This window comes from Schistocerca nitens, chromosome 5, assembly GCF_023898315.1.
Source record: "Schistocerca nitens isolate TAMUIC-IGC-003100 chromosome 5, iqSchNite1.1, whole genome shotgun sequence".
Classification (NCBI taxonomy): domain Eukaryota; kingdom Metazoa; phylum Arthropoda; class Insecta; order Orthoptera; family Acrididae; genus Schistocerca; species Schistocerca nitens.
The window spans coordinates 703,430,059-703,502,147 of NC_064618.1; positions in this window are offsets into that span (position 1 = coordinate 703,430,059).

Genomic DNA, 72,089 nt, shown 5'->3' on the forward strand with positions numbered 1-72,089 from the left:
CACAGTGGTATAATGTTCGCTATGTCAAATATCTGGGAGATGGTGACTCTAAAGCATTCAAAGAAGTTTTGGAAAGCAAACCATATGGGAACAGTGTAAATATAAGCAAACTTGAATGTATAGGACATGTGCAGAAGAGAATGGGTGCCAGGCTGAGAAGGTTAAAATCAGTTATGAAAGGGAAAAAACTAGATGATGGGAAAACCTTGGATGGCAGAGGAAGATTGACTGATTCCATAATAGACCACATTCAGAACTGCTATGGCCTTGCAATCAGGCAAAATACAGGCAATCTTGAAGAAATGAGGAGAGCTATATGGGCTTTATATTTCCACACCGCATCCACGGATGAGCATCCACAACATGGTTTGTGCCCCAAAGGTGAAAACAGCTGGTGTAAATACAATAGGGGACTAACAACAGGAGAGAAATACATTCACCACCACAGTCTACCATCAGCCATCATGGCAGAAATAAAGCCCATTTTCAGAGATCTGGCTGACAGAAGTCTTCTGATGAAATGTCTTCACGGAAAAACGCAGAACCCCAACGAGTGCTTGAATAGTGTGATATGGCATCGTCTCCCAAAAACAGTGTTTGTCGGAATTAATACACTACATTTTGGTGTGTATGATGCTGTGGCAACCTTCAATCTTGGAAATGTAACTAAATGCCAGGTCCTTCAAAAGTTGGGTATGTGTGTTGGTTCCCGTACGGTACGTGCTATGTTCTTTTTAGATCAGCACAGACTAAGGCATGCTGATAATATAATCAAGACATTAGTGAAAAAAGCAAGACAGGTGCAGAGGGGTGCCAAAAGAAGACTTGAAGATGATTATGAAGACTGTGAAGGGGGTATTAGCTACGGATCAGGAATGTTTTAATCTTCTTTCTCCGTTTCCCGTAAGTTTACTTTTTACTTCATCTAGGAACATTATCTCAGGTACTGGTCAACCTAGAAGTCTGAAATTTTTATGACGTAGTGACATAGGTCCCTATTACATACTGAAACAACGATTTTTTAATTACTTGATTTACAAAAGACTTAGGGGTGATAGTCTATTAAAAAGCGATGGAAAAAATTTACTTAAAAATAAATGTACAATATCTCTGTAAGAAAATACTTTGACAATAAACTGTTGTTTCAGTATTGTTGTAACATATGAATGCACATACAGTAAAATTTTTACCTCTCTGTCTCCAGTAGTTTGTGAGAAAATGTTCCCTATAGTAGGCATATATTAACATTGCGGGGATAGGTGATTCCGTATCCCCTTAAATCACTTAATAAAGATAAGGGCCGGGGCCAGATTGTTTGTCGCCAGGTTCCTGTCAGAGCATGCTGATTCAATAGCTCCGTATTTAGCAATTATATATACCGCTCCCTCATAGAAAGATCCTTACCTATGGACCGGAAAATTGCTCACTCCAAGGTAAATGGGAGTAATCCGCTGAATTAAAGGCCCATATCATTAACGTCGATTTGCAGTATTGTTTTGGAACGTTATGAATTACCCCGAAGAAAACGATTATTCGACACAGTCAACACGGATTCAGAAAATATCGTTCTCGTGAAACACAACTATCTCTTTAGACTCATGAAGTAATGAGTGCTATCGACAGAGGATGTCAAATTGAGTCCATATATTTACATTTCCAGAAGGCTTTCGACGCCGTTCCTCACAACCGTCTTGTAACCAAACTGCGTGCCCATGGAATATCGCCTGAGTTGTGCGACTGGATTCGTGATTTCCCGTCAGAAAGTTCACAGTTAGTAGTAATAGACGGAAAGTCTTGAAGTAAAACAGAAGTAATATCCTCCGTTCCACAAGGAAGTGTTGTAGGCCTTCTGTTGTTTCTAATCTGTATTAAGGAATTATGAGACAATCTGAGTAGCCCCCTTAGATTGTTTGCAGATGATGCTGTCATCTACCATCTTGAAAAGTCATCAGGTGACCAAAACGAATTGCAAAGGTATTTAGATAACTGTAAGATGCGAAAAGTGGCAATTGGCCCTGAATAAAGAAAAGTGTGAAGTTAGTCACATATTTACTAAAAGAAATCCGATACACGTAAGCCACACACATCTAAAGGCTGTGAATTCAACTAAATACGTAGGGATTACAATTACAAATAACCTAAGTTGGAACGATCACACAGATAATGTTGTGGGTAGAGCAAACCAGAGACTGCGATTCATTGGCAGAACACTTAGAAGGTGGAACAGGTCTACTAAAGAGATTGCTTACACCACGCTTGTCCGCCCTATCCAGGAGTATTGCTGTGCGGTGTGAGATCCGCATCAGTTGGGACTGACGGATGACATCAAAAAAGTGCAAAGAAGGGCAGCTCGTTTTGCATTGTCGCGAAATAGGGGAGATAGTACCACAGACATGATACATGAATTGGAATGGCAATCATTAAAACAAAAGCGTTTTTCGTTGCGGTCTTATCATGAAATTTGAATCCCCGGTTTTCTCCTCCAATTACGAAAACATTCTGTTAGCACCCACCAACATAGGGAGAAATTATCATGACCATAAAATAAGAGAAATCAGGGCTCGCGGAGAAAAATTTAAGTGCTAGTTTTTCCCGCGCGCCGTTCGGGAGTGGAACGGTAGAGAGACAGCTTGAAGGTGATTCATTGAACCCTCTCCCAGGCACTTTATTGTTAATAGCAGAGTAATCACGTAGATGTAGATGCAGAGTAACAGTAAGCTACGACGTTTCCCTTATTCTGAAGCGAATTTTGGATATAACTGACGGCGGTTCCTAAGCGCAATGTTCGAAACGAATCTGAGACGTTTAATTGAGCCCTATCAACGGAGAATGCGAGATCCGTACGACCATAGGAGAAACTATGTGACTCATTGACTTAATGGATTTTCTTATTAGCACGAAAAGCATCTTTCAAATCTGTTCTTGTATGGGAGTAGGTGTCAGTAAAAGAAGAAATACAAATCAACGTAACGTTTTATTGCAAAGAAAATTTGCTGTCATACAAACACAGGTTTGTTCTATTGTAATTTGATATGATGACCGGGGGAGGGGGAGGTGCAGTTTTTCTCAGCAGCCTAGTCTGTCCACAATGGCGAAGGAAACGTAATATTAAAGGGATCATGGAACCCGATCGCTGTGACTAAGCATTACGTTATTAATCAACACGTGGTCCATTCAATCGTCACTAATAAAGAATAAACAGAAGGAAAGAGCTGTACAAGAATAGTAAAGTGCCAAAACGACCTCCTATCCGCAGATTAAGGAAATCTCGATAAAATCCATAACATGATTCTTCGTTTGACTAATATAGAATACACCACCGCGGGTGCAGGCAGTTCCTACGAGATTAATGTCATATAAGACCAAAAACAACCACTTGTTCACTTGCTCTAACACAAACAAACATGTGCCTATATCACAAAAATTATCTATTATAAAATATTAATTTCACATACGTATTACGAAAATGCATAGAATATGACGCGGGAGACAATACAGTAACTAACTGAGCGGATGTTTCTTTTCTGACATGAACGACGACTAGCTACGCTCATTTGAAACACTGACCGGAAAAAGATTTGACGCTAAGTGCAGAATAACTTAAAAATCACTGTATTAGCGGGAGAGAATTGCAAACAGAACAGAAAATAGTAATGCTTGCTAATTAACGAATTCCTTATCGCTCTAAATGCATCGCTAGACAACGAATTTGGTGTTCACCGATAACATGCATGCTTACACGACCAATGCCTGCAACAGCTTGCTTTCACCCACTACCAGCAATTGAGCAAGTTTCCTTGTCTCCCAGAGGAGTGCAGGGTCCGTTGGGGGCGAGAACTGGCACACCTTCTAAACCGGCCAACCAGAGGGCAAAGTATCTGCCGCGTAACTAGTTGCCGTTGTAGCTGACAGCCCGAACTTAGTAGGATCGCTCGTGAATCGCCAGAATTAGATCAGAAAGTCTGTAACAAGTAGGGCTTCAGAGTTTGTACTACTCCTTATGAGAATAAGGAAAGAGACTGCTTTGGTCTTTGCCGGCCGGGGTGGTCGAGCGGTTCTAGGCACTACAGTCTGGAACCGCGCGATCGCTACGGTCGCAGGTTCGAATCCTGCCTCGAGCACGGATGTGTGTGATGTCCTTAGGTTAGTTAGGTTTAAGTAGTTCTAAGTTCTAGGGGACTGATGACCTCAGACGTTAAGTCCCTTAGTGCTCAGAGCCATTTTGCTTTGGTTTTTATTCAATCTGCTGGCATATGCTTTCGAAAACAACGATTGTAGAGGACTGCTGAACTGAATGAAAACATAAAAAGCAAAATCTTGCTCCCATCCTCTCTGACTAACCAGTGTGTAGTTAGCTCTGAAATTTATCAAGCCACACAGACATTTTACTGCAAATTATTGAGTGATGAAAGAATATATATTCGTTAGTAAAGAAATGAAAGACATGAAAGGTGTGCGTAATGAATGAATGAATGAATGAGAACGAATGCACTTCTTTCACTATTATGGTAACTGAGTGGTCAGCGCGACGGAATGTCATGCCTAACGGCTCGTTTTCAGTTCCCGGCTGTGTCGGAGATTTTCTCCGCTCAGGGACTGGTTGTTGTGTTTTCCTTGTCATCATCATTTAATCCACATCGACACGCCCGAAGTGGCGTCAACGAGGACTTGCACCAGGCGAACAGTCTACCCGACGGGAGGCCCTAGGCACACGGCATTTACATTTTATTACTATTAAACTATTTGAGGAAGATATTTCCGACAAGGTGCGTTTTCAGGCAAGGCACGGAATAGTACTGTGGGAAAAGTGGAACTGAAGAGAATCATTTTAGATGTGTTGCTGTAGAAGAATGTTGAAAATTATGTGGATTTATAAGGAATATATGGAAAACATGGCACGACGAAGGGACAAGATGATAAGACATATAGTAAGGCGTCAGAGAATAAGGTTCAAATGGCTCTGAGCACTATGGGACTTAACAGCTATGGTCATCAGTCCCCTAGAACTTAGAACTACTTAAAAATCTCTGACCCCGCCGGGAATCGAACCCGGGAACCCGGGCGCGGGAAGCGAGAACGCTACCACATCAGAGAATAAGTTTCATGGTACTCGAGGGAACTGTAGAGCAAGACAGTGACTGGAATATATCCAGCAAATAATTGTTGGCATAAGAGAGGAATTTGAGGTGGACCACGTTAAGCTAGTTAGGAGACTTATGACAAAAACAGAAAAACCTCTCGTGTGGGAAATAAAATGTGTTTCCTGAATGGTGTGGTCCTTAATTATCTTTCACATGCCCTTACAAATTTTTACACAGTGATTCGCTGTACTACGCTCCTCTTTTTTCATTGGGGTACTCTCAGGATGCGGAAGCTTGATTATGACCACCGTGCATGTGTCGAGAAATGAAATTACTTCACGAAAAAGTGGTAGATCAAATTGTTTGCCAAGCTGGATGGAGAACTAATGCCGTCCATTGGAGGAGCACAGTGTCGCATTTCCGTGGAACTGAGGAGGAGGAGGAGGAGGCGCGCTCGCAACACGGGCGACGGCTTCGAGCACCGGCCAGCCGTGTTTGCCCGGAACAGGCAAGGCGCGGCCTAAACGCCGGCCGCGCTCCCGGAACAATTAAAGCCGACCAGATTGTGCGCGCCACACTCCTGATGGTGAATTAAGCTCGCAAATGGGATTACGGGCCGGCCACGACCCAACTTGGCGCTGATTGGCGCACGCTCCCCCCCCCTCCCTCCTCCTCGTCCAACAATCTCCCCCCCCCCAACCTCAGCCACCCCCACACCCCCAGCGACCGCCGTGCTTCCGCGAATAAATACCGCCCTAATTGGAGCCTCGCCTAGCCTTCTCCGGCCACCTCTCTCCCGCCCGTGGATCCGCCGGGCCGGCCGCTGCCGCAGCTCGCGGCCCGCTTCCCCGCCGATCACGGCGCATCGGCGCCGATCCGATCTCGCCGGATCACCTGCCCTGCACCGGGCTGCCCTGCGCCGCTGCCCGCCTGGCCGCAATCAAGCAACCGACCGGAGCGGGCCGCCACCACTGCGACCCGCTGACCCTAATTGACTTCATCGCGCCTGTTACGCCGCCTGTGCTCTCAATTTGGGAATTGATCGCCATTGTTTGGCGTACCCTGCATCCGTTTTAAAACCGCGTGTATCGCCCTGCACTGTGCAAGCAGATTCCTCGATTACTGGAACAGCATGGTCCTAGCCAAGGGAGTGTGCCAATGAACTTAGCCTTAAGGGGCTCCGGAACGCCCTATACTTGCAATGTTAAAATAACGCTTATAAATTACATCTTTCCTCACAAAGTATTTCAGGTAGGAAGTTGAACTTTTTACAGATTATTTATTGGAATATGGGCTACAACTTAACACAGGGATTTTACAAAATTTTAGTTCAGTTATTAAAGATGATTTTTTTTCAATTGTAATGAAAATTCACAACATTTTTTTGCAATTTTTTATTTATATATTCAAAAATATACAGTTTTTTGGAAAAAGGCTGTGTTAAATTAAGCAGAAGGTACTGTGTAACATTTACTGAAAGTTTGAAACAAATATGTTTGGAAGATCCTTAGAAAACATGTAATTAGTATGAGAAAATAAAAGTTTTGGGAATCGAGCGACAAAGATTGGATTAACTTTTTAGTGCATTCCAGGTCCTTAGGATGGATTATCTTCATCCTCTGCAAACTCCTCCTCCAGCTTCCTCTTGTTCCTCCTCCTGTTTACTCTTGCTTGTATTTCTAGACTCTTTACAGCCCTGTCTGCAGCCCGAAGGCGTTCCTTGTCTAAAGCAAGCATCGCTCGTACCATGTTAGAACCTATCTTCATTCCCATATTTCTAAATACCTTGCACCTTACAATGTTGCCATCATTGAAAGTCGCAACACCATCATACATACCAAAGTGTTTCTATTCCAACAAATACAGTCTTGGGGATTCTCGACCATATAACACTATTTACACTTTCATTGGGGTTTTGAGTTTTTCCGTGAATACACTTTTTCAACAGTTCAGGTGCTGCTAATGGAGGTTTTATCACCTCCATTATTGCATGAGGCAGACTATGCTTATGAGTGTACACTTCACCAGTTAGCAATCCTTTGTTATATTTACACCAACTGTCTTCTTCTTTGGGACACAAGCTATGTTGGGGATTTTCATCGTCTTTATTGTTTACAGTAATAACACATACCTTTGGCTTTCCAACATTTCTCCTTTTCTTAAAAGCCTTCAGAGGATTTCTAATAACTTTACTTTTACTCGTTATTATACTTCAACAAAACAGAGACTCAAGAAACAGAATTAATTACGAATATTTTCGAGATAACGACAGAGTAAATAAACATGAAACAATCGACAATCACACCAGCGATATATATTGAACCATCACAGGTTAGCCACAACACATACTTTATCTCACATCACTAAAATGTACCTGATGAACACGGACGTTAATAATAACACCATTTGACAGCAGTTTAACAGCGCCACAGTGGGTCACGCCCATGTAGAACACATTTAAAAAAAAAATTAAAAGTAGTTGTGGTCTTCGGAATTGAATAAATTATATATCTATTAAAAGGTAATAGTCTGCAGATTCAGAAAAAGCAAAAAAGTAAAAATTGAACTTTTCATGATTTTGAGCCTTTCCGGAGCCCCTTAATGATCTTCTATTAAAAATCTAGAAACCCGCCTCGATTGCGAAAAAAGCACCTAGTGTTAACCTCGGTTACGACGTAGATAACTACACCTTCTTCAGAACAATAAAACCCCCAAGTGCCTAAGAAGACCTTTGTCACTGATTAAAAGAACACCATAGCTATACATTTATAAACGAAGACAAGTAAAACACAAATAGTACACAAGTACAAAGTCAAAACAACTACTTAACTTAATGGTGTACGCTCCACCTCACACCGGCCTATGTTCGATGGGCCATGACCCGCCATAAACTGCAGCTACAAATGGTCGCTGACTTACAAGGCCGACCCGCTACCTATGCACATGCGCAAGACAAGGAAAGTTACTTGAATGCGCATGCGCATACGAATAAGAGAAAGTTTGTACATGGGTCGGGGCCACATAGCCCATATATTCCCAACCGTGGATCAACGTATATCAAAAAATGGAATGGGTACAATAAATGACGAGCTAAATAGGAGATGAAACCTAAAAATAACCGCACACGGTTGCGTATGCTGGGAAAGAAACATATATGAAGCTACCTATGACAACAGGAGGAACTCTTAAAAACTATTCCTAAAGCCAATAGTTAGCGTGGAGGGGGGGGGGGCTGAGGGGACGTTATCTAAAGACGTCGTGGTAATGAAGATATAGGGATAAAACGTGAGGTGTTCAACGATGAAGAGATTTTAGCCCGTTGAACACCTCACGTTTTATCCCTATATCTTTATTACCACGACGTCTTTAGATTACGTCCCCTCAGCCCCCCCCCCCCCTCCCAAGCTAAGTATTGGCTTTAGGAATAGTTTTTAAGAGTTCCTCCTGTTGTCATAGGTAGCTTCATATATGTTTCTTTCCTAGCATAAGCAACCGTGTGCGGTTACTTTTAGGTTTCATCTCCTATTTAGCTCGTCATTTATTCTACCCATTCCATTTTTTTATGTACGTTGATCCACGGTTGGGAATATATGGGCTATGTAGCCCCGACCCATGTATAAACTTTCTCTTATTCGTATGCGCATTCAAGTAACTTCCCTTGTCTTGCGCATGTGCATAGGTAGCGGGTCGGGCTTGTAAGTGAGCGACCATTTGTAGCTGCAGTTTATGGCGGGTCATGGCCCATCGAACATAGGCCGGTGTGAGGTGGAGCGTACACCATTAATTAAGTAGTTGTTTTGACTTTCCTGTTGTCATAGGTAGCTTCATATATGTTTCTTTCCTAGCATAAGCAACCGTGTCCGGTTACTTTTAGGTTTCATCTCCTATTTAGCTCGTCATTTATTCTACCCATTCCATTTTTTTATGTACGTTGATCCACGGTTGGGAATATATGGGCTATGTAGCCCCGACCCATGTATAAACTTTCTCTTATTCGTATGCGCATTCAAGTAACTTCCCTTGTCTTGCGCATGTGCATAGGTAGCGGGTCGGGCTTGTAAGTGAGCGACCATTTGTAGCTGCAGTTTATGGCGGGTCATGGCCCATCGAACATAGGCCGGTGTGAGGTGGAGCGTACACCATTAAGTTAAGTAGTTGTTTTGACTTTGTACTTATGTACTGTTTGTTTTTTACTTGTCTTCGTTTATAAATGTATAGCTATGGTATTCTTTTAATCGTTGACAAAGGTCTTCTTAGGCACTTTGGGGTTTTATTGTTCTGAAGAAGGTGTAGTTATCTACGCCGAAACCTAGGTTAACACTAGGTGCTTTTTTCGCAATCGAGGCGGGTTTCTAGTTTTTTAATATATTTACCAACGATTGCTGACACGCTGCGATGTTGAAGGTTCTTGATGATCTTCCCCCATAGGTAATGACTGAACAATGAATCTCAGTAGCGTCTGCAAGGTAGGACAGTAATCAGTAAGTTTTTCATCTAATGAAGACATAGTACAAGCACTCTCTGTTGATCCATTGTGGTTGCGGGTCAAATATTTACCACGGAAAATAGCCACACTGCCGTATGTTTCGAGGAGTTGGGTTGCTGTCAAGTCTTCAAAGCAAATACTTCACTAACGAATTTACGGAATCCAGATATTGATGACTCCAGTATGCAACTATCGATATATGTCATTGTCTATGCGTCGAGTGCATAGGGGCCGGGAGATGGTGTTATTGAGATGCAGAAAATGGTTATCTAAATAAAATGACTTCAGGAAACATACTGCTGTTTCGCGATTTTCCTTGGTAAAAATTAGTACAAGTGTAAGGTGCCAGGACGTTATCTTACGAACATTAGTATAAATAATAAAGGGACTGGGAAGGGCATTAGATCATGAGTCTATTGAATAATGATGAATATGAGGCACTCTTGACCAGTACTCCCTGCATGTCTGCATATTTGAGCCACTAACTTAAAGCGCTGGTGAAAAGCGTCGGAAGTTGAGAATTGTTAATAATGAAAAGTCTGCAGATAGCCGTAGCTCGCCGGGCCGCCGTGGGCGGCAGGTAGCGGTCAGCGGAAACGCGGGACAATACGGCGCTTTTGGGGGTTGCCCGGCATCCGGAGCCACCTGTGCTGGGCAACACGTGGCGAAGACGGGAATTTCGTTTGCCTACGCGCGTTATGACCTACTCGATCATTGGGTAGATCTCAGAAATGCCGTTGGAGGGTATTTCGGCGATGATAGAGCGTTCGACATTGGCCGAAACGGGGTATTCCTCTGCCGCGTTTTCGTACGCGTGTGAGACGGGAGAATTGTGGAGAGGTGGACTTCGCCTTCAGCCATCGAGCGGTACGGACTTGGAGACGGCGTCTTGGCCATCGTCTTCGAAGGGAGATATACGGTCTGTATCGCACCAACGCGTGTTCCGTGCAGAGTTCTGAGGTTAGAGCACTTTGTGTGCTCAGAAGCGAGATTTTCACCAACGCTTAACCACTTCCAGCAACTTACCTAATATTCTTGATCTGGTAGTTCTCCTTGCGAGGTGCCGAGTATTTATCAACGTAGCTGCCGGTAAAAGGGGCGCGTAAATGCAAATTGTTAATGTGCCATTCTCAGGAGTGTGTGGATGGACAAAGAAATTCACAATTTTTTTGTAAATTTTGTCAGTTGTGTGGGATATCAAATTAAAATGCCAATATTACAATCGAATTATTGACTTCATTCTAGCAAGCAATTACCCTGTCCCAGTAAGCTTTACATGTACTTTAGTCACTGCACAGCTTGCCCAGACGGGAAGGAAAGAAGGTTTGCGGTTTTCTATGTCAGCGACGGACAGATAAGCTTACACAAGCACAGTCCCGACACGCTGTGGTGTAAAAGTTGTTACGGTCTGACAGCTGGAGCGACACTAGCGCTACAACCGGCGATAAAGCAGACAGCGATAGGTGTACTGAGGATATGTATGTTTTGTATATTTTCATACTTATTTAACTGAATAATTGTTTTATTTTTGGGTTCCATGCGCTAGTAAATTACCTAGGGACTTGAGTTAACGAGAAATAAAAATAGAAACAGTCGAATTCTACTGATACAGGGGCATAAACTACAACATAGTCATGAAGAAATACTTTCTGATTTGCGTGTAATTGCAGCTTACTTCGCTGAAAGCAATAGAAGATAAACACAGTATTTGCATTTGCTTTTCCATGAGAAGCATATTTTTCTGATGCTGCCTGTTAGTATTACAGTAGCCACTTTTCTTGACACGGACAAATATTGTATGGAGTCTAGTGATTCGCATTTTCTTACACATAATTAGATGTTCTGATACAAAAACGTTTATGTGAATATAATTACTTTTGATAAAAACGAGACGGAGTGTCGCGACTGTAATGTTAGAACGTGGTACAGGCTTATTGGTGTGCCTTTCTTCCGCAGCAAGTAGATAAATATTCGTTTTAAATATTTAAGCTCCATACTCTTACTGCATAGTAGTATTTTCACTCCAGAGGGCGAACTGCCTTTTACGTTAAGGACATTTACGAAGAAATTTTTTCGTTTGCATTCTTGGTTGTCCTGCCTAATTCGACATTTCCCACGTGTGGTCGTGTGTTAAAGGATGCACATTTTTGCACTACAGGCAATCAGTGAATTAATTATTCACTGATCATGCTTTTTGTATAGAACGATGGCTGTAGAGTAAATATATCGTTCAAATGGTTCTGAACACTATGAGACTTAACATCTGAGGTCATCAGTGCCCTAGAACTTAGAACTACTTAAACCTAACTAACCTAAGGACATCACACACATCCATGCCCGAGACAGGATTCGAACCTGCGATCGTAGCGGTCGCGCGGTTCCAGACTGAAACGCCTAGAACCGCTCGGCCACCCCAGCCGGCGAGTAAATACACTGACGTAAAAAAATCACAACACCAAGAAGGGGTGCAACATAAACGAAGTTGGTAGGTATGTTTTTACATTGAAATATGAGGTCTAGTCAAATTTCGCGTCAGTCCCATAAGAGTAGCGCTACTAACGCCACTATGAGGATCCAAATCAGGTTTGCTTTAAATACAAGCTGCAACGGTCGTCAGCGTTAGTTACGTTTGAGATCGGACGTGGTGATCTGATGTGAAACAGAATGCCTTTAAGGCGATAAAGATACCAATTTCAGTACCTCACTGAGTTTGAGTGGGTGTTGTGTACATAGTTCCACATAGTCAGCGCGTACACAACTTACCCACTACAGCGCGGCCCACTAAGCACAACAGCGCAGGCGCAGCACTTGTCCGTCTCTGCACTACGAGATGGCGCTGCCTTAGAGACGGACCAAATTCTGCTTCCACCGAACCGCGTATTAATATGTAATGCAGCCAGTGAGATTGCTGCTAACGTAGAACCTTTTCTCCTTACGGATCACACTCACGCAGTGATACCTGAACGCACGAGGTAATATAACGAGTGTACAGACTTCCGATTACTCAGTCTGCATTAGTCTGCATTTGTCTGTACAGTCTGCATTAGTCTGTACCAGTCTATAGTTAAGTTTCAGTCTGCACCCAACAAGATTACCATATTCCTGTACATAGCCATGAGGATAAATGAATAGACACTTTGTCAAGTATCAGAGATATGTGAGAATAACATTAACGTACCAAGACCAAAGGAACTTCAGATTGTCAATTGTAAACAGCATCCAGAAACAAGTTACGTAATGTCTATGCTTTTTATTATTTTAATAAATGTGTGTGAAAATTAATCAAGTTCTGTTTAAAGTTGGTCACCGTCAATCTGCTACTCTAAGCGTGCAAGTGGCATTTCTATCGTCTGACCTAATGGCAGAAGATAAACACGCCACGATAAGACCACGAGACATATTGCTAACACTCGCCTACTTCGTTAGAGCTACAAGTCAAATAATCTGATGGTGTGTGTACTGAAGGTCTTACGGTACGCACACCACAGTGGGGCAGTGTAATAGGGCTACGAGAAGGTGGTTGTTCCTTCCACAATAGCACATAAAGGCTTGGCAGGAATGCAGCCATTGTATATGACTTTTGGGAGTGGTGGGTACGAGAATGAACGGTCGTAACAACACCGGCTACGGACGACCACGGGGTACTATCGAGAGGGAAGTCCAGTGCCTTTCGCGTGTGCTTCTGGAGCATCGTACTGCATCTGCAGCAGCAATATAAGTAGCAGTCGGGACCACACTTGACACAACGAACTCTTACAAATCGGTTTCTTCAAGGACAGCTCCGAGCCAGACGCCCTGTTGCGTGCATTCCACCGACCCCAAACCACCCCCATTTGCGACTCCAGTGATGTCAAGGGAGATCTCTGTGGAAGGGAGGGTTTGTTGTATTTTCTGATGAAAGCTGGTTCTTCCTCTGTGCCAGTGCCGCAGTGATTGCCGTGTATTGGTTAGAAGGAGGCCAGTTCAGGTCCAGCAACCTAACTGGTTGCATGCTAGACACACTGAACCCACACCTGGAGTTGTGGTCTGACCTGCGATTTCGTATGTGAGCAGGAGCACGTTTGTGGTTATCCCACGCACACTGAGTGTGGAACTGTACGTCAGCCTGGTGATTCAACCGGTCGTGTTTCCATCCTCAAATAGCATTCCATAGGATGTTTTCCAACAGAATAACGCTCGTCCACATACCGCTCTTATAACCTAACATACTCTACAGACTATCGCCACATTGCCTTGACCTGGTTGATCTCCAGATATGTCTGCCATCGAGCACATATGGAACATCAACGGACGACAAATCCAGCGTCATCCACAAACAACACTTAGCGGCCCCTGTATTGATCGACCAAGTGCAAGGGCATCGAACTCCATCCCACAAACTAACATTCAGCACCTGTACAGCGCAATGTATGCGGTTGTTAATATATCATCATTTCACATTTGTAATAGCTTACCTCCAGTTTACATTACCTATGACCTTGCAATGTTAATTAATTATTTTTATTGAAACTTCTTTATTTAAATGAGTGTGTCTGTACTTAAATTGATGAATGACTGAGAAGATGAAGCTTCTACGAAATTTTATTCTGAAACAGCTGAGTAAAATTGAACGTACTGAGCCTACGTTCTCTTTACTTTTTCTTATCATGTCAACACTGACCCACAATATTCTAGCGTAACGCCGTCTAACAACTCAAAAAGAATTACAACCTGACTTCAAATAATTAATTAAAAAGAATGGCCCTGACTAAAAAGAAATCCTAACAATAACCTATGCATTTCATTAAGCACTTACCTCACAAAAATCTTCACTACGCGAACTACTGCAAATACAGCGAGCGTCATTACTAGCAGCTAAATGAAGATTCTAACTGTTAAAGCCACTAAATACTAATAGGCATGTGGTTAGCAAAGGAAAGATTTTGTTGCAAACCAAATAATGTATTTTTACCTTAATAATGTTGCATCCAGTTCAAACACGAATATAAATCGTCATTGACATCCAGTACAAAGCTATATATTAATGTATTATTTTCTATCTCGAAGTCGGATGCTTCCAGATCGCTAGCCTACGCTAACACTTCAGACCTCTACCCTCCACCAATGCTAACTTCTCACATTTAACATCCATCAGTACTGGCTGTCCACCTCCAACTGCCCAACAGTACTTCCATCACTGCTGGCGACTAGCTTCCAACTGCCCAACACTACTGGCGATTAAATTCGAACAACGAGTCCAACCTGCCACAGAGTCTCTTACAAAGAAAGCGCAGTGCTACACAGAAGTAGCCCACTTACAATATTACCTAGGCAAATGCATTACAGAGCTTTCATTGCTTTACATTAACTATTTTTTTGGTGTTGCCATTTTGTTTCCGTCTGTGTATTCAGAGGGCGTACTGAAAATTAATGCCTCCGAATTAGTTGTGTGAAAACTTTACACCTTTTTAAATAAGACAAAAGATAGTAACATTCTTCATGCTTCATTTCTACATCACAACTTAACCACAGTTCGAAATATCAGAGAGTTTACTATCATAACTTCTTACAGTATATCCACTAATGTTTGTACAGTGGCTTATTAACAAAATAAACGTTATTCTTGAGTTTCTCCCGGCCTATTTGATAATCAAAATATCCACGAGTGTGCTGCCGGTCTACAGCGTCCAACGGGCACAATATTTCGGCGATCATACATGTCGCCATCATCAGGTGAACTGACGGACTGAGCTCCTGTGTACGTGCCGGCACGGAGATCCGTACGCTATGGCTCCTCAGATGAAACTGGGTTCGGTCGCACGCTCCCTCCGCTGTCCGCGACCCGCGCCACAGTCGCGCGGTGGAACAGATTGCGACAGTGTCTGAGATGACGTCGGTGTGATGGATCTGTCCGCCGTGGTCGTCACAACTATACGTTTGCTCGATTTACTCTTGATTAACCCAATCGCTGGTTCCCAAGCCTTGCTAAGATTATAGCCACAGTCACGGTTTGTGAGGTTGTCATTGGTGAGAATTTCGATGGCCTCTCTAACAACGCTGTCCCAGTATCTCGACGTCTGTACCAGAATCCTCGTGCGTTCATACTCCATAGCGTGATTTTCCGACAAACAATGTTCAGCAAACGGCCGACTTGCTCGGATACATCAGTCGAGTGTGCCTCTGGTGTTCACGGCATCGATCCTCGACGGTACGCATCGTCTGACCTATATAAGACTTGCCACATTGACACGGAATCAGGTACACGCCGGCCTTCCTCAAACCGACGTCATCTTTGGCGCTCCCCACCAGTGCACGAGTTTTATTCGGAGGACAAAACACAGTTCCGACCCGGTGTTTCTTCAAAATGCGGGCGATTTTCCCAGAGAGTGCGCCTGTATATGGAATAAACGCAGTACCTACCTCCTCCCTCGTGATTTCATCCATCTCCACAGGTTGTGCTGTAGTGGTTGGGCGGAGAGCACGTTGAATCTGCCACTCTGATTACCCATTTTTTCGAAATACAGTTCTCAGATGTTCCAATTCCTGGGGTGGACTCTCTGCATCAGAGATAATGCGCGCCCTATGTACTAGAGTTTTATGTATCCCATTCCTCTGTGAACGACGTTAAGGAAAGGTAATTTACCCTCCATGTCCGTCTCCATTGTGAATTTGATGTTGAGGTGTATCGAGTATAGATGTGTAAGGAAGTCAAGGAGTTTATCCATACCATGTGGCCAGATGAACGTGTCGTCCACGTAATGGAGAAAGCAAGTAGGTTTCCATTCGGATGACGACAGGGCTTCTCCATGTACAAATTCGCTACCACCGGTGAGAGTGGGCTACCCATGGCGACTCCGTTTGTTCGTAGTATTTTCCATTAAAAAGAAAATACGTGGAAGTCAAGACATGCCTAAAAAGTTCAGTGGTCTTCTCGTCAAACTTCTGACTAATCAATTCTAGTGATTCTCGCAGGGGTACCCTCGTAAACAAGGAAATGACGTCAAAACTCACCGTGATATCTGACTCATCCAACCTGAAGCCATCAAGGCGTTTAACAAAATCCACGGGATTACGGATGTGATGAGGGCATTTGCCCACAGGTCAGGTATTTGGCCAACAAATAAGTAGGTGCCCTCATGTTGCTGACAATGGGGCGTACACAGGAGCTCAGTCTGTCAGTTCACCTGATGATGGCGACATGTATGATCGCCGAAATATTGTGCCCGTTGTACACTGTAGACCGTCAGTACACCCGTGGATATTTTAATTAAAATAAACGTAATTCCTCCTAAAAACAAGAATAATTTTCGTTAGTTACAGAAAACCATTACAAAACGAAGAAATCAATTTCCTATATCTTGAAACCAGAAACAATGAAAAACCGTATCTCACAATGCTGATTATCAGTCTTCAGTAAAGAGTATATCCTGCCCGCACATGGACGAGTTCCTTCACTCTGCAAGGCGTTCTCTAGATGAGACCATCAAGTTTATGTTGGTGTATGAGGTTCCACTCCTCAATGGCAACGTTAGTGAGGTCCTGAAGAATGTCAGGTGGATACGGATGCAATGCAATGGTCAGGTACGATGCATCCTCAATTGCATTAATGTCTGGGGAATGTGCTGGCCAATGCATTCTATTAATATGGCATCTTCGGAGACACCGAGACTCTTCTAGAGTACTTTACGGTCTTTCATTGTCATCGACTAGGCTGGATTTGTCACAAAATTCACTCTGTAGAGCCTTAAAATCGTTTATAGGATCTCTTGAAGATATCTGAAACCAGATAAAATGCCGTAAATGGGAATTATAGGGATCATCGTCATTGGCGTCCAGAACATTACATTTCCACTTGCAAACGGATGGACTTCACGACCCTTATACGTCTAGTTTACGGTCGCAAACCAATCCTGGTCTCGTGAGCAAACATGACATTACTCCATTCTGCAAATGTTCAATGTAAACGTTCAAGAACCCAGGTACTTTAGTTGCGTTGCTTCACTGCAAAACTTCTTATCTGTCTTCTGGAATGAAGACCAGCGTGGTGCAGTGTTCTACACAATGTTTGGTCTGCGATTAACCCTATTTCCCGGGAGAAGTCATTTCCAATATTTTTGGCAGCTGACGCTGGGAGCAAGAGAACTCAAGGTCGGAGGAAACGATCCTGCATTGGTGTTGTCATACGAGGATGACCTTGGCGAGGTCTGTCATTCACGTTTCTGGTCTCTGTATTTTCTTCACAACTTAGAGACACCACTTTGAGTGACATATAACTAATCGGCAACATCTTGCTGCGTATGACCTGGTACTATCTTGACCATTTCAAAGTTTTGTATGTCTGTACGTGGCATGTTACTGCAGCGTTGAACACAGACTGAATGAAGCTGTTGTTGATACTGGACTGCTTGCGGTGCGCCACTGTGGCAGCGGTATGTTAACATGACTGGGAAATGTCCACAAAGCATGCCAGTAGTACACACCGTCCAGTATATGGGCTCTAATTGGATAATGCGTGACGTGCCTACGTCAATGAGACCTTTCTATCGTAGGCATTTTCGACTGTATTCCAAGCTTTTGTTGAGCAGCGGACTTTCATTTAATTATGTTCACGAAGTAGCTGATTATTCAGTCGGCGTAATAAACCAATCAATAGAGGTAAAAGGAGGTCGAATAACGAGTATAGTTCGTGTTGTCGGAAACTTTTGTACAGTGGTAGGACGGAGTGCCACGGGCAACGTTCTAGGAATCCTGACTGGTGAGGGATGAGTGTGGCGGCGGAGATGCGTTTGAAGGTCACTTTTATGTGCTTTTTGTGAACAACTCGGAAACCGTTGCCTCCAGCGAAAACTTAACCCTGTAAAAAATTGAACTACATTAAATTTCCTACAAAAAGGTCCTATTAATTTTCTCTCTAGGAATAGTAGTTTGCGCTTAGCGAGCGACAGAACATGAAAATTTCGCTCGTGGTTTTTGAGGGTTGCATAAAACAGCATCGGTAGTGGTAGCTCAATCAAATGGTTCAAATGGCTCTGAGCACTATGGGACTTAACGTCTGAGGTCATCAGTCCCCTAGAACTTAGAACTACTTAAACCTAACTAACCTAAGGACATCACACACATCCATGCCCGAGGCAGGATTCCAACCTGCAATCGCAACGGTCGCGTGATTCCAGACTGTAGCACCTAGAACCGCTCGGCCACCGCGGTAGCTCAATCACCCTGCATATATATACGTAATACTTAAGTTATAATAGATAAGTATAAGAATGTGAGTTATATGAAATGTTTATTGGTGTTACACCGCTACCAGTCATTTTATACTCATGACATGGTCTAACTCAGTATGTCGCAAATATGTGGTGTTTCATTACAGTAAGGTGTTTCTAATGTTATTATGTTGTAAGCTAGAGCGCTACAAAGGCATCGCGTAAATATTTCACTATTAATCAACTCCTACGGAGGTCAGTCACAAAGTAACCCTTGCTATTTTACTTTCAGATTTTACTTGAGAAGAAACGTAAACTTGTAACACCTATGACAGTCGAGATTAATTTATCACCCTCCACTACAGTCATCATCTTTGAATTCAATAGTTTTCACCTTGAAACGAAAGTATGTGTACCTGTGGTGTGAAAATAAAGGACAGGTTTACTCAGCCACTGTTCTCCGTTTCTTGAAAGTAATACCTCGGGCGGGCTACTCTGACTGCGCCGAGCAGATGGAAGTCTGATGTTGCAACGCAATGGATTTAATTTTCTTCTCCTCTGTTTTCTAGTAGATGAATATTTTCGCTAACCCATCGTGCACAGATCTTGGAGCAACCAAGTTATTCAGCAACGGCCATCACACTACCTTTACCGATGGACAAATGTTGACAATGTTCATCCGTTGTTGGCCGGTGGTTGTCACAGATGATTTGGTCCACAAGGTGAATGTAACTTTATATCAGTGCAGTAGCTGGCTGGTCGCTCCGCATTTCAGCATCCGACTGTGTCTACCCTTCAGATTCTCTACAGCAACGAGCCCATAGTCTAACGGTGCTGACGTCCAACGTCACACATTCTTCAGTCTTTCTTGTATGCGACTGGGTGTTTCACCATCGTCAATAAGGTATTCGATCACAGAACGCTGTCTTATATGTACGACAACGTTGGTTATTTTGGAAACGTATCCAGTGCTACTACCTGTTGATACAGGAGGCTGTTACTGGATTAGGCTGTAGACGATGGTTTGCGCAAGTGTGCCAAATTCACGACTACTAACTTATAAACTTCATAAAGGAGAGAAATTACCAGGTTTCACATTCTGATTGGTACAACGGTGATGCATACAGAGTGGACGAACAAATACACATTGACTTTGTAAGTAGGTGTTTAGGTTTTATTATTGGCAACGCCACGTAGCGCTCTGTATGAAAATCACTGGCTGTGCTGTGTGCAGTCTGTGGCTAGTTTGCATTGTTGTCTGCCATTGTAGTGTTGGGCAGCTGGATGCTAACAGCGCGTAGCGTTGCGCAGTTGGAGGTGAGCCGCCAGCAGTGGTGGATGTGGGGAAGTGAGATGGCGGATTTTTGAGAGCGGCTGATCTGGACGTGTGTCCATCAGAAACAGTACATTTGTAAGAATGGATGTCATGAACTGCGATATATGTTATGATTATTAAGGTAAATACATTGTTTGTTCTCTATTAAAAATCTTTCATTTGCTAACTATGCCTATCAGTAGTTAATGCCTTCAGTAGTTTGAATCTTTTATTTAGCTGGCAGTAGTGGCGCTCGCTGTATTGCAGTAGTTCGAGTAACGAAGATTTTTGTGAGGTAAGTGATTTGTGAAAGGTATAGGTTAATGTTAGTCAGGGCCATTCTTTTGTAGGGATTATTGAAAGTCAGATTGCGTTGCGCTAAAAAATATTGTGTGTCAGTTTAAGCACAGTCATGTATAATTTTTCCAAGGGGACGTTTCAACTTATAATATCACAACCCTTTGTAAAGTACATGCCATCCTCTTGCATTCGTGTGAAAATTAAGGAGGGGCTGGAAAGGAGGGTAGATGCAAGTAGTTTTATTCAGATGTTTATAAAGTTGTGTACGGCACAACAAATTCACCGTTTCGTTTTTTATTACACTTTGAAAATAATGCAAACTCATCAGCTGCGCTTTTCAGCTTAGTTTCGCACTCCAGTATTTTGACTCAGGGCGCCGCGGAAAACGTCTCACATACTAAGGGCACGCAGAACCAAGTCATAGTGGTAGTCTAAAAGCAAGGCAATTCCTTGCAGTAAATAACTAGGGAAAGCAAAGAGAAGAAGCATACAAGACACGTCACCATACGATAGGGTATTACGGCGAGTAAAGCCGACCATGCGTTAAACAGGGGTTCGCAGACTCCGAGGGCAGGGTGAAGGGTAATGCCCCCGAATACTTTATGTGAAGATTCTTAAGACAAACATTCTACATATTTCTTCTTTATGTTTACACATTTCTCCACAAACGCACCCTGGCGACGAACGCAGTTTTCTCAACGAGAGACCAGTTTGTTGATACTGCTACTGTAAATTGTTTGTCTTTGTTGACGGTCACAGCCTAACGTCTGCTTTAACCGCTCCATCATCAAAGTGAACTCCTCAATGGTATTCTTTAAGTTCTGGAAACAGATGAAAATCAGTTTGTGGCAAGTTGGGTCAGTACCATATACAATCGATGACAATGACCCAAGGAGTCTGATTGCTGCCGACGTCGCAGTGCTGCTGTATGGTCTGGCATGGTTATGGTCAAGGGGGTGCTGCACCATGTGTGGACGAACTCTTCGAATTCAAACTCGATTACAGAACGCTGTCTTTGAGGCACCGACATAACAGCAGGACGTATATCTTATGCCTTGGATTAGAAGAATGAGGTCGCCACTTCTAAAATTAAGAATTTACTGTAATACGACTGCCAAATTTGGTGACTGTTTCATCAGATGCAAACGCGAAAACAAACTAAAGGCCTGTTTCGGATATTAAACCATTGTCAAGTTATACCATAAATCTGAGAAATATATATGGAATGCATTCACATGTAAAGCAACAAACAGATTTCAACGTCAAGATCATACTAATTTATCCGGTAGTAAAATAAAATTCAGTCAGTAAAAGAGACACTTGCTTGTACATCTGCAACAGCATCATTTCCGCAGTGGCCATTTTTCTTTCTATTTCGCACACGTGATTGTCAACAGTGTAGAGAAAATGAAATTTCAGGCCATTTTTCAAATTAGGTAAAGGATTTTGTGCCCAGATTTCCTGCTGTTATGACGTGCGAATACCACTTCACTCCAGAAAACCAACATCAATCATAGTAGTAGGTTTAGGTAGAGGAACATCCAACCACGTGAATAAATTAAATTTTATCTAAAGAACGGTTTACTTTGCAAAGAGTAAGACTATACTTGCCGAACATTACGCAAGTTACCTATACCAATGCATGAAACAATATGGAGAAGAGGCACGGATACCGACAGAAAAATACCATCGATCATATGAAACTACCAGGCTACAAAAATGCTTTGACAGTGCGAAACTGAGGGCATAAAGGACCTGATATAGAAGCTTGACCTCCCTCGGATCGCAAATATAAATGAATTTGCGGATTTACCGAGTCACAGTTTAGAAATGAAAGGTAACGCGAATGACAGCAGACGAGGTTCTTCGACCAAAAACTGTTTATGACGAAAATCTATGATTTCTTTTACTTAAAATGGCACTCATCATTTTATAGTTAGTGCTATGTTGTTATGGACGTGAAACACGAAAACCAATAACTGATATTAGTAACCACCATCAGAACAGTCGGAGATTATTCCTTAAGTCTTACAGACACATTATATACTCATTGTGATCAGTTTTAGACTGGAGCAGAAAATAGAAAGTGTAGTTTATAATCCTTATTGGAACCTAAGGTTTCTTATGCAAGACAATAGTTTGTGCTTGGTTAGAGACTATTTACAGAGCGTAATCTTATGTATAGATGGCGATTCAACTATAGTGTTTGTAACTGTTAACATAAACATACATATAACGTATTCAAAACAGTACGAACATGCATAGAAGAAAATTGTTTGTCTTCACGTTAAAGGAGCTGCGAAAAATATAACGCTTTTTTAAACTAAATAACACTTCCTGGCGGGTTGCCATTCATGTGATGAATGAGAGCAGTTATCAGTTAACTGGTTCAATAACGATATGCGTAAAATTTCCGATCAGAGGGGTGCATTCCATTAAAAGCCGTAGTGCCAAATGTTTCACTCACCATAGCAAAGGCCATTTTGTAAGGCTCTTTTGTAGTTATCAGTACTGGCATAGGTCATAATTCACTTCAATATGGTCCATAACCAGAAACGTAACGATAACAAACCAGCCAGTGCAAAATATATTGTCTATTCACAGTAATAGATGCTCAGCGTGTCTTAATCTCTGTCTGTATAGATGCCATGAAAGTCACGAAGCGTAATTTGTTTTACAGCTACTCATCCTCTATCCTGTTCCAGTCATAAATGGCCCGAGGGAAAATGATTCGGTGCATGCCTCTGTCCAAGACATTTTGCCTTTACCTTTCTTATGCGAGAAATACGTTGGAGATCGTACAAACGCCTCTGATTCACTAGCATTTCGCAGACAGATCTTCTTCCATCCACATGTACCCATGAAAAACAATTCCGTATCACTCTCGTACTGATTGAACCGATCAGTACCAAATCCCGTTGCACGCCTCCGAAATGTTTCCATGTTTCCGTCTGATCCGATCTGGTGTGGCTCCCAAGCATTCGAGCAGTTAAAAAAATGGTTCAAATGGCTCTGAGCACTATGGGACTCAACAGCTATGGTCATCAGTCCCCTAGAACTTAGAGCTACTTAAAGCTAACCAACCTAAGGACAGCACACAACACCCAGTCGAGGCAGAGAAAATCCCTGATCACGAGCTGCGGACTCGAGCAGTACTAATGAATAAGTGTCACAAGCGTTATTTAAATTGTCTCCTACGTACATGGGCTACACTTTTCCAGAACACTTACCAATAAACCGCATTCAACATTCGCACTCAATACAATTGAAATTATTTATGTATTTTTTTCATTCCCAGTCGTATCTAAGCGTTATGCTTAGGTATTTAATCAGCATGGAGGAGTCAAATAGACATATTATCCATACTAAATTGGAACATTACAGTAAAACTGTTTCTACTCCTCTGCATCAACCCGACATATAAAGCAAGCCTCCAGCTATCGCACTAAATGCGATTTCTGTGCACTTCATTTAAAGTTACCTTACTCTCAATGACGATATTTCACCATACACAATAAACTCATTAATGACCAATTACAGATGCTATGAAACGTCCCCTTAGAAAAAATTATAAATGACAGTGCTGAAAAACTTCTTATGTTATTTAATTTTCAAACAACTGAGCAAAACTGAACGTACTCAAACATTTCTCTCTTTACTTATTCTGATCATCACTAAACTGACACATAATATTTTTAGCGCAACGCAATCTGACTTTCAATAATCCCTACAAAATAATGGCCCTGACTAACAATAACTTACACCTTTCACGAATCGCTTACCACATAAAAATCTTCGTTACTCGAACTACTGCAATACAGCGAGCGCCAATACTATCAGCTATAACTACTGAAGGCACTAACTACTGATAGGCATAGTCAACAAATGGAAGATTTTAACAGGGAAAAAACAATGTATTTACCTTAATAATGTTCAAAAGTCATCATATATCTATATGTATCAATTTATGACATGCATCTTTACAAATTTCCTTTTTTGGAGGACGCTTGTCCAGATCGTCCGCTTCTAGTAACCTCTCAAAACTCTGGCATCTCTCTCTCCACATCCACCACTGCTCACCTCCAACTGCCCAACGCTAAGCGCTGTTCGTATCCAACTGTCCAACACTATGCAAGCCAATATTCCAACAATGAGTCCAACCAGCCACAGACTGCACACAGCACAGTCAGTGATTTTCATACAGAGCGCTACGTGGCGTTACCAACATAAAAACCTGAACTGCCCACTTACAATGTCTGTTGACCACGCAATCGAATAGACTGTTCACGTACGTGGGGAACAGGAGTGGCGAGGTCACGTTTCCCTGGGGCTCCTCTGGATATTTCCTGTGTCGCTGCGAGGAACTCGTCGTCCAGGACAACGTCTTCAAGCTAGTCACAAGCATCCCAACCCATTCCATATGCCTTGGAATTAGTTAGCTGTCTACACTGTAGTACTGTGTGGAACGTTTCCACAAACCTAGGAATACAGAATCTACCTGATGGTCCGCTTCCATGGTGCTCAGGATATAGTGTATGAAAAGGGCCAGCTATTTTTTCGCCCGGGCGATATTTTATAGACCAAAGATTATTTATGGACAGAGGTTTTTATCGCGCTTGGCACCTCGTTATATCAGAGCTTACAATATACTGTATTCGCTTCCTACGTAAATCACATAAATCTAAAGGCGGTAATTTCAGCTGAATACTAAGGGATTACAAATACAAATAATCTGAACTGCAATGGTCACATAGATTATGTTGCGGGCAGAGCAAATCAAAGACTGCGATGTATTGGAAGAACTCTTAGATAATGCAATGTGGTTACTAAAGCGACTCAATACAATACACCTGTAGGTCCTGCTCTGGTGTGGGATTAGCTTAAGATAAGATACGATTGATATCCAGAGAAGGACAGCTCGTATTGTCGCGAAATAGGGGAGAGGTGCCACGGATATGATACGAGAATTGGGTCGCCAGTCATTAAAACAAAGGCGTTTTTCGTTGCGGCAGCATCTCATGAAATTTCAATCACCAGTTTTTTACTCAGAGCATGAAATTGTTTTGGTCACGCCCACCTAACTGATGGTCATAATAAAATAAGAGAAATCGGAGCTCGCACGGGAAAACTGAAGTGTTCGTTTTACCCACGCTCTGTTCGAGAGTGGAACGGTAGGCAAATTGCTTGGGGTTCGTTCGATACCAGGCACTTAATTGTGAATTGCATAGTAGTTACGTAGCTGTAGATGTAGATACGGGAATAGCGTGCACTGTCTTTTTGATGTCCTCTGAACCGCCCAGAAAATGGTTTTGGGTTCCTGCATTCTGTGGAAGTGTGTGAGCTTAGATTCAAGGCGAGTAGGGAATGGAAGAACAATACTTTAAACAATTAAAACAAATTACTATCTTAAATTAAGACAAACAATAACCAGAAAGGGAAGAAAGCGAAGTGCACATTAATGAAATGAACATTCAGTGCCGAGTTGCTCCACCTTGTGATAGTTAGCATTGTTAGATATCCCTTGACGCACTGTAAACTAGGTGGTCGAGACACTGCTGCTCAAGCGTGTCCCAGTATTCGGCCGAGACCCTCTTGGCGTCATAAGGTGTGTTCAGACTGTTACTGCGACGACAAATGACATATTTCCACACCTCCCAAGTATACTCATACTCGAACAGGTTTATAGCAGAGGAAACCGGAGAATGGATTCCAGCCTCCAGCAGCATGGTGTTTTTCGGGATGCTCGTACATCATCGTATTAAATGAGGAACCCATGGACGAAATGCCGGCAGTGGTGTTGCACTGTACCGACAGTGCACAGCCCTCAAATTACCGCCGACAGTTATTCGAGACTGCCAACATCATCTCAGAAGTCAGTAACCCACTACCATGATGAACACATGGGACTGCAGGCCTGGAGCGTGTACTAGTACCCCGCCGCTTCCTTACTCTTTTACGATGATCATCGGGCGACAGGAAAATCTTTCCATTGACTAGGAGATTTTTCCCACCTTCGTCGCACATCCGTATGCCTGGCAAACCAGCCACAGACTTCACACAGCACAGCCAGTGATTTTCATACAGAGCGCTACGTGGCGTTACCAATATAAAAACCTAAACAGTCTACTTACAGTAATCGACATCTAGAGGACAAAAAAATTGTTCAAATGGCTCTGAGCACTATGGGACTTAACTTCTGAGGTCATCAGTCCCCTAGAACTTAGAACTACTTAGACCTAACTAACGTAAGGACATCACACACATCCATGCCCAAGGCAGGATTCGAACCTGCGTCCGTAGCGGTCGAGCGATTCCAGACTGTTGCGCCTAGAACCGCTCGGCCACTCCGGCCTGCTCTAGAGAACAAATTAAACTTGTATAGAAGTGATGTTTGTAGAGGACATCGAGAAGCCAAATTGATCTTGTAGAGAAAACTGAATATCGCCTGAGTCGACACAACCTTTTTTGATCTATACGATATTGCAGTAGCAGTATTATCCTGATGACGATGCACTGCGACGACCACAGCCGTTACAAAACATATGATTTCGCATTTGCGAATAATGACTGACAACAGCTGTAGAATGGAATGACGACATTGAAAATTTGTGCTGGACTTGGACTCGAACCCAGATTTCCCGCTTGTCGCGAGCTGTTGCTTTACCATTTGGCTATCCGTGCACGACTCACGGCCACACAAAAACTTCCATATGTTGTCAACCATACGTCTACGATCTGTACTCGCACATCCATTATGCATATTCTCGTACAGATCAGATGTTGATTTCTATTACCACTGCAGTAGTATTACATCCATTTTCAATTATTATTCTTACCACATTTCCCGCCATTACCAAAGTGGGTATTCCTTGATGCCACAAGCTATCGACTGATCCATTATTTTAGTCAATTTGGCCTATAAAATTTTTTTCTCACCGGTTCAATTCAATGCCACCTCATTACTTATTCAATCTACCCATCTAATCTTCACTTTGCTCACCACTGTCATTCTCCCCTTTCCTGTTCCAGTTGGGAAAGGCTTGCGAGTAGAATGATGGTAGATAAGGCTCCGTGTCGCCTCGAATCTCTTTGATTTCCATGTTATTATACGCATAGGAGGAAGAAATATATTTATTGACCTTTCCAGCAACGTACATGCTCTGAAATTTAACAGTGAGGCTTTTATTTTGATCCACACTTTGTAAAAATTACTTAATAATGTCTTCAGCATTGCCTGGTTTTATCCTTCATTGCGCACTTATTTTAAACGACCACTAATAACTATACCGATGTGCAGGATTTGTCGATGAATGTAGGGAATACTATTTTTTAAAAATTTTCTATTAAATTTTTATGAAAGTAATTTTGGTTGTAACATAGCTGTGCATGCGGGCTTGTCTTCCCGTGGTGGCACATTGAAGTGTGAATGTATAGTACGAGAGGACATACTGTCCTCCCCTTGTTTCCACTCACAATAACTAGACGGAACAAGTTGTCTGGTATAATTGTTTATTACAATAAACGTTAAAAACTTGCACAGGCAGCGCGCCAACTGCGGCTCCTGGCTTAGCTGGAAGACATACACGCCCATCCGCTACGGGGTCTCGCAGCTACCTGCTCGGCCGTTACAATGGCTAATCCTACCTGCACACACAAAGGATCTGGGAAGTCCACTTCCGCACATAGGTTGCAAATTCTTCCGACAGGGAGCAGACTATACTGGACAGTCTGACCTGGCCAGTTTTAAGCTGCCACTAGATGGCAGTTGGAGTGAGTAGCAGAGTCCAAACATACTCCCACTCTAAAATGAGTTTTCTCATTTTACAAATACCAATATTTTAACAAACAACAACACCAAAACAAGTAAACAATAAAAATATAACTAGACACAATATCAATGCACATAAAACATGAATATACTAACATTTGGGATGCCCACATCACCAAACACCACTGTCATGCTGCATGTGAAACACGATGCGTACTAACATGCAGGACACAAAACAATAAAGTATTAATATTATACTGCATAAAAACAAGAAATCAATACTAACAACAGTTAGTCCACAAGAAACATCCACAGCCTCCCAAGCTGATTTTATGAATTATATTCCAGTAAATGGCAATTTGGCAGTGGCTCTGTATCATATACAACTACACAGATCTGAGGGAACACTTAACTGATTCACTGCTTAGGTAGGGGGCACAATTTTGCTATAGGCCTCTTAATATGCCCATTAGCAGTTTTTACCATTACCACACACACACACTTATCAGGACCGGAAAACAGCTGGTCAATGACACCCAGCCTCCACACCAATGGAGGCAAATTATCCTCCTTGACCAGCACATGATCGGCGATTTGGGGTTGCTAGGCTGCTTCCGATGTCCATTTTTCATGTATGTATTCTGTGGACCACCTCTTCCAAAAGGACTGATGCAACTGCTGCACAAGTTGCCATCTGTGCAACCTGTTGGCGGGAACCTCAAGGACAGAGGGTTCAGGATGAGCACAAAGGGGCTGTCCAATTAGGAAATGACCAGGAGTGAGAGCAGCAGGAGAATCTAGGTCATCAGAGAGAAGACACAACGGCCTTGAATTCAAGCATGCTTCTATCTGAATTAACACAGTAGTCAGTTCTTCAAATGTCAACACTGCATTGCTGATGACACGTTTGAGATTCGACTTCATGCATTTGATTCCTGCCTCCCAGAGCCCACCAAAGTGAGGGGCACAAGGTGGAGTGAACCTCCAACTGATTCCCTCTGACGTTGAAAAATTCACCACACTTTCAACAGTAGCAACATTAGAGAGAAAACGTTTAAGCTCATTGTCTGCACCTACAAATGTGGTGCCATTGTCACTGTACATGTGAGACGGTTTCCCTCTTCTTGCAATGAATCTCCTGAGGGCGGCCAAAAATGAACTTGGTACCAAGTCACTAACTAATTCTAAGTGGATGGCCTTGGTTGCCATGCAAATGAATAAAGCAATATAAGCCTTGATGGTAACCTTACTTCGTCTTCCACCATGCTTTACAGCAATAGGGCCTGCATTATCTACTCCACAGTGCTGGAATGCATGAGACTGGTTTATTCTAGCTGCAGGTAGCTGATCCATGAGTTGAACTGCTGTCTTGGACTTAAGCCTAAAGCATTTTAAACATTTTCTGATAACTCCCTTGACTGTGTTACGCCCATTGGGGATCCAAAACCTCCTACGCAATATTGCCAACAAAATGTTCACGTATTATGAGAGTCTTTGTCAAATGATGCATAGGCGGTACGATAATAGGATGGCGCTCATCATATGGTACACTAGCATTCATTAAGCTCCCTCCCACTCGTAAAATACCTTCGGCATCAACAAACGGGTGCAAATCCCCTAATTTGCTATTATGTGGAATAGGGGAACTGGCCATCAGCAAAGCGATCTCATTACCATATTCATGCATGAATGCAGCGTATTCCTTCTGCAGATTCTGTTTCCTTTTAAACCTCCTCTCAAGATGCGCAAATCTCCGAGATGCTTGCTGTCGTGATTCGCCTAATGATTTACAATCAGGTTTCACTGGTAGTCGAACCACAAATCTCCCTTCTTCATCTCGTGCCGCGTGGCGCTGAAAGTGAGCCTCATATATATTATCCTGCTTACTAATCGTTTTCGTAGACAGTTCCTCTAACTCCCAAAATCTTTGCAGTTTGGCATCTAAATTGTCACCTCTAACCAAGCACGAGGTCACTGTAGAACGAGGCATGTTGCATGAAACTGAAGGAATCCTACCAGACAAAATCCAGCCAAATTTTGTTTCGACCAGTTAGGGATGACTTGGTTTCACCAGCCTTTCCTTACAAACAACGTCAAAGAAAACCTCAGCACCAAGAATTAAATCTACTGTGGCAGGCTTGTTGAATTCTGCATCAGCGAGCGGAAGATTACAGGGGACACTCCAGGACCTTGTGTCTATCTTGCTCGCTGGCAGGTCACTGGTGACATGATCTACGATCGCACAAGTGGTTCTGACACGAAAGTCGTTGACCCTAGACGACAGTTTAACATCACAAGTGTAAGACACTGAGGCTGCAAAGGCATTGTTTATACCCTTCACAGGAAACGAATGTTTACTTCGTTTCAGTTTTAATTTCTCTGCCATTCCCTTAGATATAAAGGATACCTGACCCGCACTATCTAGCAGAACTCTGCAAACCTGCTGTCTACGCATGCTGTCTTTAATGTTGACAACAGCTGTTGCTAACAAAACATTACAATGGATGTTTGCCTTGCCGTTCGTAGTTTGATGGGCCAAGGAATGGCCTCCTGGTTCACTATTCTGCCCATTCCTTGGTTCAGCAGGCTTGTGGAGCAGTAGGTTATGCCTTCCTTTACAGGTCTTACAAGGAGAAATCCTGCATTTAGTCGAGAAATGACCAGAGCGGATGCACAAAAAACAAAGCTTATTTTTTGTCACATACGCCCATCGCTCATCGACATTTAGTGCTTGAAACCCTTTGCATTTAGTGATAGTATGAGGTTCACTACAAAAATTACATGATTCCTCAGCATCAGCATTAGAGAGATGAGCCCTCCTCACATGTCTTGTTTGATTTAAATGATTGACATATCCTTGCAAATCCCTTGAGGTGTTATCTCTGAACCTGATCAACTCAAGGGCCTGACATTTAGTTTCCAAAAAATCTACTAGTTGATTTAATGTGGTGAATGTTGACCCAGACATCTTTACCTCCCACTCATGACGATCCGTGGGTCGCATATTAGACAGAATCTTTTCCGCAAGAATAACTTCATGAAGTGGAATATCAGGTTTGAGAGCTTCTAAGGCCTTCAAATGGCCGCATACGTGATTAATTAGTTGCCTATAGTCGCTCGCTGCGCCATGGCCGCCTGTAGCAAGGCCAACAAAGCCTTAGCATGTCTGGCTGCAATTATTTTTGGGTTATTATACCTCTACGTAATAAGTCCCCAGGCCATCGATAGATTTCCTGCTGTGGCAGGTATATGTTTCAAAAGGTCTTTAGCTTCACCTCGCAAAGACGAATTAAGATAATGAAGTTTTTGAACGTCATCAATTGAATTGTTATTCATAATGAGACTCAAAAACGTATCCCTGTATGATGACCACTTAAGATAGTCACCTTCAAAATTTGGCAAGTTAATAGTGGGTAGTTTCAAAGAACTGACACTGCCTGATGGATTCGAGCCCAAAGGCTGCGGAAGCTGGGTGTACCTCTTCATTGAGCCCTTGATAGTGGATTCAACAAAGTCCCACGAATCCTCGAATTCTCCCCTGTCCTTACTATGATCTGCTGATTCGTCTTCAATTTCCAGCCGTGTTTTAGACGACTCAAAATCAGTCAGAATCCGAGTCAATCGACTTGATTTTGATTCCAACATTTCGATGCTGGCACTGTCTGCAGACTGCACAAAGGTCGCTAAGCGCGCGAGAGCGGCCTTTGCTACGCATCTCTGCTTGACTAATTTTGTTTTCTCTGAGGGCTCCATTTTAGGACTAGGAAGATGATAGTAGGAAGCCAACAGTTGCACTTACCAGGTTGCAGCGGCAATACGAGGCAGTACGAACTGGAACAGCAGCGGCGTCACGGGCACGGGCACTGGCAGCTGGCGTGGTAGGCGCTGCAGCCTCCGACGGCGCGAAGTTTCGGCGGGAGCAGGAGGTGACGTCACCGATGATGCTGGTACCGACACGTTTCTGTGCCTCTCCCGTTTGAATTAGAGACACATTGAATGTTCACAAATATGTCCCCGATCGTCGTTGCTAAGGATGTTATTGTCCCGAACAGGCCTTGGGACACTCGATAGCAGTCAACATCGAAACCGATAACGTGCGCACCTCACACGTGGTTCCTTACAAGTTCACAAATACCGGAAAATAACTCCGCGAGAACGTAAATTCCGCGTGGTCACCGTATCCGGCCCGGAGGACCAAAAAATGTGCGCGCGGGCTCGTCTTCCGTGGTGGCACATTGAAGTGTGAATGTATAGTACGAGAGGACTTACTGTCCTCCCCTTGTTTCCACTCACAATAACTAGACGGAACAAGTTGTCTGGTATAATTGTTTATTACATTAAACGTTACAACTTGCACAGGCAGCGCGCCAACTGCGGCTCCTGGCTTAGCTGGAAGACATACATGCCCATCCGCTACGGGGTCTCGCAGCTACCTGCTCGGCCGTTACAATGGCTAATCCCACCTGCACGCACAAAGGACCTGGGAAGTCCACTTCCGCACATAGGTTACAAATTCTTCCGACAGGGAGCAGACTAGACTGGACAGTCTGACCCGGCCAGTTTGAAGCTGCCACTAGATGGCAGTTGTAGAGTGGCAGAGTCCAAACAATAGCATATCTGCAAAACTGTGTGTTCGTAGTGACACTTACCAGTAATCATTTAGAACTGCGTCAATTCAAAGAACCAAAGCAACTGACATACATAACAAAAAATAATCCAGTTCAAACGCTGCTTTGCAGGCGTGCAAAGAAGCGCAATGAATGGCTGCTTCGAAGACGGTGGATTACAGTTGTTGTACTGTTTCTTATTTTCAGCTTATCATCTCTTTTCAAGACAGTTTAATTCTGTTCAGCTTCTCTTCCAAGTCCTTTGCTTTGACTGATAGTATTCCAATGTCGTTGGCACACGTCAAAGTGTTTGTTTCTACTCCCTGAACTTAATTTCCATTTAGAAAGTTCACCTTGGTTTCCTCTGTTGCTTGCTCAGTGTACATACTGTATACCATTGTTGATATACCGGAACTCTCTCTCACGGCCTACTCAACATTGCTTCACTTTAGAGACCTTCGGCTGTTATAACTGAAAACTTGTTTCTACACAAGTTCAAATAACTTTCCAGTCTCCTTGCTACCGTAAAAATCATCGCAGAAAGGAACCTCGAAATCTACAAATGCTATATACGTAGGTTCGTCTTTCCCTGACCTATCTTCTACTCGTAAGATGTGTTCCTACACTTTTAAGAAAAATTGGTTTTCCTCGATGTCGGATACTACCACTTTTTCCATGCTTCCATAAACAATGATTTACAACCTCGTTTTATCGAACTCATGGTTTGGTAGTATTCACATTTGTCAGTATCTATCTTGTTTGAAGTCTCAGGGACTTCACCTGTCACATCTGGCCGGCCGGAGTGGCCGAGCGGTTCTAGGCGCTACAGTCTGGAACCGCGGGGCCGCTACGGTCACAGGTTCGAATCCTGCCTCGGGCTTGGATGTGTGTGATGTCCTTAGGTTAGTTAGGTTTAAGTAGTTCTAAGTTCTAGGGGACTGATGACCTTAGCAGTTAAGTCCCATAGTGCTCAGAGCCATTTGAATCGTTGTCACATGTGAGTTGCCCACCAGATTGAATAGATTTGTCATGGTTGGCTCTCCGAAGGATCTCAATAATTCTGAGGGAATTTCTTCCGCTCTAGTGGTTGTTTCAACTTTGGTTTTTCAGTGTTGTTCAAACTCTTCTCCCAACACAGTATCTCTCATCACATGTTCACCTATTATAAGTGCTACTATGTATAACATTTCCTTCGAGCTCATTTTCCTTGTGTAATTCTTCTATATATTCTTTTCACTTGTCAGAGTTACCAATTTGCTTCGCGTCGGTTTGCTATCTGAACTCTTGATATTTGCAAAGCTGCCACTCATTTATTGGAAGGTCTCTTTAATATTTACACAGGAAAATTTATTTATTCTTTAATCATGCATATTTCTACAGTTTTGAATTTGTTCTCCAGGCATTCAAATTTAAACATTGTGAATTTTCTGTCAACCTCACTTTTAGGCATCTGTATTCCCTCTCGCCTGCTTCATTTGTGGATTTTTTTATATTTTTCCGTCAATTCAGTTTTGTATCTCCAATGTTATCCGAGTATTTCCACTAACATACATATTTTTACACATCAGATCCTCTTCTTCTCTCACTTTTTCATCTCTTAAAGTTATGTATTCATCTTCTATCACATTACTTTCACTTGTTTCAATCAAAGGTTGACTAATACTCTCTCTGAAACTTCCAAAACTACACCATGTTACTTATCCAGGTCCATCGCATAAATTTCCGAACATTTTGCTTTCTCTTCACTTTCATAATATAAAAACGGTTCAGCTAGCAAACATTCTTTACTCATTAACGCAACAGCTGTTGTCGACTGGTACTTTTTGGTACTCACCGCAGTTCCGAGGAACGGCTTCACATTTCGTCAATGAGCTTTTGGAATGAAGGTGATTGCTTGGACCGAAACAGGTTACCGGTATTTCAAATGGTTCAAATGGCTCTGAGCACTATGGGACTTAACTTCTAAGGTCATCAGTCCCCTAGAACTGAGAACTTATTAAACCTAACTAACCTAAGGACATCACACACATCCATGCCCGAGGCAGGATTCGAATCTGCGACCGTAGCGGTCGTGCGGTTCCAGACTGTAGCGCCTAGAACCACCCTGCCACCCCGGCCGGCCTTACCGGTATTAATATACATATATTTGTTGCGTTCAGGAATGTTTATCTGTTATACTATTAAATGCGATGCCGGCCGTTCCGCTATGACAATAAATATTATTCTTCAGTTTTAATTTGAAGTTTATTTCCAATAAATTATGGGTAGAGTTCACATATGGCGCTGGCACTGCTGTTCAGTTTAAAATCTAGTTTCAAAATCTTATTCTTACCATTACATAAGCAATCTGTAATTTTCAGGTGCCTCCAGGTCTCCTCCATGTATCCATTACTACACGAATATTAAACAACGTGTCCGGTATGATTAAACTATATTCTATTCGAAGTTATATCAGATCACTTCCTAATTCGTTCCTTACGTCCAGTCCATATTCTTCTACTATTCTTGCTTCTCCTCTTTTTCCTACTACCGAAATCCGGCTTTCAGTATAATCTCTGTTAAAGTTGTTCTCTTGTTTTCAACAAGTATTTTACGCTTTTTTCAGTGCGTGGTGAAAGTATCCCCTAAGGGTGCAACTATTCTCCCATTTACGCGCGCACTTCCAGTAATACACAAGAGCGTTTATGAAATGCTCAATGAAACTGATACATTGTGTTTCTACCGATGCAGTAGTTCTTTAGTTACCTTACTTTTTACGTATAGTCGACATATTCGTCGTGACAGAACTAGGCACCTGTGCTGCCATAAAAAAAAAAAAAAAACACTTCTGTCTCTATTCCATATTTTTACGTATCTCATTAACTTGGTTTGTGCTGTCTGTATAAGTGATTTTTCTGTTTTGGTAAGCACCGGGTACATGATTATAATACCGAGGTGACATCGAAGTATACGGCCTTTTCGCCTTATGCAGGGAGCAATTCGAGCAGGATTGGTGATATTTTGCGGAAATATGGTGTGAAATGTCTCTTCCGACCTTCATCTAAGATTGAGGTCGTTTTAGTTTCCTTTAGGAATAACCTTGGTTTACATAAGCCGGGTCTCTATCGTATTCCTTGCAGTTATGGTATGTTATATAATCGCCAGACTCCCAGGGCCGTGGAGGACAGATGTACCAAACAACAACCGAGCAAATCGGCTAATGCAGAATATTGTCTTGGCACTAGTCAGACTGTGGAATACAACAACACGCAGATTCTGGTTTGCACTTCCAGCTACTGGAATAGTGTTACTAAGGGAGCAGTTGAAACAGCAAGTAATATTTTAAGAAGAGATGGAGACTTTTGCTTAAATTATGCGTGGAATGCTGCTCTCTCCTTTGTCAAGAAACAGAGGGGCAGAGTTAATGCTACCTCGCGGCTGTTTAATAATTTTCGCTGTTTGTAACTTCTTGCGTCGGTCATCTTTAGTTTGTGTGGTGACGCTTGTGTTTACAGTGTGTGTGTGTGTGTGTGTGTGTGTGTGTGTGTGTGTGTGTGTGTGCGTGCGTGCGTGCGTGCGTGTGTGTGTGTGTGTGTGTGTGTGTGTGTGTTTGTGTGTGTATGTGTTATCTTCCCAAAGTGCTCTGCAAACAGAAGTTTAAAATTCACCTGCACGGCACTTACTTCCTGTAGTTTTTCCTTGAAAATGACAGGTTGTGCACCTGTCGAAATATCGCTGGTTGTCGAGGACGTCATCTGGCTGCATTCACGTAAATTATTTGAACACTGTATGGTCCTGGAGTCATTCAGGACTCACTTTTCATAATAATCTGCTACTCCACGACAGATTAGACATAGAAAAAAGTATTCAGTTTACCGATTTCGGTAAGTAGGTACCATCTTCAGACGTGGTTAATACCATAAGAAGCTACTTGCAAGTATACAAACAAATGTAGCTAGTCACTTTGAACATCAAGAAGTCGCTGAACATATCTGAATGACTGTACATCATAAAGACATATGATAAACTGACGATACGGATGATAATGGAATGTGTTGTACTACTTTATGATGTTCAAATTGCCTAACCATATTTATTTGTATACCTGTAGGAAGCTTGTTAGTGGATTAATCACATCTGAATTTGAGCGGAGAGCAATGATCAATAGTAAAATTAAAAATCGACGAAATTACTGTCGGTACTTATTTATTTGATTTCAGGTGGTATGTACCACCAGTTACTTTTTTTCATACACTTAGGATGTAGTTTTGGAATTTACTTTTATATATATATATATATATATATATATATATATATATATATATATATATATATATATATCCTACACGTTTCAAACAAAATTAAATTAAATACTGAGTTTTGTGACTTTTAGGTAGTTTCGTATGTTGTGATAAGCACTTATATCATCCGCACTTAAGAAGGCAGTAATGGAAGTAGGTAATGGAACTTTCACCTTGTTCAACTTACGGTGTAATGTTGTTTACAGTTTCCGGTATTTAGTGTACGCTGACATTACTTGGTTTAGAATAGGTTTTCGCACACTGGACTAATAATTTTATAGCGGTGACTGGGGTAACATCTATGTCCCAGGCTCACTTGTATTGCGGAACTCTGATGCCGTTTATTCATTCTGACGCCGTCAAATCACGCTTGATTCTGCGCTTCCGTATGAATGCTGGAATATCACGTTTTGCTTCTTTAGGATTCGTTGTCTCCTGCTTATATTCTTCCTTTGCAGGTTGACGTATTTTCCGAACAACTGGGAGTCCAGTTTCTTGAAATATGCTTTGAGTAATATTTTCTTTAGCATTTCTGTCAGCTCTTTCTTGAATTATCAACTGGGAGTCCAGTTTCTTGGAATATGCTTTGAGTAATACTTTCTATAGCATTTCTGTCAGCTATTTCTTTAGCATTTCCGTAAGATATTTCAGTTCCATTTATTCCTAAATGTTCTTTCATTCAGATGAACTATACGTTAACGTCCAATTTTCTTGCAGTATGGATGAAACTAAGCATTTCGTGTACCTAATTAACGGTGGTCGAGTTCCGATGTGATGTTCTAGCCTCTATTAGAATTAAAATTTTTGAAATGCGTTCCTTATTCCACAGTTAAACGTTCCTCGAGTAGTTCATATTTCAAAAGCATCATTAGACGTTTCATTAGGTACAGGTTACTTCCCCGTGATATTTGTTAATGGAGACTGGAAAGTGTATGGCGTTCTCTTACTGTTCTCAATCCGTCAGTGTGTACTTGGACGTAACCTGTAGAACCGTATCCACTGACAGACACCGTTGCGAATGAAATACCTTTGCTTCCAGTAAAGTTACTCGTGCATATAGCTGTATTCCAGCATACTGTTGTCTTTTAGCACAAACGGTAACAATGCTCGGAGTTGTTGATAGATTGAAGTTAGACGGCTGGTGAAAGGATCAGCCGACGCGGTGACTCAGGAATAGAGGCTGTTCTCAGCTGTGGCAGAGCCTCACAGCTTGTGAGGCAACGCTATGGAGCCAATAATGCCAGTGTGTGTGGTGCACAGTGGCAGTGGCGCCGCGAAGATCCGGAGGCGAATCAATAAGGGACGGCGGACAGGCGATCGTCTGGACGACTTTGTGTGTGTGTGTGTGTGTGTGTGTGTGTGTGTGTGTGGGCGGCGGGTAGCCGCGAGTCCATTGGGGAAATTAGGCGGCCTGTGTCGAGTGCTGGTCCTAATAACGCGCGCAGCGCACCGGCAAATTGCCCTGCAATGCGAGATCAGAATTAAATCGCCAATTGCTGGCCGCCTCGATCGATGTCCGTAATTACGCTGATCAAGTCGGTGGGTCGAGCAGCGCCGGACACGGGAGGCGCGGGCCGCTGCCTCGTGGGCGGCGTAGCGCCGCCCACCGCGCGTGGGCTTCAAAGTCTCCAATTACAGGACAGCCTGGCGCCCAGTGTACGGCGTCCTGTGTGTGGCGGTACTGGGTAGGGGGCTGCTGCGACACCAGCTGCCTCCATCGGTGCCCCTTTGCTCCTCCCCTCCATTCCCCATCACAGTCCAGTCTCACAGGGACCGGATTGAAACTGTGATTGAGACATTGGAGAGGGGCTCAAACCGCCAGCTGACCAGCAAGTTTCGCGTAGAATGCATGTTGTGATACTTCCTTCAAATGAGGAAAGATCGGAGCTTTCATATTTTTTATACTGAGCAAAAGTGGAAATGTGGCTTGAGTTGTCATCAAGGACAGCATAGTGAGAGCATCAAGCGTTGCCTCATCATGAAGGTGAAATAAGTCGAAAAAGTGAACCATTGACAAAAAATGTTTATTATTTTCAATTTTAGGCCATCTGACAATCTTCAGCTGCCATATAATTATTTAGATCACAGAAATGAAAAATTATTTATAACAGCTTATATGTCAACATTCATGTAGTTGCGTCGAATACAATGAACACCAACTGACATTACTGCTGGCAGTTCATTTTGATATACTACATTCAGTCTATGGACAGTCCAGTCACATTAATGTCACGACCACCTATGTTTGAAAAATGGCTCTGAGCACTATGGGACTCAACTGCTGAGGTCATTAGTCCCCTAGAACTTAGAACTAGTTAAACCTAACTAACCTAAGGACATCACAAACATCCATGCCCGAGGCAGGATTCGAACCTGCGACCGTAGCGGCCTTGCGGTTCCAGACTGCAGCGCCTTTAACCTATGTTTGAAATCAGCATGGATAACCACTGACAGACAGCAGATGGCAGCAACAACAGTAGAGGTTGTACACTACGGTGATAAAAGTCATGGGATACCTCTTCTGCTCGGCGTAGTTCAGCAACTTTACGTGGCATGGGCTCAGAAAGTCGTTGCAAGTCCCCTGCAGCAATGCTGAGCCATGCTGCCTCTTTAGCAGTCGATAACTGTAAAAGTGTTTCCGGTGCAGGACTTCGTGCACGATCGATTATGTCACATAAGTGATAGATGGGATTCATTCTGGGAGATCTCGGTGGCCAAGTCATTCACTGGAACTGTCCAGAACGTTCTTCAGACGAATCGCGAAGAATTGTGGTCCGGTGACATAGCACATTGTCATCCACAGGAAATCCGTTGTTTAGAAACATGAAGTCCATGAATGGCAGCATATTGCCCCCTGCATGTAAACACAACCCACACCATTTAGGAGCCACCACAAGCTTCCACAGTTCATTGTTCAGAACTGGGGTCCATGCGCTCGTGTGGTGTGCGTCACACTAGAACCGTACCATCGGCTCTTATTAACTAGAATCAGGAATCATTTGCCAGTGCCACTGTTTTCCAGTCCTCTAGGGACCTACTAAGAGGGCCACCGGCGCAGGAGAGGCGCTGCAAGCGATGTCGTGCTGTTAGCAAAGGCACTCGCGTCAGTCATCTGCACCTTTAACACCACAGTTTGCTGCACTGTCCTGAAATGCATTCGACATACGTCCCACATTGATTTCTGCGGTATTGCTTATCTGTGAGCACTGATCACTCTATGTAAATGCCATTGCTCTCGGTCGTTAAGTGAAGGCTGGTGACCACTGCGTTGTCTTTGGTGAGAGGTATTCTCTGAAATCTGGTATTCTCGGAACACCCTTGACCCTGTAAATCTCGGAGTACTGAATTCCCTAACGATTTCCGAAATACGGAAATGAGACCAGCTGTGTGGCTGGATTGAAGAGTTATTAGCAAACAGAACACGCATGTTGTTATCAATGGAGATACGTCTACAGACGTTAAAGTAACCTCTGGCGTGCCACAGGGGAGTGTTATGGGACCATTGCTTTTCACAATATATATAAATGACCTAGTAGATAGTGTCGGAAGTTCCATGCGGCTTTTCGCGGATGATGCGGTAGTATACAGAGAAGTTGCAGCATTAGAAATTTGTAGCGAAATGCAGGAAGATCTGCAGCGGATAGGCACTTGGTGCAGGGAGTGGCAACTGACCCTTAACATAGACAAATGTAATGCATTGCGAATACATAGAAATAAGAATCCTTTATTGTATGATTATATGATAGCGGAACAAACACTGGTAGCAGTTACTTCTGTAAAATATCTGGGAGTATGCGTGCGGAACGATTTGAAGTGGAATGATCATATAAAATTAATTGTTGGTAGGGCGGGTACCAGGTTGAGATTCATTGGAAGAGTCTTTAGAAAATGTAGTCCATCAACAAAGGAGGTGGCTTATAAAACGCTCGTTCGACCTATGTTTGAGTATTGCTCATCAGTGTGGGATCCGTACCAGATCGGGTTGACGGAGGAGACAGAGAAGATCCAAAGAAGAGCGGCGCGTTTCGTCACAGGGTTATTTGGTAACCGTGATAGCGTGACGGAGATGTTTAGCAAACTGAAGTGGCAGACTCTACAAGAGAGGCGCTTGGTGTTCAGGTTTCGAGAGGGTGCGTTTCTGGATGAGGTATCGAATATATTGCTTCCCCCTACTTATACCTCCCGAGGAGAACACGAATGTAAAATTAGAGAGATTCGAGCGCGCACGGAGGCTTTCAGACAGTCGTTCTTCCCGCGAACCATACGGGACTGGAACAGAAAAGGGAGGTAATGGCAGTGGCACGTAAAGTGCCCTCCGCCACACACCGTTGGGTGGCTTGCGGAGTGTAAGTGTGGATGTAGATGGAATGCTTGTAACTCCAACTACCATTCCGCGTTCAGAGTGCGTTAATTTCCGTCGTCTGCCATGATGACGCCTGAAACCTTTTTACATGACTCCTCAGAGTACAAAGAACATCTCCACCAATGCACTGCCCTGTTACTTTTGTTTCCTCGGTGTACGAAAGCTATCGGGAGGCGCAGAAACAGTGCAATCATTGTCGTGATGCAAAAGGGTGTGATCACTGGCCCTCCGGCCAAGGTTGAAAGCATTTCCGAAAGCCTAAGTTTGTACACTTTTCGCCTCCCGTCATGGGTAAACTGTACCGTGCTTGACAAAATCCCACTATCCAAACTGGCGCCAAGGTGGCTGTGGTGCTCCATATGCCGGAGATAACAGGGATGAATGAGGGCTGAGGAGATGCGTACGGGCGAATAGACAAGCAAATACTGAGCACTTGACTGGTTCGGAGAACCAAGGGGCTACCAACAGTCTCCTCAAAGACCGTTCAGGGAACGTTGCAGCATGTGGGCCTCTGCTGTAGGTGCGTGGTTTTTGCACCCAAGATGGCTGCTGTTAATCGGCGGCGAAAACTGAAATTTTCACGCCAATACCTCAACTGGACGTCCACTGAGTGGCCACAGGTAAAATTTTGAGAAACTCCATTCGGCCGAATGTCGCTGGCGTGTGCAGCGTGAAACACCTAAAAGCACTCACCCAGCAAACATGAGAGAGCGTTGTAGTGTGCTGAATGTTTTCGTGGTATTCCACGAGTACTTCGTTAAGCAGGAAGTATGCCTCTGTCTTTGGGGACCGCGTCCATACCTGCATGCAGTTAGTTTCTCCTTGGCACTATGGTAACTACCAGCAGGACAATGGAACATAGTTCACGGCTCGCAGTGTACCTGCTTCATTTACGTGCTTGATTTGAAGAGCGCCAGGATGAGTTTACCATACTCCCATGGCCACCAGGCTCCTCGGATTTAAATTCTACCGAGAATCTGTGGGACCATCTGGATTGGGCTGTTTGCTCCACTGCAGTGGAGTCTTAATGGCTCCACATCGCTACCATTATCATTCAGAACCTCACTGTCTCTCTTCTTCCATATCTTGCAGTGGTCTGTGCTAGCTTCTGAGATGTAACTGGACAGTGTCTTTATGAACTGAGCTGAAACCATCTGCACATAACATATTATTTTGCGATAGCCTAGCTTTGTTCCTGACGTGTATTTCAAAATGATGTGGACATAAAACCTGGCCGCTGACTGGCCAACGCAGAGATGAGTCTAGGTGCCAATAAAAACAACTACCACTCAGAAATGTTTGTCCATCCATAATCATGCTTCAAAAACATTGTAGCATGCAGGAAGTGCTGTCTGTTTCTGGAACTATAGGAGTGTCTTATCAGTTCGTGGTGTAGTGGTAAATTTCACACAGTACAGACAGAAAATTGTGAGTTCGCGTTTACTCCTTATATTATTTTATTTTATTTTTTGTTGTGTAAATTGAACCTCCGGTCGCAGGTTCGAATCCTGCCTCGGGCATGGATGTGTGTGATGTCTTTCGGTTGGTTAGGTTTAATTAGTTCTAAGTTCTAGGCGACTGATGACCTCAGAAGTTAAGTCGCATAGTGCTCAGAGCCATTTGAACCATTTTCTAAATTGAAGGTGGAGAGGAGAGAAGGGAAAGGAAAGAAGAGGGAAGGAACAATTGATATCAGCTGCATCAGGAATATACGGAATCAGTGGCTATGAGTGAAAATGTATGCCCAACCAGGAAGCGAACCCACTATCTCCAGTGTTTACTGCAATATGTGGACTATCTCAGCATGCCACCTGATGATTTAATCTGCAAAAATTCTCTGGTTTCATTTTCAGAGTGTTTTTGAGCTGACTCATTTGAACAATGCGTTTGGTTTCCTGCACAGCAGCCTTTCTTGATTTGGAAATTTGTCATGTTCATAGCTTACAACGTCTCTCTGTGGATATTCATGTTTTGAAATAAATGCTGCGTTGTTGTCTTTTCATTTGTATACCTCTCTTTTGGGGACCGTGTCAATTACAGCGATTTAAAAAAATTTCCCAGTCTATAATTATAAATTAGTTGTGTTGGCTAATTATAGTTGTTGCAGTATATCTACAGGAGATGCTACAGATTTGGGAATCACATCTTGCGAACGAGCTTTCCAGTTTTCAGTATGCTTGAGGTAGAGAAACAAAACGGACTGTGAGGGCCATAATGTTTCGTTTGCAGTCAGTGTACCTGAGAATTATTGGTAACTACTCTCTAGTCTCTAAATCTATTTCCAGAAATGGGAACCGAACTCATTGCCCAATACATAAGGTATTTAGCCTCCACTTAACATTGTGGCAACGTGTTTCAACCTCCAAGGAATGTAGCGGCAGAAAGCTATGTTGCCTCTTTGAAGCACGAACGTCCCGTGAGTGAGCCCACTCAAGGAACTCAACAGCTTATGTTCTTCCTGTCAATAGCTGACAACAATTTAGACCGTGTCTGGCAACTCTGTGGCCTTCAAGTCACTTCCTGGAGGGCACAGAAGTATCCTGCTAAATTCACTCGGTATTTTCTTATAGTTTTGGCTGGATAATGTAAGTGAGGTCGTTCCACGTTCAAATTGCAACTTGTCTTTTACATTGCAACTTTCCTGTCATAGCTACCATTGGCAATAAGGTAAAGACAATGCTGCAGCTCTTCACTAGCTCTGGCTAGGTTTTTACCTGTTATATGATAGAGCTACAAGCACCCATACAGAAAGTCAAAAGAAAGTCTTAAGAAATTTCTACTTCAAAGTTGTTCTGCAGAATCCCATAGTCTAATGGTGAAAAACTTATGACCCTGCACACTTGAGAATGCCTCTTTTCCGCTTCGGCCAACATAAGAGCAACTTGTTTTTGTGAATACAGAGTTTCATTCATGAAATGTAGCAATTGAGTATGATACAGGACATCAAGGTTACTGTGTGTTCTATTAGTAAATTGGGTGTTTTCTCAGATTTTTCTGTTACTTTATTGAACGCAACGGTACACATAAGAGAGAAGTTGATCACCAACGGTATATTCCCTCGTAATATCTAAAAGAGTTTGTCAATGCTCAGGTAGACTAACAGTTCCTCTTCTATAGTTACTATTGTTTCTGATCTACAGATACCATCAAAGTAGGTCTGGTGTGTACTTTCGTCCAGAAAGTAACTTCCTTAATAGTTTTGCGATAAGGAGTGGGGAAGTAAACATCTGAGGGCACAAGATAAGAAGAATAACTCCCTGCGTTGTTTTGTTTGTGAAATAAGCAAATTGTCATCATCGATGAAATTTTATGGTTGTACTTCTTACACTGCGACTGAAAGGTTTCTAATTTGTTGCCAGCAAATCCCAGCTGCGATGGGCACATCTCTGGTGAGATTTAGTAGCACATAACATGTTTTGAGCCACCAGATCCTAAATATGATGTTCACGCGGTCCTTTGCCTTAGTCTGTGCCTTTCGTTAGCACTCGGCCGATGATTTCTTCTTTAGAAGGTAACATGAGAGCTTCACAGCATACCAGGAGTAACGATATTAAATAAGAACGCTCAGTGAGCGAACTGACAACATTCAAAGCTAAAGTGGAGTAATAGTGGCCCCCTTTGATTTGCGTTGCTTTGAATTACACCATGCAATACTCCTACACCCGACTTCTGAAATGCAAATATCGTGCGAAGGTCAAACGGTCGCAGTTCATCACATGTGTCATTTCTCGATACTTGCTCAATGTGGAAAATCTTTCGTGCTAGAACAATTTTTTCTAAAAGAAGAAAATTCTTTTCTGCCATTTCTTGACCAAACGCAGTCCCCCCGCACTCAGTACAAAGGTTTCGATGTGCCTCCATATCCTACAATCACTAAGCCTAAAACGAACGAAAAGTCACCAACATTAGACCTTTTTCCACTTAGGATTCCATTTTACAACACTGAAAAAATGTTCTTAAGTTATAATTATGCAGAATCCAATACTCAACTGCAGCATAAAAACTAGAGCTTAAAATAAGGAAAGGATAATTGACAAATAACTCATTGGCCAGCATCGTGTTCACCTGGTCGGACGACGGCTGACATCAGGCTTTCGGTAGCAAGTGGCCTGTGTCTGGTAGCCAGTGGCTACTGTACAGCTAGGAAACTCTCAAGCGTAAACGTTTCCGATCCTGACATAATCATGAGCTGTTTTGCAAATTTTTTTTCTTGAGGTTTTTGCTGTCACTGATGGGTTAAAAACTGAAGCGAACTCTGTATGAGGTTCCATCAGACTGATATCTTCAGCAGACCGGAGTTAAAGAAAATAAAGGAGTTGACCCGAACGTGTGACTTGGAAGTTACATTGCGCTAGGTTTACCACTAAACCACGGCCTGATAGAGCATTGCAACAGTTAAATATGAAGACCACAAGAACTCCATAAACCTCTGCATCCTAAGTGTAGCCACGTTATGAACATGGCCGGACTTTGAATTATGAGGGGAGGCCGGTTTTATTGGCATTTTAAGTGAAAGACTGGACTTATTCCGTGTGGTGGTAGGTTTTATGTCGAAGAAAGTACATGAAGGCTCCACGAGCAACCAGTGACTAGCGTTTCTTGATCGGTTACCTAGGAACTTCATCATGAGGGAAGTATGGAATCGGGCAGTCTCACGAGTACGTGTTTCATGAGAACGTCATTATCTTGTCAGAAACCGACAGATCTGGCTATTATATTAATATGTAACACTCTTAGAAGAGAGACAGGGAAAGAATATTTATAGTTCAACTAAACGAAATGGTTTCAATGTAACAGACAAATCATATGTAGAAGAAGAGGCAGTTTAGTGATGTGTCGTCACAAGCCTTCAAATACGAATGAGAATGACAGAAGTGAGGAGTGAGAATTGTCAGTATCTATTATACAGTCGCATAATTGGTGGGTACCTCGAATATGCTATGGAACGACAACACAACGACATGCAAAAACATTTCAAATACTTAGTTGACAATGAAAGAGCAAAAAATTACAATTCATCGACGCGAGGGATTCGTTGTTCTGTATATCAAGAGGCACTTTGTGATAAACTTGCAGACATGGAGAAAGTGAAGGTATTAGTGGTACAAATAGTGAAGTGTCTGAAGTCGTACGCATTAAGCCCCTTCAACAGCAAGAGCTTTCGATGGAACTGACCAAAGAGTACGAAGAATTTATAGTTTAGTGCAATGTACGTAGATTAAACCAAGGGGAATGCCTGGAACGAATTTTCGATTTACAACCCGCCACTGTTGAATTTATGAAGGAAAAAGGAGTGCAGAAACGAAAATTACGCATCCGGAATGGATTGCAGACTTCGCTGTATAAATGTACTTCACTGTAAACTGCCTACATTAAGAGACTGCAGGATCAGAAACAACTTACTTCTGGTTTGAGGGGACTGCTTTTGAAAAGAAAATCGCATTGTAGAAGGGACGAATTCTCACAAAAACAGTCTATGTCACAAAGCTCTCAGTCGTTGAACGGCACGCTTTTTTGAAGAATTAGTTGTGAGCTTAATAGCTTTACAAGAAAAGTTTTCTAAGGGTTTCGAAGACGGTGCCATTCTTATATGTGCTTTCGAAACCGTTTGCCGTTTAAGTTGAAAGCGTCCCCACGTATGTGCAGATGGAACTGATTGATCTGCAATGTAATTCCCATATTGAAAGACAAATCCATTTTCGCTGAAACTGTCCACGACGTCTACATTGTTCCCTCAGTTAGAGTTTCCACATCTCCATAATGCCGCGCTTTCGGGGTTGGGCAGCATGTAATTGCGCTCGACTTGCTATGATAGTTTCTGACATGGTGTCGCGGACGGGAAGCGTTAGCTGGCACACATCAAGAGCCCGTTTCGGTTGGAGACCGTATCGAGAAGAAGGCGCGCCAACATCCAGCTTCTGCAACAGCGACGGCCGACAATGAGTGACTGTCGCCACCTCCTCGATCGACGACTTCAAACCTTCAATCAACCAACAAGGAAGACTGGTAGCACGTAAAGTTTTAGAACTGTATGGCAGACCTCAGCTTTTCAAACTGTTAAATTTTCCTCGCAAAATTACAGCAACTTAGCATGAACCTTTGTTGCTCATTGTCCCAATTGCATTGCGAAGCAGGGTCCCTTCCTTTTCCGGAATGAACCCGAGTGTCGTTGAAATTCATACGCCAGCATTAAAGTAATATGATTCCATTTCACTGCTTTAATTTCAAAGTTCAGTTAAAGCATTCATAGCTGGCTACAACATTTAGATTACACAAGCACAAATTAAGAGTGCGAGTTTTGTTACCATATTTTAGCTTACCTGTGACTGCAGCTCAGCTTGGTACGTACTAAATTTTACTATTGTTAATTGTTCAGAATCATTTAATTCAAGTTCAAAGTTAAATCTCTTATTTCTAAATTGCGTAGATTCTAGTAGCTTTTGAAATGATTGTTGAGGTAGCCCAAGACTAACCGTATTTTACTGAATTTCGATGTGCTTCCGAAACAAAGCTCACTATTAATTTCAGTCACGAAAATAACTTTCAATTTTCCAGTTTTATTAATTCTTTTGCTAAATTAAGTCAGAGTGTAGCGAAATTTATTAATTCTCACAAACATTCAGTTTTCACACTACACATGTCAACCTTCAGTTGCCACGCTTCTAGTCCTAATTATATGTGTAATAACCTTTCTTTTTCAGTTACTATAGTAATTGTCCATAGGACTGGCGACCGTAATTTCCCCCAAATCTCAAATATCTAATTACCGCTAGTTAATTGTTAACGTAACGGCCGCACATTTACTTTCTTTAGTAACTTCACCCCTTTTCAAAATTAATTTCCACCAGTTTCATTTGCATTTTTCCTTTCATTTAGATGTAACCCTTTCCTCCCTCTTTACCGACAGATTAACTTCGGTGACGATTGCTTTTCCCAAATTTCCATTAGGTACACGCGGTTTAATTTTTCACTGTCATTAAGGTCGATAAATGAGGGGGAGGTTACACGTGGCGACCTGGTGACAGGACAATCTTCAGATTTTAGGTTGTTCTGGACACGAATTTTGTATGGTGCAAATCTCGTAACAAAGTATTGGTTACGAACAGGTCGTTACGTCAGCGAGATATAGTAGTTGGAGGAATCCTAATTAGATTTGAGATTTGTCATTTATGTTGAAAATTATTAAAATGAGTGGAGGCAACAATTACCAAAATTTGGTAGACTTGGATACGGAATAATCGGTCGAACAGTGGTAAACGCGCACCGCGGTACCCATTGTTCAGGGGCAGGCGGCTATCATGAAAGACGCGACCGCCGAAACGCAACAAAGAGCAGAAATGGAATTCCAAACTTTAGAAAATGTTTCGGAATCGGAAGAGAAAATTAAATCTGAACCCCTTGATGCCGAATACGGGGGGGACAATTAAAGAGGAAGCCGCTACGGAAATAAAACCGGTAGTTTCCAGGAATTTAACTGATTTATTAAATGTTTTGATTAACGAAATCAAGAGTCAATCGGCAGAAATTAAAGCTCAGGCTGCCAAGCAAGAAGCTCAGTCTGCCAAGCAAGAAGTTCAGTCTGAAAAAATTGAACGGAAGCTAGACAATCAGAAAAAAGCTATTAATGTTGTTAACAACAATGTTGGAGTTGTTAACACCAAAATTGATAAAATCAAAGAAGATATTGTTGTGATTAATACCGAAATCGGTAATTTTAAACAAGAAATGATAGGCGTCCAGGCGGAAATGGCGAGCATAAATACTCTTTTTATTCCGAAATTAGCAGAATCGAGAAAAGTGTAGGAGAAGCAGTTGCTCCGATCATCGACAATAAGGTGACGGAACAAATTAAATTAGTGAAAAAAGACGATCAAAAGAAGGTAGAAACTTTAAAGGCTTTAGTATCCGAAGTAGATACTAAAGTGAGGAAGCAGGCTAATACCTGCGAAGAGAAAGAAAGGGAAGTAGAAGCGTTTGCGACAACCACCTGCCAACTAATTACGAGAGTGTCGGAATTAGAAAAGAAACTTGACGAAAACCAGAGCTATGTGCCAATCTGCGCACATAGTTCGGAATTGTTGACGAAAGAGGAGCGGCTAGACCCCTTGAAAAAAGGCGGTATACACGCGACGGATTTCATTAAAAATTGTGAAAGAGTTTTACCCAGATCATGGACTAATGAGAGAAAAATTAATGCGGTTATTGATGTGTTGGCTGGTGATGCCAAGCGTTGGGGCTTAAACCTCAACATTACGAACCTGACTTTTGACGAGTTTAAAAATTTGTTTCTGGCTGAATACTGGTCAGAGCAAAAACAACAAAGTGTCTGGCGCGAATTTGTCGTATCGAGGCCTTTCTATGTGAATTCGAGCGGCTCGATGAAAGAGTTTTGTGAGGGCTGGATCCGCAAGCTGGAATAATTGTGTGATCGCCGGACAGAATCCGAAATAGTCTGGGAACTCTACAAGAAGCTTCCAGATGATACAAAACGCTACGTAGGAAGCAATTACAGGACAATCAATGATTTCCTGGAAAGAGTTGAGGACGAGGACAATTATCGCTATAATCGCGACAGTGGTAGAGGCCGTGGTAACAACAACGGGTACCACAACAACCACAACAACGATAACTATGGGAATAATGCATACCGCAACCATGGCAGCAATAACAATAATGGTTCGGACCGTAATACCAATTGGTACGATGCAAATAATAACAGGAATGACGGAAACCAGTATCATACTAACGTGATACGGGCTTCACAGAATAGTAATAACGCCAGAGGGTGTGATAAGCCGCCTCAGCAGCATCTGGGGAGCGTATTTGCTGGGGCGAGACAGGGAAACCCTTAGCCGCGCCGGTGAGGGGCCGACCGGGCGTGGAGAAATTGTGGCGGCCCAATAACTGTAGAAAACCGAGGTGCCGTCGTTATGAAAATTCCGTATGGAATAATCAACGGCGGGAGAGTGTGCCAGTGTTAGGAGAAAGGAGTGCGCCCACAAGTAGTAGATCAGCTGTAGACACGGCAGTAGAAAATACAGTCACTGTCAGTGACAACAATTTAAGTAGTGATCCAGAAATCGATTATAAAGTGGCAGCTGTAACACCCACAGCAGAACTGGAGATTGAGTTTAAGAATGATTCGCAAGTGTTGAGAGAAGATCAGATGTCGGATAACACGTCCGTCATCGAGCGAGGGGATGCAGAGAGGGATGAGGTCTGGTTAAGGCAGTTCGGTCGCTTATACGGCGAACTAAGAGATTATAGGGGCCTGTGCGGGAGAAGTGTTTGCCGCGTCTCGTCCCGCAGGAAGATAGTGTTTGTGAAGTGATAGAAAGTTCTGGCCCTAACCGGCAGACTTTACCAGAAATAGTTGATGTTAATGGGGAGCACGAGCAAGATTCGTCGTGTTTCGTCCCGCAGGAGTTAGATGTTGAAGTAGTAACGGAAAGTTCTGGCCCTAACCGGCAGACCTTACCGAAAGTTGTAGTGGTGAATGTAGCCGACCCATCCGTCACGAACCTCCAGTTTAAACATTGCGAGAATATTAAGGAGAAAGATTACGAAAATTTTAGTGATAGCCGGACACGATTGGTAGAAGAGCACGTAGATTACAGCGTGTATGAGGTTAGAGCTGACGTTATACTGTCAGACGGTAGCAGTGTGGGTTGCGCAGATCCAGAGGAAGTAATTGCAGATACTACTGGGCACATTCCTCCAGGTAGACTGGCAGATGAGATCAATCTGACCAAAGAGGAATCAACGAAGGTGACAATTAGTGAATTGATAGTTAAGCAACACTCACTAGATGACGAGTTACAGGAAAAGGTTTCGGTATTGGAGGCGAAGCTACAGACTAAGCCTCAGGACAAACGTGTTAAAATTAAAACTGTATGTGAACAGAGGCAGAAAAAGCCGCCAGATAAGCCGGATTTAGGATCAAAGCCGGATGGTTTTTTCCGGAATGACCTGGATATAGACGAGGATTTACTGTGGGAAAATAAAGAAACAGTCGAGGACAAGTGTAGACAGATAGTAGTGGCTGTTAATATGCACGACCTACAACTAAACGTGTTAATTGACACCGGTGCAGAATTGAGTGCTGTATCTGGGAAAATATTTGAGTTACTGAAAGACAGACCTGGTATCGTAGTTATGCCAGTAACAGAAGTGAAAATTATCGGTGCTACTGGGAAGGCCAGTAAACTGGTCACAAAATAGATTTTTGTCAACTTCGAGATACGTGGGGCACGATTTGAACAAGAGTTTGTCGTCGTGCCAGACTTAACTACGGAAGTAATTATCGGGTTAGATTGGCTATTAAAGTACCGTGCAGTGATTAATTGCGAAAGCAAAACTTTGACATGTACGTCACAAGATAAAGCAATAGTAGTTAGTTTTGACGAGGCAGGAGATGGTGTGCATAGGCAATACCAGCCTATATACATTGTTAACTGGCCGGATGCCATTGACGTAGGTATGAATTTTAACTACTGTAACGAGAGGAATCTCGGCATTGACAATAGTGTAAAAAGTGAATTGGAAAGTATTGTAGACGGTGTGTCAAACGTAACACATGAACAAAGACGAGGCCGTCTTTGGTGTACCTATTGCAATCACAACCATAGGGCATGGGGCAAATACGTTGCAGAATTTGAGAGAATCATGAACACCTTGAGACATGAGTCTACGGGATTTTCTCCAGAGGAAATCCTGTTAGATGACAGAAGTAAAAGTTAGTGGAAGAGATAATCAAATTCCCTGCACGGATTGACATTAGTATTGGTTTGAAAAAAGATCGTTTGCGAGAAATAATGAAGCTAAAAGCCGATGCTCGCATACGTCGTCATGACGCTAAAGCGCGTTTTGCTAAGTTTGCGATCGGAGACTTAGTACTTGTAAAAGCTCATGAGAAATCGAGCGAGATAGACAATGAAATCTCTAAATTTAATTTTGTTTATAATGGACCATATAAAGTCATTGGTATATCTCACACAAATGCTTATTGCTTAGAGTATCCAAGCTCTGGAATACTATTAGGTATACGGAACATTGTAGACTTGAAACTGTACCAACCTAGGATTGATTAATACCACAGAATGAGTGATTTGTACAGTATGTAAATATAGAGTGTAATATTTAACAATTTGCTAGATTGCGATGCTTTTGCCTGCCCAAGAGGGCATTAAAGAAGTTGTAATTAATATGTAATTAATTTTGACTAAATAATTTAAGAGTAACTGATCAGTAACCATTTGAAAATCCAAGCTGGTAGTTTAAGTTTTCAGCTGAGTCACAGTAGATTAAGGAATGTAAATATGATTTTGTAACTAGCTGTAAGATTTCATAAACATGTGATTTACTAGTCATTGCCGATGTACTTAGACGCTGTTTTAAGTTTCAGGCTAGTACATGCGTGTGATGATGGAGAGTGTTGAGTTATCCACTGTGATAGTGTTAATGGACTCCTTGAGATTACTCGGGAGTTTTTCCGAAAGAATTCAGTGAAACGGACGTTCTGGAAATGCCGTTACACAGGCGAGTGAGATCAAGCGTGCCGCACAGGCGGGCACAACAATACTGGCGACGCGGAGCCGCTGTCGGCTCTTGTGCCGCTATCGGCATTCTTTCTACTTGCGAGTACGGTAGACAGAGTTGCTTTTCTTCCCGGACAGCTGATGTGAAAGAATTCTGCTGTCAATATTTATGTTTTTGTCGATCTGCTGTATACTATTTTCTTGTTTAGCGTTAAGTGGACTCTCATGACGAGAATATTAATTATGAAAGTGTTATATAAAATGTGTATTCTAAGTAATTAATTATTAATTAGCGTATTTTGATATAACTGTTTCTTTGTGACCATGTACTCTGGTTAATTTTGTAAATAGCATTCCATTTCTTGATACTGTTAGGAATTTTGACGATTTTAGAATAGCTAAACCATTTTCTATGTTTTCTATGAATTTTAGTATGTTGTCGACCTGTTTTCTTTTGTGTAAGATGACACAGTGGAATAAGATTAGGATTGTCTCCACTCAAAACTGGTTTATGGTCAATCAGCCTAATGCTAAAATTTCTTGATGTTTTGAGCATATGTATTTCAGGTGCTTTTTTTTGTCCTTTTTGGGACATTTTCTGAGTCTGTTTAGGTTACACGAACATCCTCAGACAATGTGAGGCACGTATAACGCCGGAAATGCATATCCTCCTATTTCCATCTATTGTACTATAAATTTTTTTCTTTATTTTGTTACGAAGATATGACGTTTCTGTGTCTTTGTATATTGTAATTGTTTTACTATTTGTATATATATGCATTTATGTCAATGTATAATTGGTTTGTTGTGTAAAGGTTATTTGTATTTGTACGCTGGGTCTGGCCTAGGGAAAACTATGCTATCGAACGATTACATCGATAGGTCGTGTGGGGAACCAAAGTGTTCAAGATCTTTGGTAGTGTTAACTCTGCCGCATGGAGCGCGGACAGATGGAGTCTGGCTGGAGGAGGGCAGTGGAGCAGGTGTGTTGTGTGAGGCTCCCGCGAGTTGCCGCGCTTTCGGGGTTGGGCAGCATGTAATTGCGCTCGACTTGCTATGTTACTTTCTGACATGGTGTCGCGGACGGAAGGCGTTAGCTGGCACACATCAAGAGCCCGTTTCGGTTGGAGACCGTGTCGAGAAGAAGGCGCGTCAACATCCAGCTTCTGCAACAGCGACGGCCGACAATGAGTGACTGTCGCCACCTCCTCGATCGACGACTTCAAACCTTCAGTCAACCAACAAGGAAGACTGGTAGAACGTAAAGTTTTAGAACTGTATGGCAGACCTCAGCTTTTCAAATTGTTAAATTTTCCTCGCAAAATTACAGCAACTTAGCATGAACCTTTGTTGTTCATTGTCCCAATTGCATTACCAAGCAGGGTCCCTTCCTTTTCCGGAATGAACCCGAGTGTCGTTGAAATTCATACGCCAGCATTAAAGCAATATCATTCCATTTCACTGCTTTAATTTCAAAGTTCAGTTAAAGCATTCATAGCTGGCTACAACATTTAGATTACACAAGCACAAATTAAGAGTGCGAGTTTAGTTACCATATTTTAGCTTACCTGTGGCTGCAGCTCAGCCTGGTACGTACTAAATTTTACTATTGTTAATTGTTCAGAATCATTTAATTCAAGTTCAAAGTTAAATCTCTTATTTCTAAATTGCGTAGATTCTAGTAGCTTTTGAAATGATTGTTGAGGTAGCCCAAGACTAACCGTATTTTACTGAATTTCGATGTGCTTCCGAAACAAAGCTCACTATTAATTTCAGTCACGAAAATAACTTTCAATTTTCCAGTTTTATTAATTCTTTTGCTAAATTAAGTCAGAGTGTAGCGAAATTTATTACTTCTGACAAACTTTCAGTTTTCACACTACACGTGTCAACCTTCAGTTGCCACGCTTCTAGTGCTAATTATATGTGTAATAACCTTTCTTTTTCAGTTACTATAGTAATTGTCCATAGGACTGGCGACCGTAATTTCCCCCAAATCTCAAATATCTAATTACCGCTAGTTAATTGTTAACGTAATGGCCGCACATTTACTTTCTTTAGTAACTTCACCCCTTTTCAAAATTAATTTCCACCAGTTTCATTTGCATTTTTCCTTTCATTTAGATGTAACCCTTTCCTCCCTCTTTACCGACAGATTAACTTCGGTGACGATTGCTTTTCCCAAATTTCCATTAGGTACACGCGGTTTAATTTTTCACTGTCATTAAAGTCGATAAGAGAGGGGGAGGTTACGAGTTGTCCTGTTAATGAACGACGATGTAGCCGATCTGCTTGCTTTCTGATCCACTATATCGCCAATTATTAAGAGGATAATAGTAGAATACAGCGACATCTACTCAACTTGAAAATGGCCAGTACAGCCGAAGTTGGCTAAGCATGTAAGACATAACGCAATGAATACGTGATAAAATCAACCGAGATGGAAAACTTCAAAAGTCCTTGTCAATATAAAACTACAGAAATGGAGCGGATATTTAACATAGGGGACTGCAGATGATGAGGAAAGTTTGTTACACCAGACATGTTTGGTGACCCAGCATTATGAATTAAACAGAACAGTGCTGACTAGAACTGTAAGAAAATTTTTTATATTGTAACAGTGCAAATTATCGGGCAAGAGTGGCGATCACACAGCAGAGGAAAGACTACCCCACATGCAGTGTTAAATACGCAGTACTACAGACCGAGTGCATGACTGTGTACGGTGTTAGTGTAGGGAAAGTGTCAACAGTACTCTAATTTCGTGTTTACCTGTAAATATCAGAGCCTGTATTTGTCACATCTCGGAACAGTTAACAGACTCCACTTCACCATGAAAGCTCTAAAGGTCTCCTAAGTTTGCTGACTGCATAACTGGTGCTCACTGGTGGCCATAAAACTAACATTTCATTTACTTGCTTTGTAATTGGTATTACGAATAGATGAAAATGTAAGACATTTATCTGGATCAACTGCACTAGCAACAGAAGTTGAAATTCTACGGTAAGCTTTCAGTAGAATATGTAGTAACATGTTTAAAAATTGCTCAGTGCTTCAATGAAGTGCAGATGATAGAAGATGTGCTCAAAATGTATCACTTAATGAGTCTAGAAATGATTTTTAATGCACTAACATTTATTTGACTACGTAGTTAAACTATGTGGCATAAACGAGAAAAAGTAGTGTTAATATTTTAAATAATGCTTAAAATCTTTTATTACCAGCTCTATGTAACATTTTGTGATTACGAGTCTTATAAACGGTTGTGCCATACGAACATTACGAAATATAATTTTTAAGAATTGTCATTATTTATTAAATGCTTCAAAAATGGTTCAAAATGGTCTGAGCACTCTGGGACTTAACATCTGAGGTCATCAGACCCTAGACTTAGAACTAGTTAAACCTAACTAACCTAATGACATCACACACATCCATGCCCGAGGCAGGATTCAAACCTAAGACCGTTGCAGCTGCTCGGTTCCACGAAATGGTCCAGTTAACACCTACTGCTCACTGGTTAATTTCTTTGTCATTTCACACTGTCTGATAGCCTACATGTTAAAGGTTCAAGAATGTTGGAACATCGTGGTATGTGGTTACGTCAATTTATCTTTTTCCGCAAAAGCTATCGTGTCAGTGCGCATGGAATAACAGACGATGTGATTTAAATGACTGAAAAGAATAAATGCAGATATGTAAAAGTTCCGTGGTTTCAAATTTAAGATAAATTATTCAAGAGGTACTATATGATGTTCTGCAGAACTTGATGAATTATACACAGACAGCTATGTTCGAGCTGTAACGGGCATATTTTCACCCTCATCTGTAGCTGTAGAATATACTCACACTAATTTAACATCGCATGGAAATGCATGGTAATGTTTAGTCCGGCTCAGAACCTAGTAGCTTGGAGAGCTACCCAGTGCCGGAACCAAGCCTCCATTAGTCGGCCAGCGCCCCTGGTAAACGCAACAGTGTCAGTAGGCACAAGGATTCGACAGTCGACGCTCCGGCGCGTCAACGGGTAGGGATCGTGTAGCCGCTGCAGTGAGACGGAGCTAGAACAGGGAAATCTTCGATCGTAAGGCAGTCGAAACTACATTCCCAGTTAATGTTAAAATAGAACTCCCGTCCCGAACCACAACTGCACATATAGGCGGAATTGGTCCGTTTCATGTTGAATCGAAGCTCTGCCTCAATTACCGAGAGAGGTGGCGCACTGGTTAGCAGACTGGACGCGCATTCTTGAGGACGATGGTTCAAGACCGCGTTCGGCCATCCTGATTTAGTTTTTCGTGAATTTCCTAAGTCGCTTTAGGCAAATGACGGAATGGTTCTATTGAAAGGGCACAGCCTGCTTCCTTCCTCATACTTCTCTGATCCGCTGGGACCGATAACCTAGCTGTTTGGTCCCTTCCCCAAATCAAGCAAACAACCAACTGCCTCAGTTGCCGGCCGCTCCTTCTGACAGTGGTGGTTGGAGGTGGGGGGGGGGGGGGAGAGGTTGGGAAAATCGGCTTAAGAGATCAAGAGAAAGAAAAGTTTTTGTACGTCCATCCCTCTGATTGGAGGTTTGTGGGATCTGCTGTTCACTTACGTAATAAAACTGAACAGCTGCAGCCGTCCTTACAATGGCTACCAGTTTCGATGCTTCAGTGCACTATCTTCAGGCCTTAACTGACGCGGAAGGGTCGTGTACACCATTCATCAGTGGCCAATGTCTATGAAGTTGTTTTTGCAGACTACCTAAAACAGTGATGTTGTTCCTTCAATAATCAGCTAACAACTGAGGTGATTTGGCGAACAAAGACAGCTACGCAGGGTGTACCTACAATTGCTCCAGCCCATTCATACCTCTGAAGACCACGTAGTGGCCTTGCTAGCTGAATTTTTGTATATACTAATTAGTTACATTTGTAAGCAGGTGTTAAGGTTATTTCTGTATTGCTTTTATGAGAAAATCTCAAAATATATATTTGTGTTTATAAAGTAGATTAGAAGACATTACAGGGGAAATTTTATTTTCAGTAATAGTAGAACATGATCGTGTCTGATCTAATTTAGAGAGAAAACATCGGTGCTATGGGGTTCAGAGATCTTTTTAAGTATAGTTGTTTTGTGTAGATGCAGGTAAGCAGGCAGGGAGTATGTTGGCAGTGAGAAAGAATGAGTGTGCGCAGATGTGACAAACTGACTGAAAGCCTGAACATCATTTATAACGAATGCTGTATACGCAAATGAAGTCAGTAGATATGATGGTGGATTTGAGAACGCTCTTCGAACGGGAAAGGACAAATAAGCTGACAGGGAATTTTGCTGACAGGTGATTTTCTTTCTACGGGGCACGGTATGGACCTAACAGAGGACCAGTTTACGCAGAGAAGAGGACAGCTACACCATTTCTGGTCGCCGAACATAAAACCAAGGGGAAAGTGAGAGGAAGAGGCTGCCTGGTTGTGCTATTCGTGAGTCTGTGGGGCGAATACAATGTGTTAAATTTCATGATGAACCTTCAGTTGTCCTTTATTTTGCACAATTCGCTTCTCTACTAGTTTCGGTCGAATGACCATTATCAAGTACAAGCTGGCATAAATGGCTGGAAAGTTATACCATTGTAAGAGCCGTTTATGCCAGCTTACTCTTGATAATGGTCATATGACCGAATCTAGTAGCGAAGCGAATTATCCAAATTAAAAACAGCGGGAGGTTCACCATGAATTTTAACAATTATTTGGAGGCTGAATATACCCACCTGCAAATATACACGAATAGAAAGTGGCAGAAGATAACAAGGAATTATATATCTTCCAAAACGCAACATGTCATTCTCAATGGAGAGAAGTCTTCCGAAGTACGAATGATTTCAGGTGTGCCGCAGGGGAGTGTCGTAGGACCGTTGCTATTCACGATATATATAAATGACCTTGTGGATAACATCGGTAGTTCGCTGACGATTTTGCGGATGATACTGTAGTAGTATTTCGAGAGGTTGTAACAATGGAAAATTGTACTGAAATGCACGAGGATCTGCAACAAATTGACGCATGATGGAGGGAATGGCAATTGAATCTCAATGTAGACAAGTGTAATGTGCTGGGAGTACATAGAAAGGAAGACCCTTCATCATTTAGCTACAATATAGCACGTCAGCAACTGGAAGCAGTTAATTCCATAAATTATCTGGGAGTAGGCATTAGGAGTGATTTAAAATGGATTGATCATATGAAATTAATCGTCTGTAAAGCAGATGCCAGACTGAGATTGATTGGAAGAATCCTAAGGAAATGCAGTCCGAGAACAAAGGAAGTAGGTTACAGTACACTTCTTCGCCCACTGCGTGAATACTGCTCACCAGTGTAGGATCCGTACCAAATAGAGTTGATAGAAGAGTTACAGAAGGTCCAACGGAGAGCAGCGCTCTTCGTTACAGGATCATTTAGTAATAGCGAAAGCGTTACGGAGATGATAGATAAACTCCAGTGAAAGATTCTGCAAGAGAGACGTTCAGTAGCTCGGTACGGGCTTTTGTTGAAGTTTCGAGAACATACCTTCACCGAGGAGTCAATCAGTATATTGCTCCCTCCTACGTATTTCTCGCGAAGAGACCATGAGGATAAAATCAGAGAGATTAGAGCCCACACAGAGGCATACCGACAATCTTTCTTTCCACGAACAATACGAGACTGGAATAGAAGGGAGAACCGATAGAGGTAATCAAGGTAGCCTCCGCCACACACCGTCAGGTGGCTTGCAGAGTATGGATGTAGATGTAGATGAAGTTGGGCATAATGATGGCGGAACATCAGTAGACATAAACGTGAATTTTGATGTAAGACCAGTGGAGAAGGAAATTCAGCAACTGGAGGATACTTTCGGAGAAATAATGCAATTCTTGATGTAAGACTGGGCAAGATTGAATGATACTAGAATAGGACTATCACTTGTTACGATCAAATTTCGTACGTTTGCACTAGATGCTACGACCAACCACGGAATTGCTCTCAAGCATTCAACAAAAGAAGAGGATGATCAGGAGCAGGAGCCACAGTCCTGAAAACGGTAATCAGCACTGACGACGCGGAAGACGTTAAGAGGATAAACACAGAATTCCAGCAGGTACAGGCAGACACAGTGGAAACCAAGAGACCATTGTTTTGTATCTCGCCTGGAAGGCGGCGCGTGGGTTGTATCAGGAAAAGGTAAAACACATCGGTACTGCTGTATGAATTTAAATCCCCTTTACTCAGGCTTTGACAATACATAACTTGGAATGTGGTGCGAAGCTGAAGTGTCCTGGCTGGCTGCACCTGATGAAATGGGCAGAATCTGAAGCGGAGCTCGTAGAGCTGCATAGCAGCAGCTAGAGGGCGCTGCCGTCGGTGTCTCGTGGTAGTCCGAACTTTTGGAACTATGTGGCATCGTTACTATCGATACCACACATTGATGTACACCACGCAGCATGTAAGACTCGTAAAAGACGTGGTGAACAAAACCCGGCAGTTATGCGCCATGAGCGCCTTCCTTATGACACACGTATGAATATCAGAGCATGCAGTGAATCACGTCTTAAGTGTTTTCATACATAAATTGGAAAATTTCGACACGCAGCTAACCATCAAGAGGCTTTCACTCACTCAGACCAACAGTATCAGAGCATTTGTTAAGGCGATCCGTGCCCATCTCAGCCCGATACTTACTACTGCCACCACGACACTTTCTCGAAGGTCTTCGTAAAATTCGAGCCGAGTTACCGTTCACACTAGAACTATTAGCAGCAGTGGGCGAGGAATCCTTGCCACTCTGTCAACATATGGCCAACGTAGCCAGCACGCCAGTGGTAACCAGATTGAGGATACTGGAACCGTTAAACTGTAAGAATTGCCAGTACACGTGTTTTGCGATCCATCACACCTGTAAAGTAGCATGGGATACCCTGCGGAAATTTCTATATTTATAGCTTCATGAAATACTATCGTTACCATCGGTGGAATGTGCACACGTGGTCTAGTTGTAGCGTCTTTTGATTACTAATAAAAGGGTCCTCGTTTGTGGGTTCGAATCCCCACATTGCTTAAATTTTGATTAATAATCAGCATTGGCAGCCAAAGTCTTACAGAATAAGAAGTCACCCTCATTCTGCCAACGGCCTTGTCAAAGAGGTCGGAGGAGAGAAGAGAGGATCAGGGTGCTCTCTTGCCCTGGGGGTGGGAAGCTCCCCCTAAAGGCGGAGGAAACAGCAATGATAAACGGCTTGAGGATGCAGAAGGCAATGGCAACCACTGAATTAAAAATACGTAACGTGTATCCACAGGACACTGTGGCTCGTGATTGAAAAAGTGCCATGCTGACCTCTCCATCAGCAAAAGATTCCCGAATAGTCCCCAGTTCGCATCTCCAGGAGGGGACTGCCAAGAGGGAGGTGACCATGAGAAAAAGATTGAATAATCAACGAAAGGACAATATTGTACGAGTCGGGGCGTGGAATGTCAAAAGCTAGAACGTTGTAAGAAAATTAGAAAATCTGAAAGAGGAAACACCAAGGCTCAATCTAGATATAGTAGGGGTCAGTGAAGTAAAATGGAAAGGAAACAGGGATTTCTGGTCAGATGAATAGAGGGTAATATGTACACCTGCAGAAAATGGTGTAACTGGAGTAGGATTCGTTATGAATAGGAAGGTACGGTAGAGAGTGTGTTGCTGTGAACAGTCCAGTGATACTGTTGTTCGTATCGGAATCGACAGTAAACTAGCAGCCACAACGATAGTTCAGGTGTACATGCCGATATCGCAGGCTAAAGACGGAGACATAGGGAATGTATATGAGGATATTGAAAGGCCAATACAGTAAGTAAACGGAGATGTAAATCTAATTGTCATAGAGGACTGGAATGCAGTTGTAGGAGAAGTAGTAAGAGAAAAATTTATGGGAGAGTATGGGCTTGGGCCAAGGAATGAGGAAGGAGAAAGACTAATTGAATCCTGCAATAAATTTCAACAAGGATAGCGAACCCTCTGTTCAAGAACACAAGAGGAAGACGTGTAATGGGGAAAGGCCGGGTGATACGAGAAGGTTTCAGTTGGATTACACAATTGTCAGACAGAGATTCCAAAATCTGATACTGGATTGTAAGACGCACCCAGGAGCAGATATTGACTCGAATTATAATATAGTAGTAATCAAGAGTACGCTGAAGTTTAAGACGTTAGTCACGAAGAATCAATAGGCAAAGACGTTGGTTACGGAACTTCTAAGGATGATGAGATACGCTTGAAGTTCTCTAAGGCTGTAGATACAGCAATAAGGAATAGATCAGTAGGCAGTACAGTTGAAGAGGAATGGACATCTCTAAAAAGAGCCATCACGGAAGCTCGAAAGCAAAACATAGGTACAAAGAAGGTAACTGCGAAGAAACCTTAGGTAACAGAAGAAATACTTCAATTGATCGATGAAATGAGGAAGGACAAAAACGTTCCGGGAAACTCAGGAATACAGAAATACAATTCGCTGAGGAATGGAATAAATAGGAAGTGCAAGGAAGGTAATACGAAATGACTGCGTGAAAAACGTGAACAAATCGAAAAATAAATGATAGTCGGTGGGACTGACACTGCTTACAGGAAAGTCAAAACAACCTTCGGTGACATTAAAAGCAAGGGAGGTAATACTAAAAGCGCAACGGGAATTCCAGTGTTAAATTCAGAGGAGAGATGAGATAGGTGGAAAGAAGAGTGTTCTCCCTGCCGCCGTTGGATAAGCAGCTGCAGCAGCAAGTCGTATACCCCTAGCTTACTTATTTGTTACATAGTTTAATTCTTAATTTCTTTGCTTGTTTTTGGGTACTTGCATTGTTTAATTCATAAATTTCGGGCGTATTATAGTATTTGAGAGTTGTAACATCGCGCTTTAGTGTTTACTTCGTAGATTCTTAGTTAAATTACGTTTGAGTTTCGTATAGGAGGTGTAATTTCGAGTTTTAGTTACTGTAATCGTAAATTCAGGCAGATTGTAGCGCAGTCGTTAGGCATTTATACAGGTTAGTTAATACATTCTTTGCGTGTTTCCCTTGCGTTATCTAGGCACTGACTCGTGTTTCAGTAACTGTTCAACATCGATTAGAATGTACAGGGACTGTGATTGCTGTGTTCGCATGAGGGCTGAGTTGGCATCCCTTTGCTTACAGCTGCAAGCGGCGCTGACTTCGGTCGCCCAGCTTGAGGCTGTTGCCTATGGGCACCACTGTGGGGAGCCAGACTTGGGTATCACGGGGATATCAACCTCGTCCCGTCTGTCCCCAGATCGGTCTGCCGCTGTGGTTGTCCCGGTTGCTGCCCGCAGTGGGGCTGAGCCCTCGCCTGTGGTTGATTGGGAGGTCGTTCCAAGGCGTGGCAGGCAGCGAAAGACTTCCGCGGAGGCTGATCAGAAAGCCTCCCCGGTGCGTCTGACAAACAGGTTTCAGGCACTGTCTCTGGCTGAGCCAGATGCAGCTGCCTGCCCTGTTTCAGAGGATGATTCTCAGTCTTCAAGGTCCGGGCAGTCACAGAGGGTGGGCTTATTGGTAGTTGGGAGCTCCAATGTTAGGCGCGTAATGGGGCCCCTTAGGGATATGGCGGCTAAGGAGGGGAAGAAATCCAGTGTGCACTCCGTGTGCATTCCGGGTGGAGTCATTCCTGATGTGGAAAGGGTCCTTCCGGATGCCATGAAGAGCACAGTGTGCAGCCAGCTGCAAGTGGTGGCACATGTCGGCACTAATGACGTGTGTCGCTTTGGATCTGAGGAAATTCTCTCTGGATTCCAGCGGCTATCAGATTTGGTGAAGGCTGCCGGTCTTGCTTACGAGATGAAGGCAGAGCTCACCATCTGCAGCATCGTTGACAGAACCGACTGCGGACCTTTGGTGCAGAGCCGGGTGGAGGGTCTGAATCAGAGGCTCAGACGGTTTTGCGACCGTGTTGGCTGCAGATTCCTTCACTTGCGCCATAGGGTGGTGGGGTTTCGGGTTCCGCTGAATAGGTCAGGAGTTCACTACACTCATCTGGCGGCTACACGGGTAGCGGAGGCTGTGTGGCGTGGACTGGGCGGTTTTTCAGGTTAGGAGGCCTCGGGAAAGTACGGGGTGGGCTGCAATCTCAAAGGGTGCATGGCAAATACAGGACGTGCTTGGATCAAGGAACAGTCGGAATTGTAGTTGTAAATTGTTGTAGTTGTGCTGGGAAAGCCTCTGAGCTTCAAGCGCTAATAGAAAGCACAGAAGCTGAAATCGTTATATGTACAGAAAGCTGGCTAAAGCCTGAAATAAGTTCTGCAGAAATTTTTACGAAGTCTCAGACGGTGTTCACGAAAGATAGTTTAGGCAGAATTGGTGGTGGATTGTTTGTGTCTGTCAGTAGTGGTTTATCTTGTAGTGAAGTCGAAGTAGATACTCCGTGCGAATTGGTATGGGTGGAGGTTATACTTAACAGCCGAACTAAATAATTGGCTCCTTCTACCGAACCCCAGACTCCGATGATATAGTTGCGGAACAGTTCAGAGGAAATTTAGTCTCGTAACAAATAAATACTCCACTCATACGGTTATAGTTGGTGGGGACTTTAACATTCCCTCGATATGTTGGCAAAAATACCTGTTCAAAACCGGTGGTAGGCAGAAAACATCTTCCGAGATTGTCCTAAATGCTTTCTCCGAAAATTATTTCGAGCAGTTAGTCCACGAACCCACGCGAATTGTAAATGGTTGCGAAAACACACTTGACCTCTTAGCCACAAACAATCCAGAGCTGATAGAGAGCATCATGACTGATACAGGGATTAGTGATCACAAGGTCGTTGTAGCTAGGCTCAATACCGTTTCTTCCAAATCCACCAGAAACAAACGCAAAATAATTTTATTTAAAAAAGCGGATAAAGTGTCACTAGAAGCCTTCCTAAGAGACAATCTCCATTCCTTCCGAACTGACTATGCAAATGTAGACGAGATGTGGCTCAAATTCAAAGATATAGTAGCAACAGCAATTGAGAGATTCATACCTCATAAATTGGTAAGAGATGGAACTGATCCCCCGTGGTACACAAAACAGGTCCGAACTCTGTTGCAGAGGCAACGGAAAAAGCATGCGAAGTTCAGAAGAACGCGAAATCCCGAAGATTGGCTAAAATTTACAGACGCGCGAAATTTGGCACGGACTTCAATGCGAGATGCCTGTAATAGGTTCCACAACGAAACATTGTCTCGAAATTTGGTAGAAAATCCGAAGAAATTCTGGTCGTATGTAAAGTACACAAGCGGCAAGACGCAGTCAATACCTTCGCTGCGCTGTGCCGATGGTACTGTTACCGACGAATGTGCCGCTAAAGCGGAGTTATTGAACGCAGTTTTCCGAAATTCCTTCACCAGGGAAGACGAATGAAATATTCCAGAATCTGAAACACGAACAGCTGCTAGCATGAGTTTCTTAGAAGTAGATACCTTAGGGGTTGCGAAGCAACTCAAATCGCTTGATATGGGCAAGTCTTCAGGTCCAGATTGTACACCGATTAGGTTCCTTTCAGATTACACTGATACAATAGCTCCCTACTTAGCAATCATATACAACCGCTCGCTCACCGATAGATCTGTACCTACAGATTGGAAAATTGCGCAGGTCGCACCAGTGTTTAAGAAGGGTAGTAGGAGTAATCCATCGAACTACAGACCTATATCATTGACGTCGGTTTGCAGTAGGGTTTTGGAGCATATACTGTATTCAAACATTGTGAATCACCTCGAAGGGAACGATCTATTGATACGTAATCAGCATGGTTTCAGAAAACATCGTTCTTGTGCAACGCAGCTAGCTCTTTATTCGCACGAAGTAATGGCCGCTATCGACAGGGGATCTCAAGTTGATTCCATATTTCTAGATTTCCGGAAAGCTTTTGACACCGTTCCTCACAAGCGACTTCTGATCAAGCTGCGGGCCTATGGGGTATCGTCTCAGTTGTGCGACTGGATTCGTGATTTCCTGTCAGGAAGGTCGCAGTTCGTAGTAATAGACGGCAAATCATCGAGTAAAACTGAAGTGATATCAGGTGTTCCCCAGGGAATCATCCTGGGACCTCTGCTGTTCCTGATCAATATAAATGACCTGGGTGACAATCTGAGCAGTTCTCTTAGATTTTTCGCAGGTGATGCTGTAATTTACCGTCTAGTAAGGTCATCCGAAGACCAGTATCAGTTGCAAAGCGATTTAGAAAAGATTGCTGTATGGTGTGGCAGGTGGCAGTTGATGCTAAATAACGAAAAGTGTGAGGTGATCCACATGAGTTCCAAATGAAATCCGTTGGAATTCGATTACTCGATAAATAGTACAATTCTCAAGGCTGTCAATTCAAGTAAGTACCTGGGTGTTAAAATTACGAACAACTTCAGTTGGAAAGACCACACAGATAATATTGTGGGGAATGCATGCGTTTCATTGGTAGGACACTTAGAAGATGCAACAAGTCCACTAAAGAGACAGCTTACACTACACTCCTTTGTCCTATGTTAGAATATTGCTGCGCGGTGTGGGATCCTTACCAGGTGGGATTGACGGAGGACATCGAAAGGGTGCAAAAAAGGGCAGCTCGTTTTGTATTATCACGTAGTAGGGGAGAGAGTGTGGCAGATATGATACGCGAATTGGCATGGAAGTCATTACAGCAAAGACGTTTTTCGTCGCGGCGAGATCTATTTACGAAATCAGTCACCAACTTTCTCTTCCGAATGCGAAAATATTTTGTTGAGCCCAACCTACATAGATAGGAATGATCATCAAAATAAAATAAGAGAAATCGGAGCTCGAACAGAAAGGTTTAGGTGTTCGTTTTTCCCGTGCGCTGTTCGGGAGTGGAATGGTAGAGAGAATGATTGTGGTTCGACGAACCCTCTGCCAAGCACTTAAATGTGAATTGCAGAGTAGTCATGTAGATGTAGAAGACCCTGAAGGCCACTATGAGGGAGAAGATTTCCCTAATGTGATAGAAGAGGAAACCGGAGTCGGTTTAGAAGAGATAGGGGATCCAGTATTAGAATCAGAATTTACAGAGGTTTGGGGGACTTAAGACCGAATATGGCTGAAGCCACAGTTAATATTCCATCAGAATTTCTAAAATCATTCAGGGAAGTGGTAACAAAACGACTATTCGCGTTGGAGTGTAGAATGTATGAGTCTGGCGACTGACTTTGCGGTCGATAATTGAAGCAAAGCTAAAGAAAACTCAAGACACGGTCATAGCATTTGTCTACCTGGAAAAAGCGTTCGACAATGAAAAATGGTGCAAGATGTTAGAAATTCTAAGAAAAATAGGGGTAAGCTATAGATAGGGACATGTAATATACAACATATTCAAGAGCCAAGAGAGGATACTAAAAGTAGACGACCAAGAGCAATGCGTTCAGATTAAAAATGGTGTAAGACAAGGATGTAGCCCTTCGCCCCTACTGTTCAATCTGTACATCGAGGACATAATGATGGAAATAGAAGAAAGGTTCAGTGGTGGAATTAAAATTCAAGGTGGAACGATACTAATGGTACAATTTGCTGATGATTTTGCTAGCCTGAATGAAAGTGAAGAAGAACTACATGATCTGTTGAATGGAATGAACAGTTTGATGAGTACAGAATACGCATTGAGAGTAAAACGAAGAAACATGAAATTAATGAGAAGTAGCAGAAAAAAAATGAGGACAGCGAGAAACTTGACATCAAGACTTATGGTCACGAAGTAGATGAAGTTCATGGATTCTGGTATCTAAGCCGTAAAATAAACAATGACGGACGGAGCAAGGAGGACATCAAAACCAGACTAGCAATGGCAAAAAGGGCACTCCTGCCCAAGAGAAGTCTGCTAGTATCTAACATGATCCTTAATTTGAAGAAGAAATTTCAGAGAATGTGTCTAGAGTATAGCATTGTATAGTAGTGAAACATGGACTGTGGGAAAACCGGAACAGAAGAGAATCTAAGCATTTTAGATGTGGTGCTACAGACGAACGTCGAAAATTACGTAAGGAATGACGAGGTTCTGCACAGAATCGGAGAGGGAAGTAATGTGTGGAAATCACTGATAAGGAGAAGGGACTGGATGATAGGACATCTTTCTAGACATAAGGGAATGACTTCCATGGTACGAGAGGGAACTGTAGAACGCAAAAACTGTAAAAGGAAGGCAGGGATTGAAACACATCCAGCAAATAATTGAGGATGTAATTTGCAAGTGCTACTCTGAGATTAAGAGGTTGCCACTGGAAAGGAATTCGTGGTGGGCCGCATTAAACCAGTCAGAAGACTAATGACCCGTCTTCGTTGAGTTACTGCAGTGCCAAAACTGGCAAATCATCATTTGCCCCACAAAGCGAATACACACCGTAACTGAGTAATGCGATTACGAGCGAGAATACTGTAACCACCCAACAGTTAAATTTATTATAACATTCACATTCAGTGTAACCTCCCAACAGTTTATTTCATAACCTTGCAATAAATCGGTGACTAACCTCTCAATAAAATTGTGACTCCTATATAACCTTTCAATAATTAAGTGGCTCTGAACCTACACTGGTAAATCTGGACGTCAGCAATGCTGTGTCATGGCCCTGAAAAATCATTCTGAATAAATTGAAAAACCTTACCTCGATGAAGTCGCCGGATAACGCGTATATATATGCTCTGATAAGAATTTTTTCTGGTACAGCGAAGTGCGATGCTGGTCTCTAGATTTGTCGCGTATAAAAAGAAACAACTGATTTATCTTTACGATAGTCGGGATGACCATGGATACGAGAAATTACTAATATCTTTAAATTCAGATGATTGATTGTCAGAAGTTAATTTTATAAGAAAGATTATTATGTATTTTTTTTAAAAAAAAAGCATTTACATGTGACTTGATATAACAATAGTACAAAATCAGTTGTTACAAATTACATATGCGTGCGGCTATGAATAGTAAAATTCTTAATTTTACCTTATACTACATCGCTCAGGCGCCACCATCACTCTCCATGATCGACTCAACCACCCGACTGCAAGCTACTGCTACTACTGCTGACACTGCTGTCTGGTCTGCGATTACCCTCCACTGGGGGGTAAAACTTTGGCAGCGATGGTAAATCAAAAGGACTTGCCATGAGCGACAAATTTTTCAATAACCTATTTAGTTTACTAAGTCTACAGTCACAGAGTATAACAGAAGTACAGAACATATTAAGAAATGAAATACGGTACACACGTACTGAGTACAGAACATATTAACAAATGAAATAGAGTTCGCAAGCATTGTACAAGTCTTTAGCATTTCTACAAGAACTGAACACATTGAGAAATGAAATAAAGTGCATATGCACAGTATAAGTCTTTAGCATTTTACAAGAATTAAGTACATTGAGAAATGAAATAATGTGCATATGCACTGTGAAAGCATTTTTACAAGAACTAGGAAAGGAATGGAGAGGATAGCATCATGGTTGTAGCACAGTCGGTTGCACATAGCTGCACTAAAGCACATCACCAAGTGCGACAACCTGAAGTATTTATTAGTGTAGCTAAGACATGAATTGTTGTATTAATATTGTATGTTATCATTTTGGTAGTACATTAGGTACACCAAATAGTAGGTCCATAATAACATCTCCCTCGTTCAATGTGGTGCACAGCTTGATATGTCAACACCACATTCTTGTAGACTCCATAATCTTACATCAATGTAGATTTAGTTCAAATCCAAATAGAGTGCTCCAAGATCATGAGGATGGACAGGACATACGAATATCGCAGTAATTGGTGGTGATTAGGTCAGATTAGGTCAGATTAGGTCAGTGTGCTCCCTGCCGCCGTTGGATAAGCAGCTTCAGCAGCAAGTCGTATACTCCCAGCTCACTCATTTGTTACATAGTTTAATTCTTAATTTCTTTGCGTGTTTTTGGTACTTGCATTGTTTAATTCATAAATGTCGGTCGTATTATAGTATTTCAGAGTTGTAGCATCGCGTTTTAGTACCTCAATAGTGTAAATTCGCGTAGTCGTTTGGCTTCTGTTTTTGTTTTGAACGGCCAGTGTCGGTTGGTCACAGTCAGTGTGCTCCCTGCCGCCGTTGGATAAGCAGCTGCAGCAGGAGTCGTATACTCCTAGCTCACTCATTTGTTACATAGTTTAATTCTTAATTTCTTTGCGTGTTTTTGGTACTTGCATTGTTTAATTCATAAATTTCGGGCGTATTATAGTATTTGAGAGTTGTAGCATCGCGTTTTAGTACCTGAATAGTGTAAAATGGCGTAGTCTCCTTCCGCCGCCGAGCAGAGTGTCAGCAGTGCGCAAGTAGCAGCATTACTGCATTTACTAGGCAATCTTGTATTTTAATAACCGTTTAAATTTTGTCGATTTGTTTGCGCTCTCTGTAGATTAGTTCAGACGTTCTTTGCACAACAGTTTTTAGCATGGATAGGGACTGCAACTGCTGTGTTCGGATGCAGGCTGAGTTGACATCCCTTCGCTCCCAGCTTCGGGCAGTGTTGGCTTCGGTCACACAGCTTGAGGCTGTTGCCAATGGGCATCACTGTGGGGGTCCAGATGGGGGTTTGTCGGGGACGGCCAGCTCGTCCCACGCATCCCCCGATCGGACTACGACTGTGGTTGCCCGGGATACTGCCCGCATTGAGGCTGATCCCTCACCTGTGGTAGAGTGGGAGGTCGTCTCAAGGTGTAGCAGGGGGCGAAAGACATTCCAGAGGGCTGAACGGAAGGCCTCTCCAGTTTGTCTGACGAACCGGTTTCAGGCTCTGTCTCGGGCTGATATTGATCTTCGGCCTGACATGGCTGCTTGTCCTGTTCCAGAGGTTGCCCCTCTGGAAGATCCGGGCGGTCACAGAGGGTGGGCTTACAGGTAGTTGCGAGCTCCAACGTCAGGCGCGTAATGGGGCCCCTTAGGGAAATGCCAGCAAGAGAGGGGAAGAAAACCAATGAGCACTCCGTGTGCATACCGGGGGGAGTCATTCCAGATGTGGAAAGGGTCCTTCCGGATGCCATGAAGGGTACAGGGTGCACCCATCTGCAGGTGGTCGCTCATGTCGGCACCAATGATACGAGGGCAGTTCAATAAGTAATGCAACACATTTTTTTTCTGAAACAGGGGTTGTTTTATTCAGCATTGAAATGCACCAGGTTATTCCCCAATCTTTTAGCTACACAACACTATTTTTCAACGTAATCTCCATTCAATGCTACGGCCTTACGCCACCTTGAAATGAGGGCCTGTATGCCTGCACGGTACCATTCCACTGGTCGATGTCGGAGCCAACGTCGTACTGCATCAATAACTTCTTCATCATCCGCGTAGTGCGTCCCACGGATTGCGTCCTTCATTGGGCCAAACATATGGAAATCCGACGGTGCGAGATCGGGGCTGTAGGGTGCATGAGGAAGAACAGTCCACTGAAGTTTTGTGAGCTCCTCTCGGGTGCGAAGACTTGTGTGAGGTCTTGCGTTGTCATGAAGAAGGAGAAGTTCGTTCTGATTTTTGTGCCTACGAACACGCTGAAGTCGTTTGTTCAATTTCTTAAGAGTAGCACAATACACTTCAGAGTTGATCGTTTGACCATGGGGAGGGACATCGAACAGAATAACCCCTTCAGCGTCCCAGAAGACTGTAACCATGACTTTACCGGCTGAGGGTATGGCTTTAAACTTTTTCTTGGTAGGGGAGTGGGTGTGGCGCCACTCCATTGATTGCCGTTTTGCTTCAGGTTCGAAGTGATGAACCCATGTTTCATCGCCTGTAACAATCTTTGACAAGAAATTGTCACCCTCAGCCACATGACGAGCAAGCAATTCCGCACAGATGGTTCTCCTTTGCTCTTAATGGTGTTCGGTTAGACAACGAGGGACCCAGCGGGAACAAACCTTTGAATATCCCAACTGGTGAACAATTGTGACAGCACTACCAACAGAGATGTCAAGTTGAGCACTGAGTTGTTTGATGGTGATCCGTCGATCATCTCGAACGAGTGTGTTCGCACGCTCCGCCATTGCAGGAGTCACAGCTGTGCACGGCCGGCCCGCACGCGGGAGATCAGACAGTCTTGCTTGACCTTGCGGCGATGATGACACACGCTTTACCCAAAGACTCACCGTGCTTTTGTCCACTGCCAGA